The following is a 69,208-nucleotide window of genomic DNA, read 5'->3' as shown; positions in this document are numbered from 1 at the left end:
GATGATGCCAGAATTCCGTTCTTGGAGAGGACTTTCAGACGGAGGATGATTCAGACACCATCGCAACCCAGGAATTCTCCTCCCTCCCCTCCCTAAACCCTAAGGTGCAGACTCTGCTGGACCCACAATCCCAGCTCTCTATAGTTTTGGAGCTCCGCCCCTGCTGCCTCGTTCCCCTCCATCTGGGGTTGAGATGGAAGCAGGATCACAGTCCAGGGTCCCCTTTCCTCAAAGGCTTGGGGCAACTGGAGAAGAAACCATTGCAGGGTTGAGCCGAGGTGGGCCAGTTTGCCTAAGAAGGCCCCTGGTGTGCACAGAATTAAGAAAACATGCACCTCAGGGCAGCTCAGAGCCTGCCTTCTCCACTTTTGTGCAATCTCCGTTTGGAGCCAGCTAATGCCCAGCATAAGTTTGGGAGACCATCTGTGGCTCCATCTTTTGGTTCTCTACCCAAGCTCAGGATGGTGGCTGAACTAGCAATTCAAAAAAGTGTCAGTGCACTGCCTGCTTCCCAAGACATTAAAATGTTGAAGGGAGAATTATATCCAGCTTTTATTGCAGTATGGTTAACAAATTGTAACAGCAAATTCTTCAGGCTTCAAAGGAAAACCAAACCAAATTCATTCCCTACAGGAAGAACCAGTCCCTCCCAATCAGGGTGAAGCTTGTTATGGGGGGTACACGTTCTCCTATCCCTCAAAAACTGGCTACAAGAATGAGTGTGAGAGTGAGAGTTTGGGAGTGGCTCCCAAGCAAACCCCGGTGAAGGGGAAAGACAAGGTCCCCAGAAGGGGCCAAAGGCTCCTGCTAGTATCGGAAAGCCAAGCCCCAGTGGATGCTTGGGAGAAAAATGAGACGAAGAAGGATGTAAAATGCCAACTGCAAAGGGAAAGCCAGAAAGCTCTTGATGAAGAGAAGGTGAACAGGCAAAGGCTTGAAATAGCCTCTAATTTGCTGGCAGATACTGAGGGAGGGAGGCGAGGTCCCCGCTCCCTAAGCTCTTCCCTGGGCGCCTTGTTAAACAGTTCAACTCTGGGCTCTGCGGCCCATCGCATGGTGATCATTATTATACATTCAACATTCAAAAAACCTCCTCACACACATCACTTGCTAATCAGGGTGTGTATTGGGCCCAGGGAGAAGAGAGACTTGGGAGGAGCTGCCAAGAGGCCCTGAGGCTTCTGCAGGCTCTCTGCCCATGTTAAACAAAAAGTGGGGGTGGGATGGAAGTAGTAGAGGCAGAGTTGCAAGCTGAGAGATATCAGGAAGCTAGGAGAGAGTAGAGATCAGGTGCTGGTAGACCAAAACCAGAAAATTTGTAACTGAGGTTCCAGGAAGGCAAGAGAGCCCCAAGGTTCCAAGGGAAGGCCAGGATCCTCCGGCACAGTAAATCACCTCTCTTACTCTCTCCCCTTAGATGGCTGGTGCATTGCCATCCACCAGCCCCTTGCCATGCCTTGGAAAAGCTGGCAAAGATTAATCTCTATCTGCTCTGCATACACAGCATTTTTCAGAGAGACAGCAATTTCCTTTCCAGTGCTTGGACTTGGCCTAGGGGATGCAGGTGGGGGGTCCCGGTTGAGGCAGGGGTGAGGTGGCGGGTGGGAGGAGGTACTAAGGGGCTGGATATCAGTTGCTGTTGCTACTCAATTTGTTTGGCTTTGGAGCCGCGGACCCGACCCCAGTCAGGGGTAATGGGTCCGGTGAAAAAAAGGCAAAGAGGGGCCGCCCCAGAGGAAGGTCTCTCAGCCCCCGCGTCCCCATCCCCACTCCTGATCCCCAAACTCGCCGGCCAAGCCACGGCCGCTTCCCGGGCGTCCCGATCCTCGAGGCTGAGCCCCTCTGGTCCTTTTCGGCCCACTTCTTTCCCCCTCGGTGCCCTGGGGGCGGGGAGGGGCGCTGGCTGAGTCCCCGCGGGGATCCCCCCACGAGCTTCCTGTAGCCCGCAGCCCGCGGGCGGCCCCTTATCTGGTGAGGGGCACCTCCTCCCTCTGGTCCAGCGCGACGGAGGAGGCCTTGCTGAGCACCGAGGGCGCGAAGGTGAGGAAGGAGTCCGAGCGGGAGGTGGAGGCACAGGTGAAGTCCGAGGTGGCGGCGGCGCGGGGCGCCAGCCCGTTGGCCGGGCCGCTGTGGCAGGCGAGGCAGGAGCAGGGGCCGCCGGCCGCCGTGCCCAGTCCGTGAGCCGGGCCGGGGTAGAGCGGCGGGTGGCGGAAGGCGCACAGCAGTTCGGGCCGCGGGTAGGGCTGCGAGAGCACGCGGAAGGTATCGAGCGGGCGCAGCGGGCCGCTGAAGGGCGAGGCGGCGGCGGATGCGGCGGACGCGGCGCCCAAGCCCACCGGCGAGTAGTAGGGCAGGGGCAGGTGCGACGGGAAGGGGTAGGGCAGGCCGCCCGCGGCCGCCGCGTGGCTCATCATGTACGTGTAGAAGGCGGGGTCGGCCGGGTGCGGCCACGTCATGGCCAGCCGCTGCCGTTTGTCCTTCATGCGCCGGTTCTGGAACCACACCTGGGGGGAGAGGAGCGGGTTCGGCGGCTGCACGCGGCCGGGGGCGCAGAGCCCAGAAGTCCTGCCCAACTGCAGGGGACGATGCCGGGCGCGCAGGGAAGAGCCGGCGGCAGAGACCCACTGGGTGGGGGTGCAGATCCCACCACCACCACCACCACCACCACCACCACCACCACCTCCTGGAATCCCTTATGGGAGGTTCAGGGGGTGGCTTCAATCTGTGTCCCTCCTTCCCTCTGCCACGCGGCCAGGACCCCTGGGGTGCCAAAGCCCGGCGTGGGAGCGCACATAGTGGGATAGACTAAGGACCAGGCGGGTCTGAGGCGGCAGGCAGCGGTTCCCCAGAAACACCTCCTCTTCCAGTCTCTCTCTCTCCCTCTCTCTCGGTAAAGGCACCCCATTCCCACTGTTTATTTGGCTAGAAAAGGGACAGAGTCAACTGCACGCTAGCAGTTCCCGCCTAGGGACTATCGGGAAGGTAAATCCGCACACACCTGGGGCCTGCACCGGGCCTGGACACCCCCAGCCTAGTAACCACGTGGGCAGGGAGACCCCAGACCCTGATTCTTGGCTCGGGACTTAGGGACTGGACAGTCGGTATTCCTGCTGAGTGGGCGCACCCTTTCTCCCTGTCGCCAGAGCTCATACCTTGATGGTGGTTTCCGGCAGGTTTAGGGCAGCGGCCAGCTCGCATCTCCGCGGCCTGGACACATAGTTCTCCCTGTAGAACTCCTTCTCCAGCCGGGCAATCTGCTCCCGGGTGAAGGCGGTGCGGTAGCGTCGCATCTGGTCACTGGCGCTGCAGGCCAGGGTGCCCTGTGAGCTGCCGCTGCTGTTGCTCTTGGGGGCCTCGCTGCCGCTGTTGGGACTGCTGGCCAGTGTCTCTGAGCTGGGCCCTGCATAGGGAGCCCCGAACACATGCATACACAGAACACACAACAGACACACAAAACACTGCTGATGTGGGGCTGTAGGCCCAGGGTGTGTGTGGAGGGTGGGGTAGAAAGGGCCCCCTCCTCCTCTCCGTAGCCTCAGTTTCTGCCTCCACGGGGGCACAAGGGACTTTGAGAACACAGGAAGAGAGGGATAGAGGCTCATCAGTCAGATGAGCACAAAGCAGCCCCGAACGTAGGCTGGGCTGCTATTTGGGAGACCTCTGTCTTAAGGCCTGCTGGGTACAGAAACCTCAGCCATCCGGAGCCACCTGCCCTGAGCCACAGACCAGATGCAGCCCCTCTGAGCTTTCTGCCCACCCTTGGCAGGATGGACAAGGATATGCCATCTCACAGGCAAGTTGAGATGCACCTTTGTGCTGGAGTGTAGTGAGCTCTGGGTCTTAGTAGATTGTAGGATGCTGCACACAGACTGAGTCCTTGCTTTTGTGTGTGCCAAGCTGCCAGTGCAGGTTGGGAATGTGTACTAGGTTGCATGTGTTGTAGGGACAGCATAGGAATGTGTGCATGAATATCATATTACCTTGGTATATTTGAGATTAGGGAATCTGGGTTGAATGGACAAGAGGGTAATGAGTGGATGTGGGTGCACAGCTAGGTGTTGGCTGCCAAGGTGAGGGGGTGGTTTTTCTTCCATACCAGGGTCTTCCCATCTACCCCCACAGCTTTGGGGAGGAGTGTCTGCTGGTAGGCTTTCCCTCCTACTAGCTTTCCAGCTCTCTCTGGGAGACTTCCCTGCCTGGCCACCTCCCCCACAAACTAGCCCCCCATCAGGAAGGGGTTCTTCAGTTAAAATAGTGTGACAGCACCCCTCCTTTTGGGTCTAACTCAAGGAAGGGTGGGGCTCCTGCCCCCTGCAGCTCCTTTTCCTTTGGGTGGAGAATTGGGACTAGCGAGGAAAGGGGAAGGGGGGAGGGCCAGAGCTCTGCCTTTTCAAATGCAACCGGAGACCAAAGGCAATTAGATCATTGGGACCATTTCCGACCTGGCGCCACCGAGCCCGGGAAGTGACAAGGTAATTTGGACCTCTGACCAACGTGCAAACTGGTCGGAGGGCTGCAGCACCCAGGCAGCCCGAGTCCGCCGGGATTTTACGGTCCTTTATGGACTCCGGGCTTCCGCGCCTGGTTGAGCCTTACACCCCTCCAGCCACAAACTGCCCCGACCTGCGTTTGATCTCTCCCACTCTGGGGAAGGTGTCTTCTCGGAGCAGTTGAAGCAGTGCCACAAAACTCTGGGGGGTTGGGGTGCACTTTGAATCCCCCTCAAGCCCAGGGCTTGCGTCTCCCTCCTCCCGCAAAGCACAGCTGTCACCCTGGTCCCGCCAATGCCAGAGCACAGAAGGAGACCCCCACCAGGGCTCAGATATCAGGGGAGAGTTTCTCAGGTGGGTCCCCCCAGCCACCCTGCCCTGGGGAAAAGGAGGGTCTTCCTCCCCTCCAGAGCCGAAGTGCAAGGTGGGCGCGGTGGGAGGCCCGGGGAGAGAAGGGGCGCGGTGGCTACCTTTGCTGTGCTGGTACTCGGCGTTCCCCGTGGCGCAGTCCGGGGTGCAGCTCACCTCGATTTCTTCATAGAAATCCGACTCGGTGTCCGAGCTGCTAGGTTGCCCCTGACCCGAGAGGCTGTCGGCGGAAGGGGCCGGAGGTCCGGGACCGAGCACCGCAGCCCCGGCTGCCCGCGGCTCGGCGCCCGGCCCCGCGGCGCTGCTTGCTAGTCCGTCGGCCGCCTCCTCCTCTAGGCCTCCCCCGCCGCGCTCCCGGGCGGCCGGAGGGCCGGCCCGCGGGCTCAGGCAACCACGGGTCACCATCTTCTCTGGCGGCTCAGGCAGCGGACTGCCCACGGCTTCGGACAAATTGGAGACCCTCTTGCCAACCAGAGTACCAAGCTGACCCGCGTCCAGAAACATAACCATGTCCTTTCGGCTCTCCATCCCGGGGCTCGCCGGAGGGGGGAGGGAGGAAGCCCCAAATGACTCCTAGCCCCCGTCTCCCCGGGTCCCCAGCGGTCCGACAGATCTTGGCTGCGGGAGGGAGAAAGAGAGACCGGGCGACTGGGCGGGCGCGGAGCGGCCGGAGCGCGATGTCGACGGTGACGGCGGTGGTGGCGGTGGGGAGCTGGGGTCACCTTGTGATGCGAGCGCTCCTCTGTGCCGTACCGCCTCTGGGAGGAAGCCCCATTGCCCTCTTCTTTCTAAGCTGTCATCCTCCTGCTGCAATCGTCATTACAGTACCGCTGGTGACGCCACTCGGCGAGCGCAAGTGGATAAATAGAAACGTCTGCCACAGCGAAGATGAAAGGAGACCCGCAGCTAATGGCTCGGCAGTGATGCGCCAGGTGTGGGCCTCGCTCGAATGGGGAGGAGAGTGTGAAAACAGACAGAGAGGCACACACACTGAGACAGGGAGACACCCAGGCAGAGGGGATGCAAATGGAATTCCGCAAAAAGAAAAAGAGAGCTTAAGGCGGGCGGCGAGTTCCGCAGGAGCTGCGGGACTCGGTAATTGAATAAGCTTCTGACTGTGAGATTTTTTTTTTTTTTTGATTGTTGTTTTGGCTTTTGTTTTCTTAACTTGGTGCCTTGCTCTAACACTGATGAGAGAATCCATAACTGCATTTTAAAAGTGTGAAGGTCGACTCACAAGCCTCACTTCTCTCGCCATTATTACAACTGCCTGTCCTGGAGAGCTAACATCCTAGGGGCTCCAAAGTCTTTTTACAAGCTACTGAAAAACATATTCCCTCCTCCCACCCCCCAGTTGTCTGGAGAGCTTGAGCCTGGGGGATCTTCTTCTTCCTACCCTCTATCCCCAGATGCCTCCTTCCTCCTGGAAACCAAGAGAACTTGGCGATTTTTCTTCCCCAAGGGGCAGGAGATAAATGTCTTAATATTTTTTCTTTAAGGACCTGTCTTGGCGGCTGACTCCAAATGTTTGTTGATTTTTTTTCTTATCCCCATTCCCCATCTAGGTGGCCTTAAGCTCTCCACAGCTCGGCTTGACCTCCAGGTGGCTATCCGTAGAAGAAATCGTTTTCCCATTTGCCTGGGCCTCGCCTGCACTTCAGGTATGTAGGGTGGGGAGCGGTTCTAAGAGTGGCCTTTTTTCCTTTTTCTTGCCCGTATTTTAAGGTATTCGTTCAGAGGCAACGAATTCCTCTGGAAACAGGTTTTGCGAGTGAAGAGAGACTGAGAAACGCAGCCCCTATGAGGCAGGACCAGAGGCTCCTAGCTGGGGAAAGGTGCTGTTCCCACTCGGAGACTGGACGCAGCGGTTGAGAGTGCTCCAGCACAGGGCACTGGGGCTGGCAGAGCTTTGGCTCACACGGCTCTCCCCCAGATCCTGCCCACGGGCTTCAGGGGTTCTGGCGGTGAAGAGGGAGAAGTCACTGAAAGTGCCCTGAAATAGCTCGTGACTAGGAGCGCCCAAAAATCTCTGAGGACAGAAGGGGAGCCTCCAAGACAAGGCTGGGGGAGTCCCGTAGTGCCAGATGTCTTTGGGAGCAGCCCCACGCTCCTTCTCAGGTCTTCTTCCAGGAAAGGTACGATAGAACCCATTAGAAAACGGACCCCTTCCCAACTCTGAACAAGTGTGTTGGGGCCAAGTGGGGCAGCAAGGTCTCTCTCCACTTTGCTAAAGGCAGAAGACAGGCCCCTTCTCTGCTGTGCTACCCCTAAAACTCGCCTTACTCTGCCCCTCCTCGGAACTTCTAGTTCCCAGGGGCCAGGGCTGCCCTGGCACTCCGCCCCTCCAAAGCCCCAATTTCTGAGATTCTAAAGGAAAGTGTATCACCATCTTTTTTTTTTTTTTAAATCTTCTTCTATCTCTTCCTCTGTTCTCCTCCTTTCTCTTTCCCTACTCTTCTCTCTCCTTCCCCTGCCTCAGTTTTCCCATCTGTGGGCTTGGGGGGTGGTGGACCAAGAAAGGGGTTCAAGCAAGACAAAAGTTCTCTTCTCACTCCAGCTGTCCACTTCCCCTGTTCAATCAGAAGGCGCTCATTAACCTCGCCTGGGGTGGGGGTGGGGGGATAGGAGGATCCGGAGGGTAAACGTGGACAGAAACATCTCCACTCCCTGGGACTCCCGAAGCCACCATCTGCTGAGCATAGCTAGTTCAAAACTCCTAGGACTATTGTAAAGGAGACAGGAGCGACTGGGAGTGGAGGGGATCAAATCCTAGAGCCTTTTGCTGCGTTGCAGAGTTGTCCTACGACGCTGTCACGCCTTGCCCTTCCCAGCCAGCAGCCAGAGCCTGAGGGAGCACCTTGCTTGCTCTCTCCTTCCTGTCAAAGTCGAGGCCGCCGCGCCAGTGTTCTAGCGGCCTCAGTTGGGCCCTTCCGGCACCGAGCCTGGGTCTCCCCCACCCTCTGCTCCCCCCGCGAGCCTGCCGCCTTCTCACAGCCACCCCCACTGCGCTCACCTCCTTGGGGCCAGGTCCGCCGTGGGACTCCCGGCTCCCCGCCCCGCCCCCAGCTTTGCATTCAATGGGAGTGCTCGGCGTTTGATCCTCTTTTCCTCTGGGTTTTCCCTGCCAGATGAAAGCCGAGTAGGATTGAGAGATCAAGAGGTACCACTTGCGTCTCCTTCCTGGGTCCGGCCCACCCAAGCGGGGCCTCCCCTGCCGTCTCAGGGAGGAAGGAGACTCCAGCGGGGGCTCAGCTCCTCTAGGCTTCGGAACTGAAGCTTCAGGGACGCCCCCTCCGCCCCATCCCTCTCCCGGCTTCTGCCTCCGCCCTTTCAAAGCCGCCTCAATCCCCCCGCCCCCGTCTCTGGGGGCTTATTACGCCCTCTGGCACAGGGGGAAAAACAAAAATGTTTAACGAAAGATCACTTCTTCCAAAAGCATCGTTTCGTCAACATCAGATGAAGAGAGGTCGGATTTTTTACAAGAAGAAAACGGGCGGCGGGGGGGGGGGGGGCACTGAATTAGAACACTATTTCTGTTTAGCCCTTTTTTTAACGGGGGGGAGGGCTATTTTAACAGCGTGGTTATCACTGTATCATGACGGTTATTCCGGATGACACTGTTCCAGAAGGAAGGTAAATTTGCGGAGAGAGTGAAGTCCGCCGCCTGCAGAGGCCTGGGAAACCCCATAAAAGCGGAGAGGGAGTGATAGCAGCCTAAACGGGGTGAGGCCTGGGCTCCCACTGCTTCTCACCTCCCTCAGCAGGGAAGGACCCCCTTCTTCCGCCACCACGGGCCCGCTGTCCCCTCCCCCGCTGGGAAGACAGGTTTAGGTCCAGCAGGCTCCTCGCCCATTGAAATTCTCTGGACTTCAAAAGCTCGAGGCTCGGCTTCCGCCCGGGCTGGGCCCGGGGGGCGGGGGGGCGGGGGGGAACCCCCGGGGAGGAGACGCGGAGATAAGATGCGCGGCTCGTGTTAAATGGAATCGGAAGCCCGGCTTGGGTCACCAGACGCGTTGATCCGCTGGAGCCGCTAGGCTTCCCAAGAAAACCCCGCTCCGGAGAGCGACGGCAGGGGGTGGGGAATGCCTCGGTGGCCTTCGGACCCCGCTTAGGTGCGGCGGTCTGCGGCCCTGGGTATCTGTATCAGACAGATGCCGGGCATCCCAGCGGCGAGCACTCTTCCCGGCCTAAAGGAAGGGGCAGAGGTCTCCGGAAGCTGGTTTGTCTGCTTCGTTGCCAGCAAAATTTTGATCAGGAAAAATTGTTTTTGCTTCTCACTTTGGTAAGCACAAGAACAAAGGGAGCTTCCTTTGAAACAATAAGCGTTGCCCAGCTGTCGTGGATATTGATCTTGGGCTCTTGTTTATCTTCCAAGCCGTGTCTCCGGTGTGGACATCGAAGTTCCCGCGCGGCTGGGTCTCTGAGGCGGGGATCGCCGCGGTGAGGTGACTTGTGCGGTTGGTTCCTGTCTTGTCCCTGGCACCTGCCAACGCCCATCTGGGAACCCAAATCGCAGAAGCACCGCGGAATGTGCCCCTCCAGAACCAAGGTCCACTCGATCTCAGACGCCCAGAGGTCGGACTTCCCGGTGCCAGGAGATTATGCCTCATTCACTTGCCCCAATCCCTCGCCCACCCCATAAAGGGAGTCCCTGGAACGCTCACCTGCAGCGGGGACCACAGAACAGTTTGTCCTGCAGGGAGAATCTGCAGCTTCTGGAACTCTGATTTGGACAATGGCCCCTTCTCTCTCTGCCTCCCAGAACCAAGGGCCAGGAGCCTGGGACAAGAAACTGGATGCTTTCTGACTTCTGCTCCTTTGGTGCTTGGAGCCAGCCAATCCTGCAGTGGCTCTCACATCTACACCTGTCAGCCCCAGGTTTCTATAGGCCCAAGCCCAGTGGCTTTCCCACCCTGAGCTTCAGACGACTGCCAGAGCAGCCCATATTCCTACACACACCACTTGCCCATCCCAGAGCTGGAAGACCCAGAGCTGGAGGACCCAGGACAGTCAGTACTGAAGGCCCAAGGACCTCCTCAAGCTCGAGGCCTGCTTCTGCCTCAAGCCACCAACTAAAGGGGTCCATTTTCCCGCGGAGGGGCAATTCCCCAACATCCAAGCAAGCAAAGCCCAGGCATACCTCTCCCTCCCCTAGCAGAGATGGTAGGGGTTTTTCCTTCACCATTACTGTCCTGAAATTTGCTTTCAAATTTATAAGCTCATTTCTCATTTAGTGTACACAACATTCCTTTAAAAATCCTCAACAGGCCACAGTGCCTTCTCTCCCACAGTGATAGGGCAACCAGTGGTCTTGGCAGACACTAGCCCAGTGTCCCTTCTAAGTCCCTCCCTGGCCTGCAGGGGTGCCTCAACACCCAACAGTGCCCTAACTTTCCATAAGGCAATCCTGAACAAACCTCCTGCCCCTTCTGGGATCTAGGTGGGCCCAGAGGCCTCTCAGAGAGGTTGCTCACCTGCCCTCAGAAGTAAAAGGCTCAGAGCCCATGTTGCTGGACTGTTCTCACCCTGCTTCTTCCATGATTTCCCAGGAGGGCAAAGAGAAACCCTATCTGGAAATCTGGGGACCCCACACGATAAGGGTAATCACTATTCTAAGCATCTCAGCTATATTAGCTCTTTCCATCCTCACAACAGGCCTGAAGAAGATAGTATAAATCATCCTTATTTTGTAGCTGAGTATTCTGAAGCATAGAGAGAAGGTTCACATGTAAATGACAGAGTAAGGCCTAAAGCCCTATCCTTCTAGCTTCAAGTCCACACTCCCAAATGGATTTACTAGAAAATGCCAAGCATTGCATTCTGAGTCTTTCCTTTCAAAAACTCCACTTATGGTTTTTGCCAAGGCTGTTTCTCCTCCTCATTCCCGATGAGTTCACTGGGATTGGGAGAAGAGTGGGTAGAGGGGTACGATTAACCTCTGATCACTCACTCTGAGCATGAAGAAGAGTAAAGAGAACAATGGTCCAAACCATTTGGAAATGTATCCTGGAGAAGTCCTCCAGGTCTTGCCCTCTTTTAAGACAGGGATCAGAGGCTGGGTGGGGATTGTGCAGGGACCTATGTGGAGGCTGGAGCCATCCTTAGGGAGTTGGGGTAGGAGAGCCTAACTGTCCTGCCTGAGCAGAAGAAGGAGAGTTCTCAGGTGTGAGTTCCAAAATATCAGGAAGATAACTGCAGCAAGTGATTCTGGAGGCCCTAAGAGACAAAGTCCAGTCCCTTTATAACCATAACAATCCACTGAGGCCCTGAGCATCTGTCCCAAAAGGGACAAAACTCACTAGAGTCCTCCTTGCCTACTTTAACCTCTTGGGAGTCATGGCCCTTTCACGTGTCTGGCAAACCTCTCCCTCAGAAAAATGCACAGAGGCACTGAAGTTAGCCTTCTGTTTCTGAGAATCCTCTACCTACTATAGCCCCATCCCAACCACCAAATCCCAGACACAATTGCCAGATCACTTTGATAGGGGGTGTGGCTTTACCAGGATGTTTTCCCCATTGAAGCAGCTGCCTTCCTCAAACTGTCCTCCAGGGTTTTATTGGCCCAAGAGACAAAACCTGAGGGCATGGCCAGGCTGCCCTACCCTGCGCCTTGGCAGGAGCTTATTCTTCAGGTTCTGCACCTGCCTCCATTCAAAACCTAGACCCTGGAGGTGCATGCTGGGAAAGAAAACCGCCAGGCTGGGGCTTCTATAAGAGGCCCTTCTATAAGGATAATGGGGAAAGGCGGTGGAGGGAACTGGCCAGTTATTATCAGGAATCCTGTACACAGTGCGAAGGGACATGGCATCAGCAGGTTTTTTATTTTTGTGGTTTTTAATAGATTTTGTCCAGGCACAAACCCTTTCCAAGCCCTGGACTGCCCAAAGGCGGGATGAGACAAAGCCATGCCCCCTTCCCAGTAGGGTGCTCCCCACTCTCACCCCTGCTCAGGAAGAGGGAACCGGCGTACTGTGGCGGGGTCAGGGTTCTCCAAACCCAACTGGGGGATCCGGAACCCCTATCTGGGTGGAGTCATTACTCAAAGGGAGCTCTCTTCTACAACTCAACTAGCCCTAAGTGGTCCTAAATGTTCCCTCCCAGGTGCGAGTTTCTTTCTGTGAGTGTTTCTGTGTGCCCATTGAACGTCTGTCTGTGTCTCCTGGTTCCCGGGCCAAGGAGTAGCCAGCACCCCCTTCCTCTCTCTCCACTCGGGCCAGGAGACGCGGTGGCGCCGGCCTGCAAACGGAGGAGTCTGTCTCCCCGTGTGGGGGTAGGAGAACCGCCCCCAGGCGAGGAAGTCCAGCCGGTTGGGCGGGCTAAGCCTCGCCCTCCAGCGAAATGGAAAAACCCTTGTGTGAGTTCTGGGGACTGATTTTTACAGAGCCCTCTCCTGACCCGGACTAGTTCCATTCCTCCCACTGAGCTTCTCAGAGCCCTGATGGGGTCGAGTTCCTCGCGCTGTGCAGCGACGAAACTGACTCTTAGGTTGAGGAACTAGCCCGGGGTCACACAACTGGGGAGTGGCCGAGCCAGGATTTTAATCCGAGTCGTCCGGCCTGCAAAAGCCAGATTCTCTCTGCCGTTAGCTCTGCGCGCCCAGGGCCGAGGATTCCGTTCCTTAACAGCGCAGACGGACAACCGAGGTGCCTGGGCTGTGACTGAAAGACGCGGGCAGGGGCCACCCTTCTCAGGTGGATGGTGCCTGAGCCTGCGGCCCCTGCGGCAGCTGAACTTCTGCGGGAGCCGCTGGGGCTGTTACCGTAAGTCTCAGAGGAGCGGGGCACAAAGGGTGGGGAAAGGTGGCTAAAAAAACCGGGAAGAGCCGGAGGGCGCCGCGCGGTGGAGGGACTGCGTTCCCGTCTCAGAAGCCGGGTCTTGAGTGAGGGACGTACGCACGCGCCCGCGGCAGTGAGTTTCGGAGGGTGGGGTACCCGCTATGAGAAGCTCGTAGTGAAGGGAGAGCAGGACGGACGTCGGCAGAAAACAGGGTGTCACCCGCCCAGATGGGCTCCGGACGAATCCCAGTCCCTCCCGCTCCCCTACAAGGCCGTGCCAGGCGCGGTCTGGAGCCCCCTGAGAGCCCCTTTCCGGCCTCAAAGTGGGTCGACCGCCCAGTCCAGTCCCCGCGGCCCCTCCCTCGCTTTGCTGCAACGGTGACAAAGCGCAGGTCCCGAATTGCTGTCTTGGTGCGCCCCCCACTGCCGACCGCCAGAGGCGGAAGTTGCGGTGAGTCCCAGCATCCTCGCTGACTGGGATCCCTCGACTCTGCCGGGGGGGGGGGGGGGGGGGGGGGGGGGGGGGGGGGCAACAGCCCAAACCCTCCATCCCCCTCCCCCAGGGCAGCCTAACGTCGCCCTAAACGCCGGCCTTCTGAGCTGGACCCCAGGAAGGGTGGGTGGCAGTTCAGCCTAGGCCCCTAGGGACAGGTCATCTACCCTGCCCAGGTGAAAAGTTGGAGGTAGCAGGCTCTCTTAATACGCTACCCTGCTTCCTCCCTTGAGATGGGGAGTGGAATCCCGCCCTCAACCTGTTGAGGCCTGTAGAAGGCGGGTCCTGTGAGTGGGGATGCCTTACACACTCCCGTGGTCAGCCAGTATGATTAATGACGCCCCAACACATGCATCGACTCTGTTTGTCCCGGGCACTGGGGAGTCCCTTGGACAACTCTATCCAAGAGTTGTCCTTAAACGCTTCTTTTTTGAGCCTCACTTAGTTCTGAGGCCCATTGATAAACTACACAGCAAATTTTCCCGTTCCCTTCGGCAGTGTTTCTTGAAGTGTGGTCCCTGTATCACCTGGGAATTTGTTAGATATGTACATTCTCAAGTCCTGCTTTAGTCTTATTGAATTAGGAACTCTGGAGGGGGAACCAGTAATCTGTTTCAGCAGGCCCTCAGAGTGATTTTGGTGTACGCTCCAGTTAAAGAACTGCTGCCCTATGGATTCCGTCTTCCTGGTTTCTAAGTTCCCATATTCTCCACTACACCTGGAATGTTCATTTGCCTCTGCACAGAACTTTATGCGTCTGTTTATTCATTCTCGTTCTTTCTATTTTATCCCCTCCATGTATTTCTTTGTGCACTAACTTATTACCTAATGATGTCATTATCACTTAATGATGTATTATCTAATTTAGCACCTCACTCATCTTCTCATTCATCCACTGCCTAAGCACATGCCTCACTTGGTGGCAGATTCAGAAACTGCTCTGTGATGGCAGCAGCTGGAGCAGAGTGGCAAACCTGCCCTACTCAGAGATTTCTCTCACAAAAGGGAGTCAGAGGCCCTGACACGTGATTGGTTCGATGGCCGCAGAGTGGAGAAGAGCAGCCCTCCATGTCTGGGTGTGCACCCTTCTAGAGGACAGATAAAATGGAAAGATGGGCCTTGGGAGCAACTGGGAATGAGGAAATTGAGGCACAGAAATAGATTTTCTATGGGCTCCCTCAAAGACTATGGGCAAGGACCCAAGGGACCCAGCACCAGCTTGAAATACACAAGTATTTTTCTTTGCGGATTTCTCAAGATGGTGATTTAGACATTTGTTGGTAGCTGGTTAGAAGCAAGCAGCCAAAAAGGCCTGAGACTCGTAGCTATAGATAGAGATGTTTTCGCATTCAGTCACACTTTCCTAGTATCAGACATATTTTGGGATCTTATTTAGGAAGATAAATTTATAGCTAATGTTACAAGTTAGGCAGCATGAGGCCAAGGTGCTACCAAAAATACCCAATAAAGGTAGCTATAAATATATTCTGGGAATGGAGTGCTATTCTAAATGCTTTACCTGCTTTATGTCACTTAATCCCTATAGCTCCATGAGGTAAGATGGAGAAACCAAGTCAAAGATGGGTTAAATGCTTACTCAAGATCACATGGTCTGTTAGTGGCAGAGGTGATATTTGAATCCCAGTAGTGTGAAGCCAGAGGCCAGGCTCCTGCTCCCAGGATTCAGCCCCCTCCTGTGGAAGCTAGCAGGTCATGACCTATAATCTCAAAGGATTGATTTAATTTCCCAATGTGGCTAAACTAGTCACAACCCTAGAATAATACTATTCTATTTAACGGGAACCCCATTAGGCATTACTATCAGTAGTATTAATAATAATTAACAGTTGGTCTTTTCCTATTCAGGTAATATTTTCACACCCACTGTCCCATTTGATAAAATAGTCACATGTAATAGGAAGAACAGCTATTCATATAATCCCCATTTTACAGATGAAGAAACCGTGACCCAGAGAGGTTAAGTGCCTCCCCCCAGATCACTCAGCTAACAAATGACAAAGCAAGGAACACTGTTACTCCTTTTGACATCTTTGTCTTTGTTTCTTATTTTTTCTTTCATCTCACTTCAGACCTACATTCTTGTATCATCATCTGAACCCTTGACATTGTCTCCATTAGTTTTGGCTGCTCCAAAGGACGTCCCTGCCCAGCATTTGGTTTGCTCCTCCTACAGTCCCTGATGAGGTCGAAATGGCCAGAGTTGTTCTTTCCAGTTTCCAGTTGAAGAAGCCAAGATTTGGAGGTTTCAGAGGACATAACCAAGGTCACAGAGCCACGATAAGGATCAAAGTCTCGGACCCTTCATGGGCAAGAGTTAATTTTGTAGAGAATCCTGCAGAATGAATGAATCATTCTTACTCCCTGTCCCATCCTTAAAGCCTGGCAGTGCTGACAGAGGAAAGACTGACAGTTGTGGGAAAAGTACCAACAATTTATAAGTATTCAAAACATAATGTGCTATTAATGCAACTTTTTATTATAATGGACTTACAGTCATTTCATAACTTCCACTATTGGCAATATGTCAATTTTGGAATGTTTTCCTAATTATTCCAGAGTCAGCCTTACTGTTCTTGGAAAGAACAGAAGAACAGAAGAGGAAAGAAAGGTCACTGTTTTAAAAATAGGCCTGGAAAGGGCCAAAAGAATCCAGATCCAGAATGTAACTCTGCCTTGGTCTTTGGCCCTAAGGAAGGGGTTTGTACTTTTATAAGTGACAACAGTGAAGCCATGATTTTAATTTAATTTTATTTTTTAAGATTTTATTTATTTATTTGACAGAGAGAGAGAGATCACAAGTAGGTGGAGAGGGAGGCAGAGACAGAGGAAGCAGGCTCCCTGCTAAGCAGATAGCCTGATGTGGGGCTCAATCCCAGGAATCTGAGATCATGACCTGAGCTGAAGGCAGAGGTTTAACCCACTGAGCCACCCAGGGGCCCATGATTTTAATTTTAAATATGGCCCATCAGCACCTGAAGGCCAGATCACCTGCAAAAATGGACCAGATTTCTTTCTATTCCTTCCTTCCATCACAGTCCTCATTTTTTTCCAGTATAGGCAGTAGAAAAAGGAAAAGCTCCTGTGCTCGGGCTCTAAGGGAAGAACATGATAGGCACACTTTTGCTTATATCTCAGAACAATCATCAGAGGGGAACGCGGAGTTCCTCACTTTATAGGCGAGGAAACTGAGCATAAGGAGGTTAAGCAACTGAGGTCACACAGATAATGAATGAGACCCAAAGGAAAACCTGGGCTTGTAAATATGCAGTTTAACTTCCGGTAGCTATAAACCCACTTTCCTATGGATGTAGATTCTGAGATCTTCTGACTCATCAGGAAGAGCATCCAGGAACTGGTCTGCAGTGCTGTGAGGCCTGGAGTTTGAGTCCAGGAGGGAGAGAAACAGATCCTGGGACCTTTGGGAAGATACAGGATAATCTGCAGCTGCCATGAAAACAGAATTGATGGTGGAGGAGTGCTCTCAGATTCGCCCAGCCAAGACTTCCTATACTTCAGGGAGTTGGTGACAAATTAAGAGCATGCACTTGGAAGCCAGACAGACCTGAGCTTGGACCCCAATTCTGGCACTTACTAGCAGACCTTGAGCAGACCAAAGGTGCAAGATGTCAGATCTGAGATACAACTGCCTGCCTCTTGGAGCTATTCTGAAGATTTAATGAGATATGAAATGGAAAAGGCCTAGCACATGAGCCACCTGGGTGGCTCAGTCAGTTAAGCATCTGCTTTTGGCTCAGGTCATGATCCCTGGGTCCTGGGATCGAGCCCCACATCAGGCTCCCTGCTCAGCAAGGAGTCTGCTTCACTTTCTGCCTGCTGCTCCCTTACTTGCCCTTTCTCTCTCTCTCTCTCTCTCTGTCAAATAAATAAATAAAATGTTTTTGTTTTGTTTTGTTTTTTTAAGAAAAAGGCCTAGCCCAGTGCCTGGCCTATGGTGAGTACTCAGTGAATGCAAATTCCCTCTTGTCCCACCGTGGCGATGCCCCTACTTCACCTAATGTGTCTGTGATTCACCTTCCTCAATATTGTACCCTTGGTCAGTGAGAATCAGCAGTGAATGTAAAGTGAGGGGGAGTGGTGTCCAGGGAACCCATAATGTGTTTATGCTCCCTCCCTATGTGGTGACTAACATTTCCCAGGAATAAATAACTACATAGCACTAGTGCATTTGCTGGAGTTCAACAAATACAGAGATGGTAGGTGCACAATGAAATAAAGAATTATCTGGCTGGCATCTTAGCAGTGCTATCATAGATGGCATCCAGGATCCTGTGTCCTTCCTATAACTCCATTCACTAGGATCTAGGCTAGTGAGAAGAAATCAAGACCTGCCTAGTGTGCTAATGGAACTTTTCCCTTTATGGTAGTTTAAAGGCATAGCCAGATGATCCATAAATAGTAAAAAATGTAGTGGCAGTTTTGTATAATAGTTAAGTGCACAGACTCATATTAGATTGCTTGGGTTCTCATTCCAGCTCTGCCATTCACTAGCTGGGTGATGTTGGCTAAGTTGCTCAACTCCTGTAAGCCTGTTTCCTCATCTGGAAAATGGGGCCGTGGGATAACAAAATGAGGTAGTACATATAAAGCACTTTAAAGAGTATCTAGGGGCACCTGGGTGGCTCAGTAGGTTAAGCCTCTGCCTTTAGCTCAGGTCATGATCTCAGGGTCCTGGGATCGAGCCCCACATTGGGCTCTCTGCTCAGCAGGAAGCCTGTTTCCTCCTCTCTCTCTGCCTGCCTCTCTGCCTACTTGTGCTCTCTCTGTCAAATAAGTAAGTAAAATCTTTAAAAATAAAAAAATAAAAATAAAGAGTATCTAGCATATACAAACCCTCAGAAAGTGCTAGCTATTATGACTGTGGTGTGTTACTTCCCTGAATGCAAGCCTGAGGGAGCTCGGTGAGTTCGTGGAATGAAAGGAAGATGAGTGAAACTAGAACCCCATGCTTCGAGCAAATATACCAGTGGTTGCAACCTATATTCGGGGTTTCCATATTGGTTCCACCACTAGTGGGCTCGGATGGGTTACGCCCATGTACAATGGGTGTGAATACTAGCTGCCTCACTTTCTTCATGTAGTTATTGCCCCAAATAGAGACCTATTGCCTATTGTCATTTTAGCCTTTAATCTTTAAACTCATAAAGGTTTTCTTCTGCTCATTAAGGAGTACTCCCTCTGGGAGGAGCCACATGGTAAGCCATTACCCGCTCAGTCCCTAGCGACACATCAACACTTTACCAGTATCATAGGAATGGGGGAGAGGAAGGTGGGAGACAGGATTGAGGAAATGAGGAGAGCAGGAGAGAAGCCTTCCAAGACTTCTCACTTCCTTCACACGCTTCACTGAGGAGCCTCCTGCCCAGGGCCTCACAGTAATGTCACTGGCTTAATGCCGCAACTATTGGAAACTGCCAAATGAGAATGATTCCTGACAGTCTCTTTTCTATTTTGAGGGAAGAGAGGAAGTTTTGGGGATGTGAGACTTTCTTTGGCATCTATGGGACATGGATAATAGAAGCAGTGAGAGGAGGACGCCATGTTGGGCAGTTTTTCATGGAACTTTGGGAGATGGAAGGAATATATTACAAAGATTTCTCCTTTCTCCAGCGAGCTGACTTAAAGGTACAGCACACTGGGAAAGCAAAATTCCCTCAATCCTTCCTACCAGCTTCTACTCCCGGTTTCTTGTTCCTAGGCCCAGCAGAAGATTCTGCTGTTCCTAATCTTCCTGGTGAAGGTCCCAGAAACCCCCAAAGGACACTTTGGTTTGGCTGAATCAAAATAATATGTACTGCCATCCTACTGTGTGCCCTACACTGTGCTAGTCACCGGCTAATGGAGTTTTCAGAAACAGCTATCTCCCCTCCCTTCACAATGAAAGAGCATCCAAACTTCAGCTGTCCCAGTGGCATGCAAGAGTCTAAAGACCATAGTCCTCTGCCTCTCTTTCAGCTTGGTGTAGCCTTGGACTAAATTCAGCAGACCGAATATCAGCAGGAATGTCATAGGGCAGCTCCCAGGCATCTTCCTTAAAAAACAGAAATCTATAAGCCCATTGCACAGTTTTTATTGTTCCTCTGTCCTGCTGCCTGGGGCTCTGTCCTGACATGCTGGACCTACGTATGGCAAAGCAACAGGGTGGACATCATGGAGCACACGAAAAGGAGCGAGGGCCTACAAGAGAATGGGAATTGTAGGATTCGAGTTTTCCAGATTAAAAAGATCAAAGAGGGGCACTTGCCTTCAGCAGAGGTCATGATCCCAGGGCTAGGATCAAGCCCTAGTGGGAAACCTGCTTCTCTCTCTCCCTCTGCCCCCACAACCACTGCCCCTCCCCCCAGGTCTATCTCAAATAAATAAATAAATAATCTTTAAAAAGATCAACAAAGAGGAGGGAAAGAAAGAGAGGCCTATAGGAAAATGTAAATTTCTATATTTTTTTTGGTGGTGATAAAGTGGTGTGGGGGCAGGGTGGTATTTTCCACTGACAAACTATATAGCATCTCTGTAGAACTTCAATCTGTACTAAACTTTTTTCCAGGCAGGCCAAAGAGAAAGTTCCTAAAGCACAACCAACGAAATAATTATTCTTATGTATACATTATACCACTTTAAAACATTTTGGTGCACTGGGTGGCTCAGTCTGTTAAGCATGTGTCTTCGGCTCAGGTCATGATCTCAGGGTCCTCGGATCAAGCCCTGCTTTGGGCTCCCTGCTCAGGGGGGAGTCTGCTTCTCCCTCTCACTCTGCCCCTCCCCCCTGCTTGTGCTTTCCCTCTCTCTCCCTCCATCTCAAAGAAATAAGAAAAAAATATTTAAAAAAAATTATTTTCCCTGCACAGTGATAACATCTAAGTGAGATATTTTTGAAGGGTTGTGAAGAAGGCAGCTGAGAAGTTTCTCTGGAGACAGAATGAAAATGAGCAAGCCTTTCTCAGAAGACCAATTCAAAAAACAGCCAACTCTTCTGTTTCTATTCTGTTCTCAATTTGCTGTGAGACTTTAAGTGAGCTATTAAACATCTTGGACCTTATTAAAATGGGGTGGTAATTTCATATAGAGTGGGTATTGCTAAGCCTTCTTGTTTTTAAATCCAATCTGAGCGCCCCCCCCCCACCCCGACACACACTGCTTACAAAAGGTACATTTGTGTAGCTTTTGTAAGCAGTCCACTGACTGCTAGGGAGGTAAGAGGATCTGTCTGAAGAGCTAATGCAGTTATAGATAGATATTCCATATGCTAACTTAACATAAATGCTTCAAACTTTTATTTCCTTGATGGAGAAAATCAGGGTCTCTGGCCTGTTTTACATGCTTTAGCCTTGGGTGGGAAATGCCCCTAAGTAAAATAAGAAGCCATTTCAGAAGTATTTCCCCTTTCCCACACCACTTATTATCTCTAACAACTCATTTTCCATCCACTGTGTTTCCCTGTACAGATTTTACGATAGGGAGTCTCCACTACTGGGGTCTCTGAGAGTCTAGCCAATTCTTTCTGGCTCCCCAGTGAAAAATGGAGGACAAAACTTGGAATTATGACAGGGCTGGCCATGGGATATGGCCATTATTTTTCTGGCTTCCATCTACCCTGCAGGTGGCAAGTTTGAAGGTTTGGGAAATTCCCTGATGGTGAGATGCACCAATTTCCGATGGGATCACACTAGCACGTTCAAGTATAATTGCTCCAGTACTGGCCAGGTCTATTTTCAGGCTGTGTGTAAGGATGGCGAACAGCTGCCCACAGGTCTATAAAGTTTCTTGCACAAGAACCCAGCCCCTGAAAGCTGAAAGTAAAGACACATGCCAGCCCTATGGATTCTCTCCATTCTATAGCTGTAGATGGAGGCAAGGGAAGTTTGGCTGGGCTGACCAATGACTATGAGGTCAAAAGCCCTAGAGTCCAAGTCAGAGTCCTATGCAACATCTTTGGCCAATGGCTATGCTGTACTGAGGCCCCAGGCAGCCAAGAAATTTGGCCAGTGGTCAGAAAAGTGGGCTCTAGACCTGAGCTTGCCATTGCCTGGTCTGGGTGACCTTGGACAAGTCACTTGACTCTTTGGTGAATACAGTACCAATCCCAACTCTGCTACACACTCAGAGAACTTACTTAAGCCAATTTGCAGCATCGAGTATCAGAGGAAGCCAAAAGGATTTGTTTTCTAGCATGCCCGCATTGTGTCATCCTATGACTCCAGCCCGGACTCACACTAATGCTATGGGAGCAGTCTGGTTGTAGCAATGAGAGAGACGTCCTTGTTCATGTTAGGAAATGGAGAAGACGGGATGGCAGATTCTCAGCTCCCAGACCTGACTGTGTTGCCAGGTATTTCACTGTCAACTGTTTTTACAGGTTGCGACTCTTTTGAATTGTTACAAAATTCTTATTGGCCAATGACTCTAGGCCAGAAATGGCCTTCTAGGCCCATTGTAGAGTCTTCTGCAGTCCACTGACCCAAGGAAGAGTTGGACTCGGTGGGGACCTGGCAGGAAGAGTGACAGATGCAGTAATCCCTACAGGGAGAACACAGATAATTCGGGCCAAGGGTGGGCTGGCTGGTCCGAGCTCCAAAGAGCTACGGCTTCTACCCCAGCCTTAGTTTCCCCCGCGCACCCGGAACGGTCCAGTTCAGCCTGGGTCTATTTTCCTCTACCCACAGGTGGGACCTCTTCTCCACGCAAGGGTTGCCCTACCGGTCGCAGGCAGAAAAGGAATGTTGCAGGCGGGAACCGAATCGTCGGGACGCTCAGGCCTCGGCAGTGGGTCCCCAGCCTCCTGGGTGCAGCCAAACCCGAGACGCGCCGGGATGGCGCGGGGATGCTCGTCGCAAACACCGCTGCGGGTCGGTGAGGCGGGGCGCGGCGCGAGAGAACAGGGCGGCCCTGGCGGCCCCAGCAGTTCCGGCCTTGCTCGCTGCCAAGCCCGGGGAGAAACCCCAGCGCGCGCGGCTGCGGGGCTGCGGGAGGGCAACTCGCGTCGCGGGCGTGGCGGCGACAGGGCCTGGAGCCTGCGCTGTAGCCCGAGAATGCCCTGAAACGACCGGTACGTATTTGCCGGGAGGAAATTCGATCCTCGAGCCCTTTCCTGCCTGAGCTTAAAAATGGATTCTCCATCTGCTGCGAAAGCCTCGGGTTCTGGACAGCGTGTCCTGGCCCCAGTGAGTTGTACGGAGTCCTGCAGACAGACCCCCAACCCCCGGAGGCCCTTGCTCCACCCACCCCTCTGCTCTGACACCCCCTGGCGCTCCCCGACGCTGGTGTTCTTTCAAAGCCCGGTCACCAAAAAAAAAAAAAAAAAACAAACCAAAACAAAACAAAACAAAACGCCCGGTCACCTATTTCAGCCTAGCCTAAAGGAGGTGATGCGCTGTCAAGTTCAAATAAAGAAGCCCATTTTCTATGTATTTCAATCTGTCCAAAAGAACTCTGAAGACGGATGACATACAAGGACACTGTTACCCTCGCGCTATCGTTGAAATGTAAAACAAACAAACAAAAAACAAAAACACACACAAAAAAACCAAAAACAAAAAAAACACCTCACACACACACAAAACGAAAAGCAACAACAGATAAAACCTCTTGGAAGCAATTTTGACAGTTTTGAATGTACAGTTGTTATTTCGTTTGTCCTCAGAATCTCACTTTCTTTGGGAAATTTTCCTACACAATGCATTCAGAAATATGTAATATGTCATTTTAGTGATAATGAAAAAGTGGAAATAACCCAACTGTTCGTCAATGTGTAAATAATATAGCTGAAAAATAATGAGTACACATATCAAGAAATACTGTATATAAAAGATTTGTGTTCACAGGCAGACAGATCTAATTTGTTGAATGAAAAAAATGAGTTATAAAAGACAGTAGATATGGTAAGATTCCCTATTCGTTAAAATGCAGAAAGAAATTGTAAGTAAATGTCCACAACGCACTCAGATATGATTAGTGACTTATTTCATGGGTGATTATATAGAAAATATATGTATATTTATATGTGCATACATCTGGAGAAATATATACCTAACTGTTGCATTGTTTATCTTTGGGGTGACCTGAGAGGAGGGAATGTGGAGCATTAACTTCCCATACTCTGTATTTCCTCTTTTTTTTTTTTTTTAAGATTTATTTATTTATTTGACAGACGGAGATCACAAGTAGGCAGAGAGGCAGGCAGAGAAAGAGGAGGAAGCAGGCTCCCCACGGAGCAGAGAGCCCAGTGTGGGGCTCAATCCCAGGACCCTGTGTTCACCACCGGAACAGAAGGCAGAGGCTTTAAACCACTGAGCCACCCAGGCACCCCCACACTCTATATTTCTTCATAGTTTGATTTCTTTTAAAATAAGCATGCATTAATTTTGTATTTCCCACATACCAAAAACAATAAAGATTTTTAAAAATCACACCCCTTCCTATCTCAAGACTATCAGATTGTTATCACTTGTCCGGTTCTCTCTGATCTTTCCATTATTATGTTAACTTTGCCTCCAACCTCCTCTCATCCCTGTACAGTATCCAAGAAACTCAAATTCCTTTCATTTCAACTTACAAATTGCCTGTTTCATTTGTGCAAATAGTTTTTTAGATCATTTAAATCAAAAGAATGAAAAAAGTGAGAATATTACTTCCCCTTTACCTATTCATACTACTCAAACAGAAAGATTAGGTGCAGTATTGTTTTGTCTTATTTTATTTTATTTTTTGGCCCTTGAAAGCATTGCAGTTTTTAATCCATTACTTCTCAAGTTCTGTGTGGATGTGGCACATATTTTCTCCAGGGCAGCCAACCATGAGAGATCTTTAAGACACAGTGTTTGTTTCTATTTAATCCAGAAAGGCAGAACGGTGTTATACTCTGTGGAGGAAATACCATTAAAAAGTTGAACAGGATTTCCAGGGACTGGAGTTGGAGTGGGAAAGGCACTCTTGACTAAAGGAAAGACACTGTGAAAGAGGCTAGGAGAGGGGAATGTGACTTGGACCATGGGCTATGATTCTGGGATTGTTTAAATTTGTCTGAATATTGTCTCAGAAACATGAGCTCAATTCATACTATGGGAAATAAGCATGGCCACACTTCAAACATGCAGAAATGAAGGGCTTGTCTGGCATTTTAAAATATTCATATAGAAAAATGGCACCCAGCAGCAATAAACTGGGTGGGTCCACTCCTGCCAACATGTCTAATACGGTTCTTACTTACACATAAAACAACATCATATTTCCTTAGGCAAAGCCTTGGAATATTCCAGGATCACACACATAACTCAGTTTTTGCTCAGACCCCTGATGTCCCTCTCTTCCTTTTTATTTGTTTGTTTTTTTATTTGACAGAGACCAAGAGAGCCCAGAGAGGGAACACAAGCAGCAGGAGGGGAGAGGGAGAAGCAGGCTTCCCACTGAGCAGGAAGCTCATTGCTGGGCTCAATCCCAGGACCCTGGGATCATGACATAAATGGAAGGCAGACACTTAACCAACTGAGCCACCCAGGCACCCCAAGATGTTATGCAATTTAAACAAGATGATGTATACCAGGCTTTTAGAACATTAAGCCTCTTAGAATATTAAGACTGTAGTTTATAATATAAGGCTTTTTATTTATTTATTTTAAAGATTTATTTATTTGAGAGAGAGTGTGTGCATGAGTGGGGGAGGGGCAGAGGGAGAGAGAGAATCTCAAGCAGACTCCCCACTGAGCAGGGAGCCAAGCTCCGCTGGATCTCAGGATTCTGAGATCAGGACCTGAGCCAAAACCAAGAGTCCAATGCTCAACCGACTGAGCCACCCAGGTGTCCCTATTTATTTATTTTTATTTTAAGTAGGCTCCATGCTGGACATGGGGCTTGAACTCAGGATCCTGAGATCAAGACTCACATGTTCTACTGACTGAGCCGTCCAGGGGCCCCAAGAATATAAAGTTTTTTAGAATAGTAAAAGTTGAATCACAGCCACAATTACTGCTTACTCTTAACCGTTCTCCCCTCAAGATGCTGCTATCTCTACATTCTCTAAATTGTCTTAGTTCCATCCCTTATTTAATGGAGATTCTAACAGTGGGCCCTCCCCTGCTCTCTGCCTTCTCTCTCCTATCCAATGGGAGGCAAACCACCATACTATAGTCTAAAGAAAACCTCATTGAAAAAGTGGAGTCTGGGGAGCCCGGGTGGCTCAGTCCTTAAACATCTGCCTTGGGCTCAGGTCATGATCCCAAGATCCTGGCATCCAGCCCTACATTAGGCTCTCTGCTCCATGGGAAGCCTGGTTCTCCCTCTCCCACTTCCCCTGTTTGTCTTCCCTCTCTCGCTGTGTCTCTCTCTGTCAAGTAAATAAATAAAATCTTAAAAAAAAAATAGAAGAGCTCTTAAAAAATTTTTTTAAATAAAAAATAAAATAAAAAAAAGAAAGAAAACCTGGAGTCTGTTCTTCTTCTTCTTCTGTGATAGTTTCTGAGTTTTTAAAACAACTTTATCCACATATATTTTATATATCATAAAATCCATTTATTTCAGATGTACGATTCAATGATTTTTAGTTACTTGAGCAAGTAGTGCAAACATCAAAATAAATCAGTTTTTAAAAAAATATATGGAATACTTTATGAATTTGTATAACATCCTTCAGCAGGAGCCATGCTAACCTTGCTAACCTTCTCTGTATCATTCCAATTTTAAAAGATTTGTGAGCACAGAATAAATTAGTTTTAGATCCTTTTCAGCCCCCCTTCTTACTGTAGGATCCTTTATGCCCTCTTGCGGTTAATCTCCCCTTCCCACCTCTGGCAAACACTAGTCTACTTTCTGTTGTGATATATTTGCCTTCTCTGGACATTTTAGATACATGGAATCATACAGGGGTGGTCTCCTCTGTCTAACTTCTTTCACTTAACCAAATTTTTTAGATTTATCCATGATACAACACATGTTAGTAGTTCAGTACTTTGTGTTTCATCACCTGTCAGATCACAGTGATTTCTGCCATGTCTGTAAGAATCAATATTGATGATATACAGTGGAAGTTAACTATTATTTCACCTACCATGCTCTAAGCACTGGCTGAGTGCTTTATTTGCATCAGAGAACTTAAACTTCACAACAGCCTATCTGTTAACCCTATGGGCCATCTAGGTAGATTCTATTATATACATTTTCGAGTTGAGGACACTTAAGTTTAGAAATGTGAACAGACTTGCCCAAGGTCACAAAGCAAGTAAGTGGCAGAGGGGGGCTCAGGTCTAAGTCTGTGTGACTCTAGCGCCAGAGTCATCTTCAAAATTACAAGGGGTCTTTGATTTCCATATGCTTCCATCATCACAAAAACAAAACCCAGGAGCGTATTCATAGTAAGTCCACCAAACAGATGGAGAAATGGTCAGTGCTTTGTCAACTATAAATCCCCACTTGTGTGTAAGGAATTTTTACTTCATCATTTTCTCCATATTTGATGCTACTCTTGTTCTGGGGACTTCTTTTTTTTTTTTTTTTTTTTTTTTTTTTTTTTTTAGATTTTATGTATTTATTTGACAGAACACAAGTAGGCAGAGAGGCAGGCAGAGGGGGAGAGGGAAACAGGCTCCCTGCTGAGCAGAGAGCCTGACTTGGGGGTCTATCCCAGGACCCTGGAATCATAACCTGAGCCTAAGGCAGCCGCTTAACTGACTGAGCCACCCCTGCGCCCCTGTTCTGGGGACTTCTAACTCCTCTGGGAAAGAGCTGGTGTCATGAAAGACTCAGTTGTACTGGATAAAGATTTCTGATGTTTGAGGAAATTTTCCTGGGCACTGTCCTGATGCCATCCCCAGGCCAGGCAGCTTAGGAAAATAGGCTGGACCTTTACCCATCACCCCGTCTAACTGGAAATGAATATGCCAGGGAAAAATTCCTTAGGATCCATGCTTTCCACTGTTAACAGTGTTTGGGGTGGCACTCATGGCAGTGCATGGTAACAGTGAAGATGGGCCATTCCATTCTCCCACCCTATGGTATCTGAGGGGCTGTTCAGATTTCTAGAAAAAAACTCCAGTTGTTATTTAAAGTCATAGAACCTCTTTGAGGTTTTATGATGAGCCTCAGGCCCCACATTTATGAGGAGCCTCAGACTGGAGACGCTCGCCTTCAAACATGTGTGGTTATTATTATAAACGGATTAATAATATTGGTTTTAGTAATAATAAATACTGCCACAGACCGTGCTTCCAATCTGTCCTAGTATGACTGAGTAATACTTAACCACCCTCGTTAGTCACAGAAGGAAGGGTCCTCAGAGTGAAATGTCTCCATTCCATTGAGCACCTCAGGGATCCCAGGAGGTGCCTAGTGTTCTGTGAAGGGGTGGGGGGTGAGAACTCAAGCCTTCATTCCCTTGAAAAGGTCCAGGAAAAGCAAGTACTCAGACAAATTCCATTCTGGCTCAGTAGCAGCTAACTTAGATCATGGAGCCTCTTATTACTGGCCCTTCATGGGTGCTGTGCAATCCCCACCCAGTACGGTCTATTTGTTGCATGAAAAGAACTATTTGTCGGTGTTAAATGTCCGTCGCTGCTTACACGCCTGTATTCACTTTGTGATATTTTGTTCCCTTTATGCACTTTTTGGTGCATACTATTTCAATGAAATTTACCCCCCCCCCCAAAAAAAAAAAAAAAACACGAATAAAGAGAAATATTTCAGGATTAAAGAACCTAGTGGTGTTCCCGTCGCCCAGGCGGTGACTATCACATACGTGTTTATTGAATAAATGATCTCACTGGATCCTATCGTGTGCGGTAAGCAAACGCGCATAGTATTGTTACTGTTGTCACTATGACCTTATCTTAACGGAAGTTCACGACTGGGCTCAGGTCCGCAGCTGGTTACGTCTTGGAGGCTGGAGCCCCTCCGCGGTTCCTCTCCCAGAACCCAGCGGGAGGACGGTGGATCGCTGACCCTTTTCGGGCTGGTGGCCCGCCCTGCCACAACCCCGGGGGAGGGGACGGAGGAGGCCGGGCGGGCCTGAGGCGACTCTGCCGGCACCGCAGCCCCGGGCGAGTGGGCAGGGCCGGAGGAGGCCTCGTCACGCCTCGGGCCGGGCTCGCGGGGTTCCCGCGGGGTCCCCGCCGGCTCCGGAGCCGGTGTTTCGGGGGCTTCGGGCTCTCTCCGTCGCGCGCCCCGCCCCGGCTGTCTTCCGGGAAGCGTCCATCCGTCTGTCCACGGCTGTCTTCTCTGTCTCCAACCGACCTTCACACCCTCGTCCCCTACCCTGAACGACGGTGCCCTCCGAGCCGCCCGGGGGAAAAGCCGCCCAGTGAGCATCACTACTGGGTATCTTTCCCTGCATGGGATGGTGGCCGGCAGGAAGCACGGAAATGTGAGAACGGTACAGCTTTTGCTTACGCGAGCCACCAAGAAAGCCTCCGACCTGGGCACCCCTTTATGTGGACTCAGAGCCCAAGTTCACCTATGGACCTGGCACAGCGTAGCTAAGTGAGTCCCAAAGATCCTAGCCTCTGCGTCCCAGCTGTGGTGCCTCGCTCACGTCCCTGAGCCTCAGTTCCCCAATCTGCAAAACTGAAATAAGGACAATGCTCCGCAGGAGAAAATCTCTCTCGCTCCTTGCCTGGGTGGGGGACGCCCTGTAGGACCAGGACAACACCTCAGCCTCCTTGCTGTTTGTCCCAACCAGACCCCCAGGCCAGCACACGGTTCATCCTGCCGCATCCCTGGGTTCTCATCTCAGCCCCCAGTGCCTTCATCTGTGTAGTTGTGTCAGCCCATCTTTCTCTTGCACACAGACCCCCTTGTGCATGCTTATGGACTGTTAATGCTGTGAGGCTAAGTACCCCCTTGTTCATGTGAAATGCCGAGCTCTGTCTAGCGCGGACCCTTCCTGAATCACTCAATGTCTGTTCCCAGCAGTAGGTAGAAAAGGTCTGTTCCACCTCTAGCCTCCCCCTCCCAACCTCCCCCACCACCCCGCCCCCCCTTCCTGCAGCTGGTGGTGCTAAAGACTAAGCCTCCCCACCTCCCCCCAACTCAGAAGCCATATTCACCCTAGCCGTGGTGACAGGTTGATGACTCCTATAACAGGCCCCTTTCCTCCTCTGGGGGGGTTCCTGCCTGCATGGAGTCTGGTGGAGGGGCCACCAGCAGGGCCGGAAACCTGGGGAGAACGTCTCTGGCTGCCACTGATTTCTGTTTCTAGAACCGATGTTTTTCTACAATTACAACCTTCCCTCCTTCATTACATCTCCTGTGTTCCTGAAGTAGTAAATACTGGAGATGTGTATTACACGCCTCATAACTTACTTTCAATGATCAGGAAAAGCTTCTATTAATAGACCCACTGTCCACAGGGATTCTGGCCCTGAAGCTCAGAGTGAGGTAAGGCTTCTAGAACAGTGTCTGTCTGCTGAGCACAGAGATGCCCACCTCCTGAACTATTGTCCTCTGGGCCACTGTCTCTACCTAGTGCATTAACAAGAGGCAGCAAAGATTAGTATTTGAAAATATGTCCCTGGGACCGAATGCCTGGGGTCAATCCTAGTCCAATCCTGGCCCCTTACTAGCTGGGTGATCGGGGCAAGTTACCAAACCTGACTGTGCCTCTGTTTCCCCATCTGTGAGATGGAAGTGATGGTAATAATAGTTCCTAGAGTTGTTACACAGATTAAATGAGTTATTGTTTATAAAGTGATTAGCACTCTATAAGCACTCAGTCAATGATTTTTGTCAGATACCTAAACTTAATACATCCAAGATTCAGACTGTCAAAAATGCCGAGCTACTCCTAAGTGATTATAGCCTATTCTAAAGGAGGGACTAAGGATCCCCCAGTTTAACCCTATGTGTATTATTGATTTTCTTTTTTTTTTTAAGATTTTATTTATTTATTTGACAGAGAGAGATCACAAATAGGCAGAGAGGCAAGTAGAGAGAGAGGAGGAAGCAGGCTCCCTGCTGAGCAGAGAGCCCAATGCAGGGCTTGATCCCAGGACCCTGGGATCATGACCTGAGCCAAAGGCAGAGGTTTTAACCCACTGAGCCACCCAGGCACCCCTATTATTGATTTTCAAGCCTTATAGAACTGTCCTTAGAATTGACCAATTTTTCTCAATCTTTACTTTTCTTCATTTGTGTTGTGTGTATGTGGACACATTCTGGAAAGAAAATTCGTAGGAAAGAGAAAGGAAGGGAGGGAGAGAGGGAGCAATGGAGAGGAGGAGGGAGGGAGAAAGAAAGGAAAGGAAAGGAAGGGGGAAAAAATGGAGGGAAGGAGGATTTGGTTGAGATGGGTGGATTGTGGTAAAATTCTATTTTATTGTTTTCCATCAACATTATAATAATAATAATCAGCTCAATAAATTATGCCAAACTCATACATTCCTAGAGTTTACATTTTCCAAAAAATTTAGGTGAGAAGAGGGTGCTCAGAGTCAGACAGACTGAATTTAGGAGATGGAGGAAAGAGATGGCTGCAGAGCTCTAGGGCCACTTACTGGATCAGAATTTGCCCAACAATATCCTAGGGGCCACCTCTCAACTCAACACTTGGAAGAGGTTCTCTCTTCCCTGATAATCTCAACAGAACAGGTTGTACAGAAGCCCAGCCATCCCCACTTCAAGACCATGGATGCTAAGAAAGGAACATTTTTTTTACTCAAGGCTGCAGGAAAAAGTGAGTTCTGGATCCCCCTCCCCTAGCATCTATCCTAAATACACACACACACACACACACACACACAGAGAGAGAGAGAGAGAGGTATCCTAGATTCAGTGAGTCTAAAGGTTTGGATTTTGCACCTTGGAAACTACATGCTTGTCCAAATGCTTCATGCGGTTATTGCAACTAAGGTTTAAGACAGCCCTTGAGGAAGTGTTCATGATCCAACTGGACAGAGAGGCCAAAGGAAAAGGAGTCTCCCATCCTGCTCCTCTGGCTTTCTCAATCCCCTCCAAGATCATTTCATGGAAAGCACTCCACTTTTTCCTCAGAAATGCCTGCCACAGGGGCACCTGGGTGGCTCAGTGGATTAAAGCCTCTGCCTTCGGCTTGGGTCGTGATCCCAGGACCCTGGGATGGAGCCCCTCAGGCTCTCTGCTCAGCAGGGAGCCTGCTTCCCCCACCCGCCTCTCTGCCTGCCTCTCTGCCTACTAGTGATCTCTGTCTGTCAAATAAATAAATAAAATCTTAAAAGAAAGAAAGAAAGAAAGAAAGAAAGAAAGAAAGAAAGAAAGAAAGAAAGAAATGCCTGCCTCAGGGGGTCTGGGTGGCTCAGTCATCTGTCTTGGGCTCCCAGGGTCCCAGGGTCCCAGGATTGGGTCCCACTTCAGGCTCCCTGCTCAGCGGGGAGTCTGCTTCTCCCTCTGCCTCTGCCTGCCACTCCTCCTGCTTGTGCTCTCTCTCTGTCAAATAAATAAATAAAATCCTTTTTTAAAAAAATGCCTGCCTCATAGAGACCTAAATGACTGGGGACAATCGTAGCCCCTAGGGGACATTTGCCAATATCTGGAGACATTTTGGTGGTCACAACAGGGGTAGGTGCTACTGGCATCTAGTAGATAGAGGCCAGAGATGCTGATAAACATCCTACAATGCCCAGGACAGCCTCTGCAGTAAAGAATGTTCCAGCCCAAAATGCCAGTAGTGTCTAGGTTGAGAGATCCTGACATGAACCAAACTCCCACTGAATCTGAGGAAATAATCTCAGAATTCCTCCAGTTTCTTAAGCAGAGAGCAAATCAGAGTATCAGGAGAGCCCCAGAGAACCCTTTCTCAGGCCCCACACCAAGAATGGGGAGGTCCCTGCAGACTCCTTCTTCCTTCGGCTTTGCCTCCAGAACACAAAACCCTGGCATCTGAAAAGATTAAATAAAACCCATGATTCCCAGCCCCTCAGGCTTCATAACCCTGCCCCTCATCTCCTATTTCCCTCCTGCACCCCCTCACTCTTGGAGCACAGTTGGAAATTCAAATTGCAATCTTTACTGTCCAGCCCTCAAAGGCTCAGCCTGCTTCCTCTCCCAGGGACAAAAATCTCCTCAACATCCTGCCTCCCTTCGAGAGGAACCCCCCAACCCTGCCTCTTTCACCAACTGTAAGTCATTCTTCCCCACCTCCCTCTACCCGGCCTTCTCTTTCTAATTAAATCACATCCAGGGTGTTGGGAGGGAAGGGGAAAGGATCCCAAGACTTCCGTGCTGAAGGTTCTGGGGGCCTACAGCCTCATGTTTTTTGTGAGGTGCCAACTACACTGTGATCATTAAACCCCGCAGTGGTGGGGGGGGGTTCTCATTGCTGTTAACCTGGGAACCAGCTACATCTTGTTTATCAGACTTGCTTTAATTCGGCTTGGTCAGGTTCCAAGTGTTGAGGTGGAGATTAAAGGCAACTGAAGAATCCAATTAGCAGCCCAGTCTTCTTTAAGCCAAAAACTCAGGTCACAAACTAGATCAAAGTGAAATTATTTCTCGACAGCTCTGTTCATTAAGGGGAGGGTAGGAGCTCACACTGCTAAGCTGAGCTCATTACTGGGATTGGCATTTTAAAGACAGTATCTCCCCCAAATTACAAGTTTCAGAGGTCGGGGGAGAAACCGAGATTATCTTATGTGAAGTCTCTATTTGGCTAATAGAAAACAGAAAGTCGAAGAATACGCATGTAACTTCTAGGAAAAGGATTAAACAAGGCCCTAATTTTCCTGGGCTGGAAAACCAAATCTGGAAACTGGAATTGGCAACAATCACTCCCAACCAGAGAATTCCTCCTCCAGGGAATCTAGAGAGCTGAGAAATCTAATTTCCCAGGTGACCCTATTCACCCATTTTCTTGAGAGCCCACCCCTTTCCCTGGCTCACTGCAGCTGCAGGGCCCCCCCCCCCCCAACTCAGCCCAGGCTCCCCCCAGCCACAGGACCCAGGCAGCGGCTGAAGAGAAACCACTCACCATTTCTGGATTCTGGGTCCCAGGGAGAGTTGTTTCCAGCAGCGAAAGGCTCCCCTTGGGCCTTTCTGTGTTTCTGTGGGCTCTTTTGAGGGGCCTGGAGAACAGAAGAGGAGGAGAATTAGGAAGGCCCTGATCAGGTTCACTTCCCACAGGGAGGATCAAATATGGGATTGCTGCGAGGACATTTAGAACTCTCAACTCTACATGAGAGAAAGACAAAAAAATTACATTCAAGAAAGCAGTAACAGGACACATGCCCTCCTTCTGTGAGCACTGATTTTGAACAGAGCCAGGATATCTGCAGAAACAGTGGCCTTTTCCCCCCTATCTTGCAAAATTCTGTAAGCTGCTCAGGCAACCAGGAACCTCTGGGTTAGAAAACACCATTTTTCAGCTGTTCTAGGCCAGAAGCCTGTGGGACACTGAATGTGGCTCTAATTTCTTTTGGGGGCTTTGGGTGATGGTCACTTCCAGGATCTCTGAAATCTGAACCCCTAAGGAGACCCTTTCTCAAACTTCCTAGTCTGTCTGTCTCATCCAAGCAGGGCCTGGGACCTAAACCAGTTATAGCTGGAGACCGGACACCCTCAGGTGAGGAAAAGATGAGAGAGGGTTAGGAAGACACAAGGGGAGGGAGGAAGAACACTAGGAGGGAGTCTGAAAGCTTAATTTTTTAAAAAGATGTTATTTATTTAGGGGTGCCTGGGTGGCCTCTGTCGTTAGGCCTCTGCCCTCGGTCCTGGGATCCAGTCCCGCATTGGGCTCCCTGCTCCGCAGGAAGCCTGCTTCTCCCTCTCCCACTCCCCCTGCTTGTATTCCCTCTCTTGCTGTCTTTCTCTGTCAAATAAATAAAAATCCTTTTTAAAAAGGATTTTATTTATTTATTTGAGAGAAGAACACAAGCAGGGGAGAGAGGGAGAGGGAGTAGACCGCCCACACACACACTCACTGAGTGCAGAGCCTAACACAAGGCTCCAACCCAGGACCCTTGTATCACCACCTGAGCTTAAGACAGACGCTTAAGCTTAACGGACTGAGCCGCCCAGGCACCCTGGGAATCTGAAAGCTTTAGTCTGGACCTCCTGCCCAGGTCTTGTTGTCCCTAATTTCTAGCGGCTGCCGAACTACCCAACTCCTTCCTCCATGTCTGAAAACCTTGGCAACCTCATAAATTTGGAGGCACCCAAGGCATGGAGTTTACTTTGGGGCTTCAGCCACCCCAGACTCCCACTAGGTTTTCCCTTTCATCTTCTCTGCAGCCAGGCCTCCACCCTCAAGGGGGGGCGTTGGTAGCACACATTACAAGGAATGTCTCCCACCATTGGTAGGTAACTGTAGCCCATAGGGATTCTCCTTGAATGATGCATTTGGAGCAGGAACACACCATGTCTGGTGGGTTTTGTTTTTCTTCTCTGAGTATTTCCCTCCCTGGGATTATGTCATCCTCCCACCTAGATCCTTCCACACCCGCCTGTTCTGGGGCGGGCAATAGCCCCGCCAGACGTCCAGAAAACACGCCCTGGATCCCACACAGATATCCTTAACGTGCGCCTCCACACGAAATGACCGCCAAATTTTTGTTTTGATTTGTTTTGTTTTGTTTGTTTTGTTTTGTTTTGTTTGTCGGTGGCCTAAAACGAGTTTCGAAATCTGATCGTTTCCGAAGGAGAAATGAGAGGACATGGGCCCACCATGGAATATTGCGCTAAGGGAGCCCAAGCCCACTGATTTCCGTGCGGAGTCGGCCTCCAGTAAAGAAGCCCTGGTCCGGCAAGGCACCCGCAGCAGCCGCTGACCCACCTCACAAGTGCGGAGGCGGGTGGTTCGCGGCAGGGGATCTCTGAGCACGAGGCATACACAGCCTGGTACTCGGGCTGAGTGCTGCCCCTGTCGCGCACCGCGTCCTTTTTGTTGTCCTAAAAGCCTGAGCTGAAATGGAAATTTGGGGAGATAAGAGCTGCTGTTGAGCAAACGCATGCCTGTGCCACCGTCCCGGACTGCTGTCCCTGCAGTGGTCACTCTCACTCGGCGGGCGGAGCCGCTGCCGGAATACGGAAACCGAGGTGTCTGTGTCGCGGGGTGGGTGGTGCCAGTCCAAGGCCTTACAAGGTTTCCAGAGAGCCACTGTCGCAAGGCCCTAGCCGGCTGGGGGTGCGAGGGGCGGACGTGCCGGCCCGGGGGTGGAGGCGGGGGTCCCCCGTCCCAGCTGTTCTCTTGGCCGCTCAGCACAAGGTACTCAAAATAGCAAGTTCACCCCGGGTCAGCCCTGTAAGAGCCGACCCTGCACCCCACCCTAGTAAAGGCTCGTCCTGCGCCTTTCGAGACCGGCTCCCCGGCCCAGGGCCTCGGCCTAGCGGTCGCATTTCAACCCGGAGTGTAGTCAGAGTGGGGATTGCGGGAGCGCCGATCCGCGCGCAGATGGGGAGGTGGGAAGGGTACCGAGGAGACCTGAGCAGCTGCAAAGAGTGGGAGTGCAAAGAGTGGAGCCAAGGTGGGGGCCTCCCGCAGCCGCGAGGGCTCCAGGCCACCAGCCCCGGCCGCCTCCCGGTGCCAGGCCAGGCTTCCGAGGGCCACTGGCTCTGCAGACCTCCGCGGGCAGCTCCGTGCGCTCCTCGACCAGCGCCTTCTCTGCGGCGCGCCCCTGAACCTGGCACCGAAGCCGCCCGAGAGACACTTCGAACAATACGGGAGGGTAAAAAGAGAGAGAGAGAAGCTAGTTTGTCCGCGTAAGCTCGTACTCTCCAAGTTTCCTGGCTTCTCGTAAAGGTGGCCCGTAAAGGTGGCCGGGGCCGTTTACAGTAAGAGCAGAATAATGTTTGTGACTGTGCGACATAATTATCTCCAGATTTGCCTCTCCCCCGCTCCCAGCCACGGTTTTCACCAGCGAAAGCGGCTAATGCATTTGCACACATTAAACATCTTGAACGCATAATTACAGGCTGCAGACAGGCGGGACAATAAAATATCTCCGCTCGATATTTTTGGAAGCCTTTTGCGACCGTGCCTGGAATAAATAATCGCTTTCTATGTCTTCGGCCATCTAACTACAGCCACCGTTATTTCGGAACCGCTCCACCCCTGCGGGTGATTTTGAGGGTGTTGTTTTGGGGGGGGCGGGGGAACGGATAGGAGGACGGAGCCATCTGGAGAGGTCTCCCTGGCCTCGGGGTCCACTGCGTGCGGGGTGAGCCTGGAATACGGGGAAGAAAATACGTTCGCAGTCGCGGAGGCCGCTTTCCTCATTAGAGGGCTGCAAGCTGGGCCATCTAGGCCTCACAGCCTCCGGGGACCGTGCCCTCCCCATCTTCTCCCTACTCAAAGGCTTAAAAAAATTTGAAGAAGGCGCAGAGTGTCAAATTCCCTCCTCAAAACCCTGAGAAGAGCACCTCTAGTTTGCTACCTGAGAAATGTGCTGGAAAAGAAAAGGCTTCCTGTGCTGGAAAAGAAAAGGCTTCCTACTGACGCAGCAAAACAGGGATGAGAAAGCTGGGAGAGGTTATGTCCTCCCATGGAGGCCTGGGACACTCTAGCTTCCCTTGAGTCTTAGTTGCCTTGTCTGTAAAATGGAGATGATTATAATAACCTCGGGACCTACTTCACAGGTTGTTATGAGGAAGCACTTTAAAAAAAATTTTTATTGCCATATAACTTACATATAGCAAAGCATAAAAATCTTAAGCACCCAGCTCACTGAATTTTTATATGTGTATACACTTGTGTAACTACTACCCAGATCAAGATATAGAACATTACTAGCCCCCAAAAGGCTTCTACTTTAAAAGAAGTACTTTTAAAACTAACTTCAGTTAGTGATAATGTTACTGTCCCTAACAAGAAGTCAACACCTCAGTCAGATACGTGGAGCTTTGGGCGCCTGGGTGGCTCAGTGGGTTAAGCCTCTGCCTTCGGCTCAGGTCATGATCTCAGGGTCCTGGGATTGAGCCCTGCATCTGGCTCTCTGCTCAGTGAAGAGCCTGCTCCCTCATCCCCCCACACCATCTTCTTATGATCTTTCTCTGTCAAATAAATAAATAAAACCTTTTTAATAAAAATATGTGGAGCTTCCTGATACTTGGGGATGGGAACTGACAAACCAAATATACACATAGATGATATTTACTATTCACATCATTACTAGGAGCTGTTGGGATGACTCTCCAGCCTGAAGCAGCATGTAAGGCCCTTGTACTCCTGCACTCAAGGGTTGAGCAAAAATTTATGATCAGGCTTTAATTCATTTTGAGACAGTGGGGTACTCTTGCTATGAATGGCTGGGCTCTATTTACTGAGGTTAGCATACTCATTTCCAGGTTAGGGTGAACCCAGCAGAGAAAGGCCTAAGATCCCCTCCCAGAGGATGGAAATCCAAGTGGATGACTACAAGGCTAAGGCCTAAGCTCTAGGGTAACTTATTTCAATGTCTCCAGGAATCCAAACCTGGTTTGATGTGTGGAGGAAATTCCCCCAGAGGAATTTGGGGGAGTTAGGCCATGAGATAAACAGGGCACCTTATTTTCTGAAGTGGAATGAAATTGGTACACATTACAAATAATGTAAAAGAGGGGTACCTGGGTGGCTCAGTCATTAAGCCTCTGCCTTCCGCTCAGGTCATGGTCCTAGAATCCTGGGATGGATCCCCACATCAGGGCCCAGTTCAGTGGAGCATCTGCTTCTCCCTCTCCCACTCTCCCTGCTTGTGTTCCCTCTCTCTCTCTCTCTCTGTCAAATAAATAAATAAAATCTTAAAAAAGAAAACAAATAATGTAAAGGAGTTTACAGCAAGAAGTGAATTCTCCATCAGACCCTCTGACCCCGGTTCTCCCCAGAGGAAGCTACTGTTAACAGATTACTTTTCGGGGCACCTGGGTGGCTCAGTGGGTTAAGCCGCTGCCTTCGGCTCAGGTCATGATCCCAGGTCCTGGGTTCAGGCCCCGCATCGGGCTTTCTGCTCAGCAGGGAGCCTGCTTCCTCCTCTCTCTCTGCCTGCCTCTCTGCCTACTTGTGATTTCTCTCTGTCAAATAAATAAATAAAATCTTTTAAAAAAAAGAATATTTAAAAAAAAACATTACTTTTCTATCCTGCCAGCCCTTACATGCTCACCCCCCTTTTTTTAAAGTACACTGGTTGGGGCGCCTGGGTGGCTCAGTCATTAAACACCTGCCTTTGGCTCAGGTCATGGCCAGCATTGGGTTTCCTGCTCAGCAGGAAGCCTGTTTCTCCCTCTCCCACTCCCCCTGCTTGTGTTGCCTCTCTCGCTGTGTCTCTGTCAAATAGATAAATAAAATCTTTTTAAAAAAATAAATAAAGCACACTGGTATTTCTAAAAAAAAAATAAAATAAAAAGGTGGGGGCGGGGTGCCTGGCTGGCTCATTTGGTAGAGCATGGGACTGGTCCTGAGTTCTAGACCCTCTTTGGGGTTAGAGATTACTAATTTTTTTTTTTTTAAATAAAGCACACTGGTAGCCCTCACTATACCTGCTGGCCTAGCCTTGAATTTTCTTCCTAAATAACTTCTCAAGACAATTCTCCACAATGAGTGTATTGGTTCAGAAAATTATGTTCAGACCTGGTGGCCCAGCTTAGCAGAAAGTCAGGCTAATGTTGTGTGGCCTGGCAGGGGGAAGGGCCACCATAGCCTGGGTTCTAGATCCTGACCTACCCCTACCTGGCTTGGCCACCTTCTAAATGATCAGCTAACTCGGCTGGCCCATCATTACAGCCACCCCCACCCTTTCTTGAATAACCAGAACCATACTGGGGAAGATATCAAGGCACTGGCTGTGACCTTGCACGGACAATTCTCTGCAGTCTGAGGAAATTGGAAGTGCCTCTTGGAATTTTTAACTCTTCTGTCTAGTAGCTATAAAAATTGGGCTGGGGTCATTAGCCTACCCTGGGTGTCTGCCTCCGATCTTATTTATTCGGTCTTCTTTGGCGCCCCATGGGATGACCCTCATCCTGACTCCCATCCAGGCCTGGGCAGAGGAGAGAGGGCACAGTGGGGGCCCTTCAGCCCCAGACCTTGGTCCCGCAGTGGAAGCCAGGAGACGTCGGAGGAACGCGTTTACCACCTGGGCGACTTTGACTGCTAACGATTAAAGTTTAATCCGAAGTGTGTACTCAGCCTAGCCACGTTATTTAAACACATCAAAGGTCATAAAGATTCCAAAGGCGTGAGCAGGTCCTGATGCGAGCCCCAAAGGGGAGCCAGCATTTGATTCTGGTGGATTTCCAGAGCCAGGATGTGGAGCGGGGGGTGGGGAGGGCGCCTTAAGAAAGAAAGAAAAAGCTTTGCTTCCTCAACGGAACGCGACTTCAAAAAGCCGCGGGGGAAACCGAGTCTCCAGGACCGGGAGCAGACAGCGCCTTTCAATTCCGATTAACTGGGAAGACATCTAGTGGGAAGACGTCGCAACTGCAGCGGGCCTCGAGAGCCTCCTCTGCCTCCAGCTCCTTTACTGCCGCTGGATTACGTAGGGGTGGGTGAGCGGAAAAGAGGAGCCTCCCCTCCCTCATTGCCCCTTGGAAGCCTACAACAGGAAAGGTCCAGCTCTCATTGGCTTTCCTCTCTCCAGGTTGGGATCCTGGTCAACCGATTAAGGCCTCACAGGCCCAGGAACCCCAGATTTCCATCTAACTTTTCCTGGGGACCCTAAACCCACAAACAGTCCTGGAGAGACCTCCTATGGGTTCTCCTCCAGAGTCCTGAGTGACTCAGAGGACCAACAGATCACCACAAAATCCAGGTGAGGCTGGAGGCCATCCCACCCAAGAGTTGCCTGTGACCGTTAACCACCTGCAGGCTGCTGAGGGCCAGACACACTGCGGAGCTACAGGGGCCCAGCTTCCCTGTGGGCACAGGCCATATTTTCGCCCCATCTCTTTCAGGGGGCAGTGGGACTTTGCCTGTCTGCTCCCTCTCACCCAGACGGTCCAGTTTCTGTGGAGAAGTGGGTGTTCCCTCACAACCCTGCAAGAATGAGCCCCACCTATGGAAGGCTGTCTCTTGCCTAAGCTCTCCCCACCTCACCAACGCCTGTTTAACGTGAGGCAGACAGAGAGATGGATGGACTCTCTGCCATCGGCCTCACAGATGCCAAATGCAGGTCTCTGCTGTCCGACCTCACCTGTTTAAAGCAGGGCCTCTCTCCTTAGGACCTCCTAGCTGACCACTTGGGCTGGATCTAAATTCTCCCCTCTTGTTCCATTTATTGTGGCATTACGTCAGCTTACAATTGTCAGGGAGGAAGAGCATTCCCAGGGCGCCTTCTGTATCATCAAGGGTTATATACACACCACATTTCAGTGGATGAATCCCAGGACTTTGTGGAGCCACAATTTGGCACCTGCAGCAGGGGGTCTATGGCTCCACTGAGGTTTTCCAGACCCTCAGGTGGGGACTGCAGGGGACAGCAATGACTGCCAAGAGTTGCCCTCCGTAGGAGGACCCCACCTTATGTTTAGTCCACAGCTGTCCCAAATGGCCTCTCCGCTCCTCCTCTTGCCCATCAAGTTGCCTTCCCCACACCTCCCCATACTTGGGGCTTAGATCCTCCCTGATTCTCAAAGGAAGGCTCAGGGAACCCCATTTCTTTGGCTTTGTTGTTATCCTCCCCCAAACCTGAAAGTAACTGGATACAGTAAATGAGATTATTCAAGGCAAATGCATCACAGCCCTTCATTAAGATATTAGCCAACCCCATCACACTCCGAAGTACATCTCCAAAGGACCAAGAGGCTTATGGTCCCTTCTGGCCTCCCCTCTGCATCACCTTGCAGGTGGATGGATCTTGTTCTTCACATGGGGAGACCCCCTGAGGTTTTATTGAATCTGGTACAGAGCATTGGAGCGGTGGTGGGAGGAAGATAGGAGGAAGGACTGTGGCTGGACTAACCAGCTTTACTATCAGGGAATTGAAAAACTGAGACTTCTATCCTGTACCAAAGGAACCTGGGATCCAAGGGCCTAAAGCACTTGGGATCCCACATGAGTTCGATGGGCTGACATGTATGCTGGAACAAAGCTGGCCCCCCACTCCCCTGCACTGGCAGACATGACCCTGAAAGCACTGCCCTACCTACTAAGCTAAGCCAGCCCCGGTACCATGGCCGGATCCCACAGTCCCAGCCAGCCCTACTCTGCTCTGCTCCCAGCTCAGGCCCATGGGGATGTCTATTCCTCAGGGTGACAAACGAGTGTGCTTGCTCTCAATGACATCAAATTACTTTGCACTAGCCAAGGGTCCCATGACCCGACATAACCTCACATTAGGTCCTAGAAATGTAAAGAAATATGGCCTTTTTAAAAGTGGTTGAGAGCATGTAATTGCTAGCAGGCTTGAGGGCTTGTCCCAAGTCTGGCTCACGGCCTATGCTGGGGCATCTGATAGCAGCCAGAATTCCTTGCTTGGGCTCTCCCATTGGGGAGAAGTTCACGTCCACATTTAATGCTGGTCCACAATTGGTTTCTTAAAGCCCAGATTATTTATTATTTATTATTATTATTTTTTATTAATTTGAAAGACAGAAATCACAAGTAGGCAGAGAGGCAGGCAGAGAGAGAGAGAGAGGAGGAAACAGGCTCTCTGGAAGAGATCCAGATGCGGGGCTCGATCCCAGGACCCTGAGATCATCATGACCTGAGCCGAAGGCAGAGGCTTCAACCCTCTGAGCCACTCAGGCACCCCAGCCCAGATTATTTTTGTGTGGTGAAAGAAATCAAATCGTTGGTAGGAAGCTTGTGGCCTAAGCACCCCCTCCTCACCAGCGGTGGCAGGGGGTTGGGGGAGCAGCCAGGCTTCAGAGAATTGGCTTTCTGAGACAACGAATTTCTGCAGAGCTTTAAAAACACAGGCCTACTTTGGGCTCCTGTAGCTTGACTTTCTGTTGGCAATTATGGTTTCCTCACTTCTTGTTTTCTGCCCTACCATCTCTCCCTTCCTCTTTGTCTCCCAGCTTTTCTGGGGCATTTCTCTTCCTTCTCCCTCTTCCTCTGAATCTCCTTATTTCTGCAGTCCCTACCCTGACCCCTACCCAGACCCTAAGCCCCTTGGGAATTCCATCTTAGAGTCAGGAGACCAGGACCCTCCAATGAGCTGCGGTGCCCAAGGCACCAGTAGACTTCAACCTTGCTAATGCCCTACAGTCTGCAGGGAAGGGACTCATGACCAATGTCTCCAGGGGCTTCCGGAGAGTATAGCTGGAGCTATCAGAGGGTTATAGAAATTTGTGCACATAATTTCTCCTATTGTTTAAATTAAGCATCCCTTATAAGTTTAGACAAATAGCCCTTTTCTAATACAATGAGTGGCTATTTTAGCATATATTATTAGCACCAAAGCATGTGGAGCAAAAGTGTCCTAGATATTTAAGGACTCCTAAAAAAAAAAAAAAAAAAAAAAAGGAGAGAGAGAGAGAGAACTAAGGAACCATAAACAATCTAAATGCAAAATAGCCCAACACTCTGCCACAGCAAGGATGACTAATATTCACTCAGAACGGGGGTTAGAAGGTAAGTAGCTGCCTGGTCTAGGACTTGTCAAATTCAACAGATTACTATTTTCTACTTTCGAATCTTTGTTTTCAAAAGTCGCCAAGGCTCTTAGTTGGATCACCCTTCATAATTTGCTGGGGAGGACCATGCTCATTGTCAAGTAAACCACTGAATTAAAACAAAGCAAAACAAACCACAATGTCTTTACTAATTTTTAAAAATCTTTTGCTGCTGAGATTTTAGAAAATACATAGAATTTCTTCCTGAAAACTATGGTTGCTGAGAGGAGCTATCAATCCACTGCAAATATTTCCTTCCTACCTCAATCATTAGAAATCCTTTCTGATTTCTACCAGGGAAAGAAGTGTGTTGAAATGGGAAATGTTTCTTTTTCCAATAGAAGGGATACAGGTTAACTTGGAACCCAGAAAGGACTGAGGCATGGTTGTCATCTCTCACCCAAATCCTACCCAGCAGTACAAATCTTCCATTAAAGGATAAGACACTCATGGAAAAAGGTAACATAAGTCTCCTTCATGCATATACATATTTGATAAAGAAGAGACATAAAATTTCCAACAAGCAAAATGCACTCACACTCCAAACTCCTTTTTTGCTCATATTCCTCTTAGGTGGACCCTCAAGTCTTTCTAGATTCTAATCAGAACAATTCAGTTTCAAACATACTGACCCCTTTCTCTCAGACATAGGAAGAATTCCTTTTTATTGAGCAATATTACTCAACCTTGAAATTTATTCTCAAAATCCTGGTGGAAGTGAAATGATTCGATGTCTGTGATTTACTTTAAAATTCTCCAGGAAAAAAAAAAAAAAAAGAAAGGAAAGAAAAAAAGAGTGGAAGTGGATGATGAAACATGAAAGACAAAATGACAGTTGTGGTTGAAACTAGGAATTGGGTATATAGGGGTTCATTATACTTTTGTGTGTGCGGAAAATTCTGTAATAAAAAGATTTCTTAAAATGCTGTGCTAGGCAAAGGTGAAAAAAATTATCCCTGCAGGGTTTCGAATAAAAACTCAGTCCGTTGGGTAGCACCTGGAATTACCCGCTTAATCTTCTTTTTCCGCGAACGGAAAACGATCTTACTCCCTTTTCATTCCTCCGGCTTCAGCCGGCCATCCTCAGGCTTTCTTTCCGGCAAGCTCCCTTTTCCCAACCCATAAACTGAGCATCCAAACTCGAGGTTGGGGGCTGATTAATGGAGCTTCCGTACTCGGCTCTCCTGACTAGAGTGTAAATACCCATAAAAACTAATATCAAAAGTTTTTATTGAGCTGCTTCGTTTCCCCGAGCGTTGGGCTGAGTGGGGGCTGGAGCAGCGGGACAAAGGAGCGGCGGCTGCGCCACGAGCAGCGTCGGTGCTCCTGATGGGCTCCGAGCGGGTCCCCAGAGCCAGCCAGAGTTTCTGGGGAGGACACCCGAACCAGGTAAATGCCAGTCAGGGACTCGCCTTCCACTGGGGACAGGTGTATTTATAAAGCCAAGGGAGGAGGGAATGGAGAGAGAGGTCGGAAAAATCAGAAGGAGTAGGGAGAAGCCAGCCACCCCAAAGTATGTCGCCAAGCTGGTCCAGCAGGAGGAAAGAGTCTTCCTCGAGACTCGGTGTGCTTGTATTTCAGGCACATGACGTTGGCTGTCCGCGTCCCCTGGGTGCGTGCGTGCATTTGATGTGCAAGTATGTGTGTGTATCAAGGCACACACGTCGTTATGCTGATTACAGGACATAACGTGCGGTTCTCTTCTCTGTTCCCCAAGCTCGTGGCTGTGCTGGTGAGTTTCCTTCCCTCGATAGTTCCGTGCGTCACGAACTCGCAACCCGGGTCGGGGACGTCGGAGTCTTCAGGGTTCAGAGCAGACACCGACTCCCGCGGGCCCAGGCCGCGTGGCCGCCTGACTGCCTGCGCGGGTGTCTCCGCGAGAAAGCCGGGGCTCCGGGGGGCCAGGCTTACGTCCCCAACCCCTGTTTCCTTCGAACGCTCGAATGTCTTCAGTGCATTTGTTGACATAATGAACCCACAGCCCGGCGCTGGTTTCCTGTTTTGTTGACGGCGTGAGCATCGAGCTAGGATAGGTTGGAGGCCGGCGGGTGGGACTCCTTTCGGGCAGTGGTGGGGCAGGCAGCCGCGGGTCCAGGGACCTCTCGCCCTTTTCCCGTCAGCGCTGCCAGGAATTCCTCCGGCGGCCCTGCGCTCTCCCAGCGCCCAGCCCGGTGACGGGGAGCTCACTCCCTGGGTGGCAGGGGACCCACGGTCCATCCGGCCCCGCACCTCCGCCGCCAGCTGGGGACTGCAAGAAGGCGTTTCTTCCTTCCGGCTGAGAGCGTCTCTTGAGTTCTTTCAGCTTCTAATGTGCTACCTCTTTTAAGCAAATGTTGAGTTTCCAGGTCCGGTCAAGAGCAGAGCGTTGGCCCCCTCGGGGCAGGCGGTGTCCCCTCACCACCACTACCACCACCCGCAGAATCACCAGTCCTCGCTGAGCGCGAGGGAGGTGGACCTCAGAGGCGGCAATGCTCCCTTCGCTCCAAGTTTGCGCCAACCGTGGGGAGTCTGGGCTCTGATGGCTGGCACTGTGCAGAGGGAATTGCTCCTCCAGGGAGGCTGGGACCTGGGACTGGTTGTTCTAAAGGGGGAGGGAGACTTTCCTGTTTGGGGACTTTCTGGGGGAAACACTGCAGGGCAGAGCTATGAATGGGGTCCTCCCCCCGCTTCTGCTTTTGCCAGGCACTGTGCCCTGGTGGCCTTGAAGGCCAGGGGCTGGAAGGAACCCACCTGAGGCAGGAGGAGCGCTGTTCCTCCAAAAACTTGCCCTCATCAAAGCTCACTGGGGTGAGATCTTAAAGGCAAGGTGGAGTCTGTGTGGGTTTTTCTGGACCTTGCACTTTCTCCAATTTTCTCCGTGTCAGCATTGGTCATCACCAGTACCAGGTTACTTCCCACAATCCAAAACTATCCCTACAGCCTTGGGTCTTTTGCTGCCTCATTAATGCTTCAAATGCACAAAAATATGGAGTGAGAGCTTGAGCAAGTGACTCTGGAGGCACCATTTGTCTGCCTACTGGCCAGCTAAGTTTCTTCAGAACGTACCCTTCCTCCTTAAGCTTCTGCCCTGTTGGGCAAGCCCCAAAGCCCACCACGAACAGAACAGCCCCACTTGTATCTTTTCTAAGCCGTCTGGTCAACCACAGATTCTGAGATACGATTTGGTTTGGGTGTTTTTCTTTCTCTCTTGTTCTCTTTCTCTCTTAGCCAGCCTCAGCTCCTCAGTCATTTCCACTCCCCACTTTGGATCTTTCTTCCTTTGCCATTATCTCCATGCCCCCCACCCCTCCTGCGGTGGGAGAGAGAGGGTTAAGATGTTCTGCAAATGCAGCTCGTAAAGCTGCTTGGATACATTAGAAACACATGAATATCCTGAAATACAAAGTGTCTTTAAAACCAGGGGAGGAATGTTTATCCTAATGCTGGATGGATGCAGAGAAACAGTGCCAGGGACTAGTGCTGACAGCCTCCTCCAAGTTAAAGTGAGAGCAGGTAAATTTCATTTGCTAGTGAAAATCAAACTCGATTAAAACCTGGTTTCCTTTTGTCCTTTTCTCGTCCAACCCTGAAAGCCCAGGGCTCTGTGACCCAAGCTGGCAGCGAATACCCCCACCTCCCACCGCCCAAAAAAACACAGCCAAGGTCTCTTTCTTCAGCAGGAGGTTCCAGGGCAGCCAAAACCCTGCAGGGCACCCTGGCCTGCACTAGGAGGTTAGAAGCCATGCCTGCTAAGGACCTGGCAAGGGAAGGGGTCTGGCAGCTCCTGGAACAAAGGCTAAACCACTAAGATGCCGTCCTCTGATCTTGCCCATGCTGCCCACTCAGGGCTCCTCTGGAAGAAATCAGGGAGCCCCAGACAGAGCCTAACTCTACTCCTGCTGCCCTGTTGCTCAATGGCCACTGCGCCTGCAGATGCAGATCCCAGTGGGTACCCTGACGTCCTCAGCCTAGCCCGCAAAGACTCTGAGGATAAAACTGCCATCTCCAGGATTCAGGTTGATGGTGCCTCCCTGTAGGGCTATCGGACGGAATCCATGAGCCTGACAGACAAAAAAAGCAGAGAGATGGCTTCAGAGGGTGAGACCCAACGAGCTCCGCAGGCAAGTGAGTCTTGATCTCGCCTTTAGGAAAAGAGGAAGAACATTAGGAGAATCTGTGCTTGCTTCCAAGGCACACTCCTTCACCACACACTTCTTCCCTGCCCTCCAACATTTCTTTTCCCACAGAAAACCAGTTTGGTGGCTATCTGGAAGAGCTAAGAGGTAAAGAAATAGTAGTAGGAGCCACTAATGAATCTCATATTTCCCTGGCCAAAGGACACGAAGGGAGAGAGATTTTCTTGCTTCAAAGTGAGTAGAAATTCTAGAAACTAAGACTAAATTATTCACAGAACTCATTCAAATTCTAGAAACTATCCCCACTGGTCGGTGGCTACAACCCGACATCTAACAGGACCTGCAGATTTAAAAACAATGAAAGCACACCAGGACGCCATTGACTTGCTTGGTTTAAAAAAAAAAAATCATTGCATATATATATATATATATATATATATATATATATATATATATCTCGAGATCGAAGACAAAAAAGGGAACAAGCAGGCTGCCTCCCTCTAAGTAACCATGACTTAAAAGTGTTTATAAGTTGATAGAAAGATATGGGGAACTAAGAAAATATCCAAATTACTTGATCGCTAAAGATCTACCACAAAGCTCAATAAGTAATTCAGGAGCCGACAAGTTTCAGGAGCAAAACCTAATTTGAGATGCAAACCAAAAACTTCCCGCAGCGCCAGTCCCTCCCAGACAAACCTGCTTCTTGCTTCTTAGCAGACAAGATCATTTTTGGTGAGGAGGGACCCAGTCGACTTTGGCAGTCCGTGGAGCTGGGGCCCTTCCTCTGCATCCAGGGCTTGGTCTCCGGTGAAGTGGGGAGAGGGAGGGAGGAATGTGGAGCTGGCCTTGGCCGCTGTGTGCACCAGCAGCTGCGCCATGGCCAGAGGTGAGCTGGCACGGGCGCCGGCTGGTGGGGGCTCCCTGCGCTGTGTTTTCGTTTTTCTGGGTCTGGCTGGAAAACAGAAGAGGCTCGAAGCCCGGGCCAAGAGAGCAGGGTGGAGGCAGAGAAGAAGAGTCTGTAAACACCGCCCCAAAATCTTCACAAAAGCAAGGGGGGGGGACTGGGTAACCAAACAGAGAAAGAAAGAGTAATTCCAAAGAAAAAAGAATCAAGAGTGAGAGAAGGAAGGTGAGCAGTGGGCCTTGCGGCAGCTCCCTGAATCTCCCCGCTTGCAAGGCAGTTCTCACACAGGCTAGACTGCAACTTTCAACTTGACCTTGGCCTCTAGCCGTGTCTGACCCGTATGTAAAACAGCCCTCAAGTCCTCAGGAACTGGGGCCTCGAACCCTATCCTGTCTCTTTGTCACTGTGAGTTTTACAATGCCACTTGGAGGAAGGAAGGGGGGAGAACAGGGCCGGAAAGTAACACAAAAATCAAGTCCCTACAGAGGCTAGTTCCTTAGTCTGCAAATGGCCATTCAGGGAGGAGGTAAACTGGAGGCAGATCAATATTTACCCGGAGCTACTAAAAAGGCAGGACGGAAAAGGTACACTGCGTACATGTATGATGGGAGGGAGGTGTCATAGAAGGCTTTATTGTTGGGCAGCACTTAAACATTGGTCCCCGCAAACCCAAGGATTAAGGCAGATAAAAGCTGGAGCCCAGCCTCATTGGTCTGGGCTCTGCAGGAAAACCAGGAGCCTTAGGGAGCAGATCAGGGCAAGGAATTGGGGCTGGGGACATTTGCAACACTCTGAACTTCTGGCTGAGTCTGCAAGCTAGAAGGGGATGGCAAGTCCACACTTCTGATGCCCATCCCAATGCTCTGGGATGAAAGGGAGTCCAGCGCTCTCCCCAAACCTGACATTCCTGTAGAATACACCCACTTTCACTTTGAACGTTTGTTCCCCTTCTGGACGTTTGATCAGCTCACAGCCTCCACAATCAGTAATGGAAGTATGTAACCACAAAGCAACAGGACCCTCATAATCACCCACCAAGAAATGATGGCTGCTTGGCTCTTCCACCACCAACACCCCACCGTGTTCTCACGAAAGGGTCTGCATTTTCCAGATACAGAGGAAAGACTTCTCTGGCTGGTTCTTGGACAGAGGGAGGACTCCAGCTTCTGCAGGCTGGAGACAATGCTCTCCCCAGTTCTCCTTGGGTGGAAGGCATGAAATAGCTCCATCAAGCCCTCTTCTCCTGTTCCAAAATGAAGTGAAATAGGGAGTGTCCAGGTGCCTGAAGAACGGGCTCCAGCCCAAGATCTATGAAGCCATTAGGCCCTAGAAAGGGAGTCCTAATCAGCACCCGGGGCTGTTCCTTTTAAACTTCCAGGACAGGACAGCCTGGCTGGAGATGCGGAGAACCAGAGAATACTGCGCGCAGATTGCTCCCAAGTCTCTGGAGAAGGAAGAGCTGTTATCAGGGCAGAGTGTGACACAGTCTCTATACCTAAGTGTGAGCGTCTGATCAGAGTACACTTGAATATGAGTGCGTATGTCAGTGTGGGTGTGAGGGGGTCGTTCTGACACCCTACGGGCCTAAGCGCAAGTGTATGAAATTGCCCGCCAGCACTGTAGACAGGAAAGCGGAGAGCGCTCCTAAACACAGTCCAAGCTTTCCAGGGGAACGTCCTGGGACCCATGAGCCAGGCGCATCCGCGAATGCCCCGCCACGATCCCCTGGAGGGAGTCAAATCTTGACGCTCTCGAAGCCAAAAGCGCTAGTGTCCACGCTACGGTCCCACTGCAGAAAGACTCGCGGATACCTGGAAAGAAAACAGCTTCAAAGGCCCCAAGAAACATCCAGCCTGGACTACGCCCCATTTCCGCTACTATCCCATTCCCAGCCGCCCGCCGATTTACCTGACCTACTCCCACTGCTTCAGATCTCCACGCAACAGCGCGTCGCCGTCCCCTCCCCGCCTAATTCTGCCCTGGGCCCCACTGGGACAGAGGAAGGGAAGGGGGAGCTGCGAGGAGGCCGCCCTTCTTTCCCTACCCCACCCGCCGTCTTCCGCCCCCACTCGCCCGCGTCCCCCGCCTCTCCCCTGGGTGAATGGTTCGCGGCCGCGCGGCGGGCGCTGGCGCTGGGGACCGCGCGGGCGGCGGCGGGGACCGCGGGCGCACAGAGCAGAACCGGGGTTGGAGCCGCCCGCTTTGCATACGCCGTGGGCGGAGCGGGATGGGGGCGGGCCAATGGGCGGCCGCCGGGCGCGACCCCGCGGGGCGCGATCCGCCCCCCTCGCTCGGGCCCCGGCCCCGCGCCGCGCGCTCTTCACTTCTTGGGGGCTTTTTAAAACAGCGCCACTGGGGTCTTCTCCATGCGGCTCGGGCTATGACAGCCTCCGTGCTCCTCCACCCCCGCTGGATCGAGCCCACCGTCATGTTTCTCTACGACAACGGCGGTGGCTTGGTGGCCGACGAACTCAACAAGAACATGGAAGGGGCGGCGGCGGCGGCGGCAGCGGCGGCGGCGGCGGCGGCGGCCGGGGCCGGGGGCGGGGGCTTCCCCCACCCGGCGGCTGCGGCCGCGGGGGGCAACTTCTCGGTGGCAGCGGCGGCCGCAGCGGCCGCGGCGGCCGCAGCTAACCAGTGCCGCAACCTGATGGCGCATCCGGCGCCCCTGGCGCCCGGCGCCGCGGCCGCCTACAACAGCGCGCCCGGGGAGGCGCCCCCGTCGGCCGCCGCCGCTGCCGCTGCCGCCGCCGCCGCCGCCGCCGCGGCTGCGTCGTCCTCGGGAGGGCCGGGCCCCGCGGGCCCAGCGGGCGCCGAGGCCGCCAAGCAGTGCAGTCCCTGCTCGGCGGCGGCGCAGAGCTCGTCGGGGCCCGCGGCGCTGCCCTACGGCTATTTCGGCAGCGGCTACTACCCGTGCGCCCGCATGGGCCCGCACCCCAACGCCATCAAGTCGTGCGCGCAGCCCGCCTCGGCCGCCGCCGCTGCGGCCGCCTTCGCTGACAAGTACATGGATACCGCCGGCCCCGCGGCGGATGAGTTCAGCTCCCGCGCTAAGGAGTTCGCCTTCTACCACCAAGGCTACGCGCCCGGGCCTTACCACCACCATCAGCCCGTGCCTGGCTACCTGGATATGCCGGTGGTGCCCGGCCTGGGGGGCCCCGGCGAGTCGCGCCACGAGCCCCTGGGTCTTCCCATGGAAAGCTACCAGCCCTGGGCGCTGCCCAACGGCTGGAACGGCCAAATGTACTGCCCCAAAGAGCAGGCGCAGCCTCCCCATCTCTGGAAGTCCACTCTGCCCGGTAAATGGCGCCCCCTTCTCAACCCCGGTCCTCCGGCTCTGCTCCAGCTTCTCTGCCGCTCGCTCCCGAGTCACCCTCCTGCCCCTCTGCTCTCCCCTATCCTGGCCTGTCCTGGGGGTGCTGCACCCCTGGGCGCCCGACCCTGGCTGGCTGGCGCGGCCCGGCCTGCCCTTGAGTTGGGCTGGCTCCTGGCTTTCCCTGGGTGAGGGACGGGAAGAAGCTTGTGGGACCCTGGCGGGCTCCCTTTTCTCTCTGCGTCCTGCCCTCCCCAGCCCTTGACATCGACTTAAGGATGGAAAATTGACCTGGAAACTGTTTCCCAAATTGCCCGTAATCGTTCTCTCGAAATGGCTTCACTGTAGAAGCATCAAGTGTTGGGGCTTGGGGTGTACAGAGAGGAGTCAGGCATAGAAGTGTTGTCCCCTGGCGCTAAGGTGTGGGCCGCTGGGCCAGGCGATCAAGGGAACCCAGAGCGCTGTGCGGACAGGATGGCTCGGTTGGGGTGGTCATTGGAGTCCTAGGCGATTTCATTTCAGTGCAGAACTAACCACCCTCCCCACCGACCCTCCAGGTTGTAGTAGAAGGCTGCATTGTGCAATGCATGGCAAAGGGCAGCTGAGCGCGGCCAGGGGGGTGGCTCAGATTGAGCTGTCGCCTGTGTCCTGGCCTGGGTGTGATCTCTGTGTAACTTGCCTTCTTCCCTATCTTCTAGACGTGGTCTCTCATCCCTCAGATGCCAGCTCCTACAGGCGGGGGAGAAAGAAGCGCGTCCCCTACACCAAGGTGCAATTAAAAGAACTGGAACGGGAATATGCTACAAACAAATTCATTACCAAGGACAAACGGAGGCGGATATCAGCCACAACAAATCTCTCTGAGCGGCAGGTTACAATCTGGTTCCAGAACCGGAGAGTCAAAGAGAAAAAAGTCATCAACAAACTGAAGACCACTAGTTAATGGATTAAAAGTGGAGCAGGAGGGCAACTTGAAGAAATGCTTCAGAACTGGTTGCTTTGCCCAGATAATGAACGTAATTCTTAATAATAATAATTGAAGAATGGGAAAGAGAAAGAGAAAGACACTGGCATTTTGCTTTCCTAAGGGGGATCTCTTTCTCCTTGGTGGAATCTACAACTCTTTTAAAAATTTGCTCTAAGAAAAGGTAAAGACTTCCAGTTCTCCCACCAACCCCACCAGACCGTTAAATGACAAACTCTAGAGTCAAATGTCAGCCCCCAAATATGCAATTTCAGATAAGTTACGCATTTACTGAAATCTTGTAAGTATTTATGTGACCATAATATTTCAAGATACTGTGTTATATGGTAATAATCCAAAAGCTGGTTACAAAAGAAAGAGGCTGTTGTAAACATCTGTTTGTCCTTGGGTCGCCATTGCCATCCCCTTTGCATGTTAAGTGACTGCTCAGGTAAATCTTAGTGAAATTCCTACCATCCTTGTATATTCTGCAAAACATCTTATGTATAGATTTAGAAGGGGAGAGAGAAGAAGGTACTGCAATAATGATCTTGGGCTATTTACAATGAAAAAAGGGAGAGAAGGCTTTTCTGAGGATCATTTGTCTTGGTAGTAAATACAACCAGCTGAGCCTTTGAGGCTACAAGGAAACCCCAGGTTGGGAATGCCCTTCTGACAATAATTTTAAATTACTTAGAACAGCCATATTTTGTGGCATTTGGATTATATTTTCTGCTTGACAGAATTTGTTTTCCAAAGAACTTAATAACTTTAAAAAAAAATATTTAAAGCCTCAAATGTTTCATAGAATTCACGTTATCAGATCTCCTGAGAGGTCCGCCCCGACATGGTGAACCTTGGTTTGAAGAGAATTCATGTTTCACTTAAATTGGTATTTCCAAATATTTACTAAACGTTTTGCTGGAGAGTAATTTTGCTTTTTTTATTTTTTAGAAAACTCAGAACGGAAATCCATTCCCCTGAAACATTTAGATGTTTACATTCTATATTTTGAACTATTAAGGGATTAGTATTTTTTCCTTGTTTATTGTGTTATAAGACTACATTAGGAAGTTTAGGGATTCATCTTTACAGCACATTTTTAATCAAGCAGTTATTTCAACCAACACATTCATTTTGTTCACATTCACTATAAAATGCTATCTTGTAAATAAAGACATTCAGCACACTGTGAAAATGTATTTGTGCACCTGCTTTTCAAACATTTCTACTAAAAATAATAATGAAAAAGAACCTGTAGATAGTGATATAGAAGTATTAATTATGGTAATTAAATAGTCACTGCCATTAAAATCTGAAGGAAATACTCATTATTTTCCAAACTAAACGTGCACTGCGCAGAAAGAAAAGGAGCGGGGTTTGTCCTATACAAACCAAGGACCATTCTTTTCTGTTACTATTCAGCCTTTTTTTTTTTTTTCCACTACAAATTTTTTAAGCAAAAGGAGAAATCCCTCATAACTAAAATCCTAAAAATTTGGATAAGTGCTTCAGGAGAGTTAAAGTGTTAAGCTTTCTGAAAAGGAGAAAGAAGAAAGGAGGAAGAGAGAGTAGAAATTTCCAGGCTCACTGTGGAAAATGAAAACCAGTTGTTGAGTATCAGTGATGCCCAGGCTGTAGTATTTTAAAATCTGGTGTTGGGTCTGCATGTGTCTGAAAGGGCAGGTTTTGATATTTGTTGAAATGACAGGACTAGGAAAGGCCTTAAACCTTGACCTTGACGAAAAAAGACAATTTGTGACCTTGACTTTTGACAGCTCATGAATTGGCCTCGGCTGGATTAGTAGATCAAGGGCGCCACCTCGCGTTGATAAGCTTCCTTGTAATTCTTCAGCTTCAAGGGACTCAAAAGGTCTTACCTCCTTGACTCCTTGTTTTAGAGATTTAGTACTCATTTCTTTGGCTCCAGATGGAACAAATTTGAATATATGTAAGTTATACATGTGCCTGTATATATGTGAATATATATTATATATGTGTATACATGTATACATTTGCATATCGGTGCTCGTGTGTGCTTGTATATATATTTGTAGAATCTGTACAGATATAGTATCACTAATTACCGGTGACCCAAGATGTTTTAATTTAAGGTGATTTCTAGAGTTGAGGTACAAAATGTACTTTCCATGAAGTTGTGCTCCTTTTCTTTAATGACCAAGTATGATTTGTCTTCACAATGCTTGCTCTGCATCAGATTTCTGCAGATCTGCTTTAAAGCTGTACATTTTTGTTACAGTCTAAAAGGTGTTCTTAAATAACCATTTTTTCCTGGCCCTCACCCTCCAAGGTGGTCTACCATCCTAATTAGAGCTATAGGGGAGTCTATACTATACGGCAAATAAAACGTTTCAGATGCCTTACTAACTCTAGAGTTCTAGAGTTACATTTCAGAAATTCAAAGAAACTCACTTCTTAAGAGGTCAGTATGGAGAGCTTAAAGATCTCATATCTACAACATGACCGTAATATGGATGCAGGAGAGTTATCCCGGATAGCTCAGAGCTGGGTGCTGCTCCTGGGTGGTGTGTGCAATCTTATACCGGAGCTTGTGAAGCTGCTGTTTGATTTGTGGAAGAAATAGATGCATTTAATATTAACAATCACCATCAAAACTATAGTAAATACTGTATCTACTATTTACTGGCCCCCAACAACAACACATCAGGTGCTGCATTTAGAGTCATGAATAATACATATGTATGTTTCATAGTTAATATACACAGAGGGTGATGTGTTTTGTTAAATTCATGCTATATGTCTATATAGATACATATAGATATATCTATATATATAGTCTATATATATGTATCTCTATATATACATATATAGAGATATATATGTATGTGTGTGTTAGTGGAACCAGGAGCCTTAGGATGCAGACATTTTGAGATGAGGTTAATTTTATCTTTATGTCAGAGGAAAGTAATTGTGAGTCAAAAAACTGTATTTAACATTTTATGGGGAAAAATATTGGTTGGTTAGAAACCTGGCTGACGGAAACCTCCCCAACCTGAAGACTTAGAGCTTCTTTATAGGTGGAGAATTATAGAATCTCTAAAGCTGTCTCAGAATCAGCATGGTCTTGCAAACGTACATATGGAATGGGATTGTGAAGTGCAATCCAGTTTTGCTGTCCTGAAAGTGGATTTTCACTCCACTTGTGGAAACAAAAGAAAGTAATTCTTCAGATCAAGCTCCCCACATCGTGTGCCCCAGCACTCACTCCCTTTCTAAATGAGCTTCCATCGAGCCCAAATGTTTAAAGTGGTGGAAAATCCCCCTGAAAACTGGATCATACTGTGTGTTTGCGGAACAGCTCCAAAGGGGACTCTTTTGTTGACGGGGGATATTTTTCTTTAGATGTAAGAAATATTCTGAGCCTCAGGCCTAGGAAGGAGGCCAACAGCAGCTCTGCAGACGGAATACCACCCCTTCCACAATCCATCGCAGGAACTCTGGGTAAAGTAGTAGTTTTCTTTTTTTTCCTCTCTCTTCGGTTTTTGAAACTAATGACAGAAGATATGTCAGGGTTTGTGTTTTTGTCTTTCCCTGTTCTAAAAGGGTTGTTAATAATGTCCGTCTTACCTAACTCCCCTCTTCTTTAAAATTCCCATGGATATACCCGATAACCTGAAGCAAACATGGATTATGGTGGCTCCCTAATGCCCGAATAGCAATTAGCCTAAACCTTTAGAAAAGAATACATCCAGGAGAATTCTACATAAGAATAATGACATGGGACACCAGGATAGTGTTGTGGAATAGCTGATTCAAAATTTTTTTTTTCCTAAAAGGGAAACCTTTTCTGAACAACACATTGTAAATATGGAAACAGCTAGACACCATTTTCATCTATTAAATTTACAAAGATTTTTAATCCTGTAATGGCCTACCATTTGAAAAATTGTAAACGTAGGACTTAAAAAAAAACAACACCCACTTTTCCCATATGCTCTTAATTCTGTCAAATTTATTAAAGTATTTGAAGTGGATGATTGTAAAATGTCACTTTGCATTTAACTACTATTTATACCTGATGCAGAACTGAAGCCATCCGTTTAAATTGTTATTTAAAAAAAAAAGAGAGAGAGAAGCAATAATTTTTAAAGAAGGGAGAAGAAAAAGTATTCTTTTTAAAAAAAAAACTCAACCTAATTGAAGTGTTTTCTTAAAAATTCACGAGGCGGTGAAATTCAGCTGGGGTGATACGTATGTGTGCGGGTAGTTAATGACACAGATTTCACCTTATAATGTGCGTGCAGATCACACCCTGCTGCGCGTGTCTGGAGGGTTCTGTGAAGATGCGGCGTCTCGCTCCCTCTCTACGAATTCCCGAGTTTCGAAGCGGAGACGAACGCTGTCCCGGACTGCTAAAGCCCAGACCCGGTGGGTTCAGAGGCAGCCCTTCCGGATTTGCGGACCTCTACTCGAGAGACGCTAGGAGCTCCCTGATTTATGCGCATTCCTTTAAAGTTGATCGAATGCGTGTCAGCAGCCCAAGACCTGGAGAATCAGAGAAATGTGCAGCGAGTAGCCCACATCCCATTTTTCATAAGCAGTGATGTAGCGTTCTCCAAGCGGCCTGGGGAGATTTATGCCTAGGTTTTAGGACCCGCCGGCAATAATGAAGTTTTCAGCTGCTACGCCGCCGGGTAAATAACAGCCGGCCTCGTTCTTTATGAAAACACCCACTTTCTGAGGGGCTGCTGCAACCGTCGCACGTCCACCCAGCGCCACCGAATGCCTGCGAGGTGTTCGCTCTTTTTAATCTGATTTTTGAAGGGAAGAGAAAAGACGCTGGCGCGGGAAAATCCCCTCCGCGGAAGCCGCTAAGGCCTTGTCACGGTCGATGTCCCTTCTCCCCGGCTCCGTCGCGCCGCGGAAGGCCCGACCCAGCCGGCAGAACGCATTTCGGCCGCCTCTCCGGGACGCTAGAGCCTTCGCGGGCGGCGGGGCGCCGCGCGGGGCTCGCCCGCGTGCGGGGCGGTGGAGCCGCGGGAGAGGCGCCGCCACAAGTCGCGCCCCGGGGCAGAGGCGACGCTCAAAATCCTCCCGGCTTCTAAATGAACCCTCTCCTCAAAATGGAGGCTCAAACCCTAACAGAGACGGCCTTGCGCCGCAGGCTTGTGTGTACGAGGAGGCGCGCAGCGGAGCGTCGGGCCGAGGTCAAGGCGCCGGACCCGCAGGCCCGCGCCAGGCGGACCCGGGAGGGCCCGGCCGGGCACCCGCGCCGGGGAGTCGCCCCGCAGCTGCAGGCTGACGTCACCGTCGCCCGAGAGCGGGCCTTCGCGGGCCGCTCGAGGCGTTATTTGATGAGAACGAGCCGATTCAAACGAGTGTTTTGTGCGGGTGCCCGCTTCTCCGCCCCGCCCCGCCCTCCCCGAGAGAATAATCGGGTATTTAATCTCTCCCGGTCTTAATTCTTGGCAGCGTGGAAGGTGGTTTGCACGGGAAATAAAACTTGACAGGAGCATTTTCTCTAAAAGGGGTTCTGAGACGGGCTGAAAAGAAGCCGTGTTTTTGTCTACCAAATACTTCCGCTTCCTAAGCCCCGGGCCGAGGGGTGGGGTGACATCCGAGGGAGCCGAGAGCGAGCTGGGCGCGCAGGACCACGCGGTGGACCCGAATCCGGGCGCTCCGGGCAGCCGCGAGTCTCCGCCTGGGCCTGGGCCGGGAAGCAGCCTCGGGCCTCGCTGCGCCCAGCGCCTCTGCGGCTCGGCCCTGCCATAGGTCCGGCGCTGCCAGCAACCCGCCCCCAAGACCCCGCTCCCGGGAAGCTGGCACCGGCGGGGGCCCGGCTGGCACCCAAAGTAGTACCCTGACAGGGGCTAAGGGCGGCTGGGGTCAAAAGAGAGAAGGAGGTGCTGGGGAGGGCCTCGGACCGCTTGGCTTTAGCTCTGAGCCTTTTAACCCAGGGGAGTTGGGGACCTGAGCTCGCAAAAAGAGGTGGTGAGCGCACTGCTGGGGGCTTTGTTTCGGCTGCAGGTCTGCAGATACTGCACGAAGTGGAGGGGGCAGTGGGGGTGAGCGGCGCAGCATGCGTGGGTTGTTCGGGCTGCTATTGGGTGGGAGAAGCTGGAGACAGCAAAATCCCCCCTCCCGGCCGCTCAGAGAGGGCCCTCCCCTCGCGCCACAAAGGTCAAGTCCCCGGCACCATGGCCGCCTCCACGGTCAGGGCCGCGGCAGACGCAGGAAGGCGCAGGACCCACACTTGGCCGGCTGCAAGCAGGTTCTGACAGCCCGGGCTCTTGGACTGGAGGCTGGGTTCCTTTCCTGGCTTCCAACTCCGTCGCTCCCAGGCCGACTGAAAAGGAGTTCCCGAAGCCAGGGTTGGCCCAGGCTATGTCCCCGTCGAGTCCTGGAAGAGCGAGTCCAGGAGACTTCGGAGCCGGTGGAGGCCTAACCCGGGCGAGAGGCAGCGCCTGCAAGCTCAGGAGAGCGGATGTGGCTGGATCCGAGTTCTGGGCTCCGGCAGAAACACGGACCCGCAGGGCTTGTGGGCCAGCAGGGCCAGGAATAGGATAGCGGTGCAAGGACCCTGCTGGGAACCTCTCTTAAGGTCCTTGAATCCAGGTCGCTCCTTCAAGTGCAGGCTGATGCTTTGTGCACTTTGATGCTCTTCTTCTCCTGACTAAAATCTGGGCCAAGAAGTGAGGTGCATTCTGCTAAAGGTAAAAATCCCTGACTCCAGAGTCCCCCTAAACCCACTAGCTGTGTTCTGGCCAGGTGGGAGCCCCTGCCCTCTGCCCACAGCTTGCCTGTAGTAGGTCTCACATCAGGCCCAGTGATAAACAGATAGCTTATGCGGGATCTGCCCTGAGCTTATTGTTCCAGGTGAATCAAACCCTGCAAAGGATTTCATCTTTTTTTCACAGAAGACAGAAAAGCTGGGCTTTAACCCAACTGCACAGATGGAGCAGGGCCTTGAGGGGACACTAGCTGGAGGAATTGTGCATGGATAGGTACCATCACAGAACTGTCTGGAAAGGCATGTAGGGGAGACCCCTAGGGCAGGGTTGCACCGGGCATGGGCTCACTCTTCAAGTCTGGAATGTGAGCCAGGGATTGCCGCCCTCCCTCGGGGTAGAAACAGAGGAGCCTGGGGAGCTGCGGGAGGAGACAGCCGGAGCTTGGGGCATGGAGGCTTCCTGTGAGGCACAGCTGAGGGCCAGGGCTGCCTTCTGGTTGGGCCGCCCTCTTTTGTCCTCTTTATTACAGATACCCTTGGCTGCAGAAACCCGTTTGGACCGAAGTTTCAGGGAGAATGGAAAGCAGACCCTGAGAATCAGGGCTTTGTCCTTCAAAGTTTCCCCTACTCCATTTGTTCCCATTTGATAAGGGAGGGGAAGGATTTTTTTTTATATATATATAATGAATCTACTAGAAATAAAAATAGCTCTTCTCAAAGGAAGTAACTCTCTCCCATCAGTTTGGGACCTACTAAATTAAATATAACCAGATCGCTTGCGTGTCTGAAACCCTCAACTGAGCCCTATGCCCCACTCTTCCGTGGTCAGGGGGAGGACATGGACTTCTTCAGATGTTTAGGGGCCTTGGAGACTTGAATCTGTGAATCAGATGAGAACCAACCATAAGGTCAAGTTCAAGGCATTACTTGTTCCTGTGCTATAGGGAAGGGTAAAGGAGCTGGTAGACAGGAGGGTGCCTCACCAAGCCAAGGGGACAATAAGTTAACCACTGCCTCCATCTAGTATTAAAGAGAGGGTCTTCTCATATCTCATCGTAGCCTCTGTGCCACCTCTGGACAGTGCCTGGAAATGTAATAGATCGGCCATGATCTGCCAGTAGACCGTTTCCTGAGAACAAATACTGGGAGATGTCTTGGACTTTCACGAACAGCCCATTACCCAGAACCACCATGGAGGAAGACACACCTCCAGACACCGCCCACATGGACGGAGACAGCTCCCAAACAGAAGCCTGGCCTCCATCCCTACAAAAGACTCAGTGGCTGTTTTTACCCTGGGCCACCAGTTGCCTTTTGCACCTGTGTGCAATATGGTCACTGGGGTTGAAATAGTCTTCTGCGGCGCTTTCTAGAAATAGGTGTGACATTTAGGGACCGAGGTAGCTAGAGGCTCCAACAAGAAAAGGCAAAAAAAAAGGGGGGGGGGCTAAGTGATCCATAGATAAATGACTGTAGATCTTTCCAAATGAGTTTTGGTTTGTCCAGTGAGCCTGATCCCTCCGAGGCTGGTTGCCGTCCAGGAGCTAGGTCCCAAGAAGAGAAGAAGGGAGTACTGGAGATAGAGAAAAAGGACATGGTAGAGCCTTGGAATGGAGTATTCAGAAGAGTGAGGTAAGAAATCTAGTTCAGATCCCTGGAGGAGGTCTAAACTGGCCGGGGGCAGGGGTGGGATGGGGTGGGTGGGCCAGGACCCTAACAGTCCTCTTTGTCTGTGCTTGAGTACTGGGTGCCCTCCAGTGGCACCTCAGTTCTTGCTCAGCCTAGGAGGGGTATCAGAAAAGGCAGGACGCTGCAGAAGGGGAGACTCTGCTAGAAAGAGGAGGATGGGGAGACAGGTGAGCAGGAGCTGCTGGGAGACAGGATCAGCTAAGGAGGGAATGCGGTGAGCTGGCAGCCCGGGGTTGGCACTCACACTATTGACTACAAGCAGAGCAGTCAAGGGGCTACAAGGGCAGGTATTGGGGGCCTCAGGTTCTCAGATTTGGGGGTCAATGGGCCAGTCCCAGCACCCAAGCTGGCACCTAGGAGAAAAGAGGGCATCCCAGCAGCGGTGCCACTTGGGTTTGGGAACCCCAGAGTCTGGAGTTGCTCCCTGCCCACTGCTCTGTTCCCCCTTGGAGTGAGCAGGTGTTAAGCTGCCTATCAAGTGACAGTCCTTTCAGCTCCTGCCCCTTGAATGACTGGGCTGGAAATGCCCCCAGCATGACAACCCCCCAGTGAAAAAGGCTCACGTTGCCCTGGTATGCACTGACCACACCACAGCTACCCAGCCTGGGTTCTGCCAGCAGGCACCCTTCAGCTACAAAAACAAGTGGAGGCAGCAGTGCTGGGCAGAGGCACCTGGACACAATTTATTCCAGTATCTTGGCTGGGAAGGTGAGTGGAGCGCAGGACACAGAAATCATCCCCACCAGGGCGCACTCAGTCCCAGCAAGGAGAATCCAGGAGGTACTGCCGAACCCTTCAAACCCCCCTCCTCCGATTTAGGGCCAAATCAAACGGAGCCTTGCAAAGGCTTGGTCTGCTTTGCTGAGCAAATCGCCTCGTTAGCCGTTTCCGCTTGACAAAGCTGGCGCGGGCGCGAGCTTTCTCCTCTCCGGGTGGCCATCTCCAAACGCTGCTTGGGGAGCGAAAGGGCCCGGCCCTGCGAGGGCTGCCTAGACCTTGAAGTTTGGAAAAACAACTAGAAGAGATTGAAAAGGCTCCCTCCCTTCTCCGCAGACACACGCGCACTGTCAGGCCACCGCCACTTCCTGCCTTTGTTTTTCTTCCTCCAAAACATTTTTGGCCTTTTGCATTAGCTGCCGTGGGGTTCTGGGTTGAGGATAAAAGGAAATACATGCTGAAGACTGTTTTCTGGAGATGGCCCCGCGCTGTGGAGCTCCTGAGAAAGAACAGTTCACGGACAACCAGCCGCCAGGGCCAATGTCATAGCCTTGCCCACCCGATCTCCTCAAGAAATGCATCTCGGACTTGGCTTTCCAGGGTGGGCTTAGCACCCGTCAGGTCTTCCCCTGAGCCGGGTGGGCTCCCTCCGGCTGTTGGGTCTCCTGCAAAGCGGAAGAGTCGGTTAGGCTCAGAGCAAAGTCAAAACTGAGGAGCTGCACCTCTACGTCCCCGGCTTCCCCAGATTTGGTCTGATTCTCGGATCTGCGACCCTCCCCTCAACTACCCGCTCCCTACCCCATGCAAACATTCACTCTGCCAGGATGTTCCAGGCAAGAGGGGCAGGAGCGGGCAAAGCTGGGAACAGTGCGAAGACTTGGGGATCGGAGCCCCCCCTCCTGTCTTTGCTGGGGATGTAAAAGCATTCGACGCTCCAGGCGTTTTCTCTTCTCCTGGCATCAAAAGCCTTTCCCTTCTTGTATCCTCACTGCAGCACCCCCACATGCCCTTTACCAGGCTGTGTGTCCCCCGGCACCCCGTTTTGGTACAGCCTTCTGAACTGCCCGGCCGACCGCATTGAAAGAGCCTTCCTCCACCATAGCCTTTCCTCGGAAATTTGCCTTTGTCTCCTGCAGACACCCATGGGATCCAGACCTGCTGGCACCCTCTCCGCTTGGCTCTCAAGGACCTGGGAGGCATTGATCATGCAGAACAGCATATATCCCCATACTGACCTTTCTGCCAGGAACCCCTCTTCCTGGGACCAAGGGGGAGAACGATCTAATTAGGAGAGGGGCTGCGTGCCGCTGGGGGAGGCGGCCTGGCGTCCCCCGCTGGCGGGCCACCGCAGCCGGTCTGCTCAGCCACAAGCTGAAGTTGACTGCCAAAACTGCTATAAAACCCCAGGTCTGTCTAGAACTGTTTTCGGTTCTCCTAGACGCCCTCCCCCCCCCCCCCGGGTTCAATTATAGTCTTAAAAGCCCTAATACAAGTGCAAGAATTTGTTTGCCTTCACCCAGGGGCGGGGCAAGCCCCGAAATGGTGGCGCCTTTGTTATGGCAAAGTCACTGAAACCCCTCAAGCATTCCTTTTGTTCGAGGGTCGGGGTGGCGGGGACTGGGTGGGCTGCTGGGAGATAGTTTGGGAAAGCCAAAATCAAGCCAGGGAACAGCTCAGATAGTACTGTTCACAGACCTCTCCTTCTCCCTTGTATATTCTGTCTCCAAGAAAGAGATGCTGTGGAGAAATAAATATTTTGCCTTGTTGGTCACTGCTGGAAATCGAAGTTTTTTCGCTGCAGGGCAATCCCGTAACTGTGATTCCCAGCTTTAGGAGGTCTCAGGCTGCCCTTCCCCAGCAACCTTCCTTCCCACCAGACCTTCTCACTCACACCGCTGCTGCTCTCTGTACAAGCCACAGTGAACAAATATGTCCAGCTGAAGATGCACAAATAATTTCAAGTTCAACTCTCGGGGATTCAAGGGGTATGAAAGTTCTTGCAGCAAATCCTGAATAAAGAGTTCATGAAACCAATGTGCCCGAGTAGTTTGATTTGTGATAAGCAACCCTTGTAAAGGAAGGGGGTAGAAGCCACATAAACATTAATGCAAATAAATTGGTTTACTCCACTGCAAAGTAATTACTTGATATTATTGATATTTACAGCGGGTATTCACATGCAACGGTGGGCCATCATTTGGAAAAAATACATAATGAGAATAGTTCTTTTCCAGTGCAATACATGATTAGATTTGTTATTGAGTCAGTTACAGTCAGCTCAGCAATAAATAAATAAATCGATGTTGACACTTAAATACCAAAGATCTTAGAGTTTATACTCTAAATCTCCCCAAGATATATAAATACCTTCAGCTATTTCCTCGATGGGGAAAGGGAAAAGGTTATCCTTTTTCATTTTTCGACTTTCCTTCAGTGACGTCCAGCTCCTTCCAAGAAGATAGGTGTGGGAAGGCTTCTGGGCCCCTCCCAGTCCCCAGTCCTGCCTGGCTGCTCTATGCCCTCTTCTTTCACTTCTCCCAAACGACGATCATTCAATCCTGCAGGATGGCAAGCATTTTTCACCATCTTAATGTTTTTTTCTTTCCTTTTCCCAAGAAAGCTAGACTCCTACTAGCAGTTATGACCCCTGTCTCTGTCTTTGGCTCAAACCTAGCCATTTCAGGGCGTTCTTGTCACCCACGGTGCCGGGGGTTTGGGAAGCATGGCTCTTTTCTTTAGCATTGTGTTCCTTCTGTGGGATGAGAGGCAGAAAAGGCGCGGAGCCTTCTCAGTTTCTGCTTGCACATCACTGGCTCTCACGCTTTGCAAGGAAGGAGAGGAGGCGTGTTACCCCTTTCTCAGCCACAGCTCCCTGGCCCTAGCCTCCTTCCTCACTGCTCCCACCTTCCTTCAGCTCTGCAGCTCCGCTGGCAGCCTAGTGGGCCCCCGGAAGGTGCAGCATACCCAGGAAAAGGCTCCTCGGATGTCAGCGCCTCTAAGCAGCCCAAGGCTCGCCTCCACTGCATGGTTTCCCGAGTCCTCAGCTCCAGAAGACCAGGCAGGCGGGCGGACCCGTGCACAGTGGCGCAGCCCCCACGCCTCTGGCTCCGCCGAGCAACTCCGAACCCCCCGGCAGGCAGCGAGGAGGAAGAGGTTTCTTCAAGGGCAGGGGGTGAAGTGAGGAGGTCGGCAGGGAGGATGAAGTGGAGGTGGATCCCGGGTAAGACGAAGGCCCTTCCGGGACCTGCAGATGACTGACAAACCGCGGGGGAAGTCGCCCTGGTTGTTGGCGGTTTAGGGACGGAAGGCACTAAAGCGCTTCGGAAGTGACCATGAATGCGAGCGTGTAATCAAGTCACCGTGCAAATCGGGCAAGCCACGAGGCAGGCACATCCACGGCTGCGAACCCTGGCCCCGAAGGGGTCCGGCCGGAGTCGGAGACAGAGGTGGTTCCCAGAGCAAGCTTGTGGGAGGGGGAGAGCGAAGGAGGTGCGAAAGCGAGCCTCCAGGAGAATAGATTCCAGCACCGCGAACGGGCCACACAGCCACGAGCTCCCACCCGGCCACCCCCAGCCTGGGGCATCCCTCACCCGGGGAGTGATGGGTGGCAGGAGTTGAGCTCTCTCACCGCCCTCGGAGCACTTGAGGGCCAGCACCGTGCAGCTGAGCACAAGCGAGCGGCATGGGGCGCACCTCAGCCTTGCCGCGCGCCGGGAGGCCCCCCAGCCAACATGAGTTACACCGGCGATTACGTGCTTTCGGTGAGAACACCGAGTGACGATCTGTTGCTTCCCCTGAGGTGGCTACAAAGAAAGGAAGCCGGGGAGGGGGGGGGGGGGAAGGAAAGGGGAAAAAAAAAAAAAAAAAAAAAAGGCCCGGACCAGCTCGCAGCTTGTCAATTTCAACATCGGGTCACATGACCAGCACCTCCCTGCTAAGGATGGGGATAGATTTCCACGTCAGCTTACGTCTCCAAATTTCTACTTCACGGATCCGCTTCAAAGAGGCAGCTGCAGTGGAGAATCATGTTAAGCTCGGCTACTGCGGAGAGCCCAAGGTAGCCCAATGATGGATTTTGATGAGCGTGGTCCCTGCTCCTCTAACATGTATTTGCCAAGTTGTACTTACTACGTCTCGGGTCCAGATTTCTCCAGCCTCCCTTCTTTTCTGCCCCAGACCCCGTCTTCGCGCCCAATGACATACTCCTACTCTTCCAACCTGCCCCAGGTCCAACCCGTGCGCGAAGTGACCTTCAGAGAGTACGCCATTGAGCCCGCCACTAAATGGCACCCCCGCGGCAATCTGGCTCACTGCTACTCCGCGGAGGAGCTGGTGCACAGAGACTGCCTGCAGGCGCCCAGCGCGGCCGGCGTGCCTGGCGACGTGCTGGCCAAGAGCTCCGCCAACGTCTACCACCACCCCACCCCCGCCGTCTCGTCCAATTTCTATAGCACCGTGGGCAGGAACGGCGTCCTGCCGCAGGCTTTCGACCAGTTTTTCGAGACGGCCTACGGCACCCCGGAAAACCTCGCCTCCTCCGACTACCCCGGGGACAAGAGCGCCGAGAAGGGACCCCCAGCGGCCGCAGCGACCTCCGCGGCGGCGGCGGCGGCGGCGGCGGCGGCAGCAGCGGCCACGGGCACGGGCACGCCGGCAACTTCAAGTTCGGACGGCGGCGGCGGCTGCCGGGAGGCGGCGGCGGCGGAGGAGAAGGAGCGGCGGCGGCGCCCCGAGAGCAGCAGCAGCCCCGAGTCGTCTTCCGGCCACACTGAGGACAAGGCCGGCGGCTCCAGTACGTATAAAGGCAGCGCCCCGCGCTTTATGAAAGGGGAGTTGGAAATCTAGCGCAGCACCGCTGTTAAATTTTTATATGCTGTTTTATAAGCATATAAGGTTTATGAAGGGCCTTTAGGTTTCCCCCAACAAAACTTTGTTATAAAAGGCGGGATCACGTGGCGAGTGCTGAAATTGGCCGTGAAATACCCACCGGCCAAGGCATGCCTGAAAAAAAAAAAAAAAGAAAGAAAGAAATCCAAAGGGGGAAAAAAAAAAAAGAACCCTACACACACAACTCCCTTTTTCCCTTTTTTTCCCTTCTGGGTCCCAAGCCCAGCAGCTCGACCCCGCTCGGGGCCAGCTCGGGCTGGGGAGCCGGAGGTGGGCGCCTGTAAATTCCCCCTGCAAGGGCTCCGGGAGCCTTTGATAGCGAGGTAATCCGGAGATTTTTATAAAAGCCATGTGTTGCGCCGGGACGCCAGTCCCGGCCGGGATTCAAAGGCATCGCTGTTTAACGATGGCGCTAGGAGCGTGTTTAACAGATAAAATAGCCCGCTTAGCTCGAGCAATATATTAAAAGAAACAAATTAAGCCAAAGTTGGCCTTTTTATCCAAAGGAAGCCATTTTCCTCTGGCGCGGTGGCAATTACGTGCCGCCTTCTGTCCCACTGCATGTTACTCACAGTTGTTATTCAATCTGTCAAAAGCGGGTTTTTTTTTTCCTCTCCGTCCTGTGAAGTTTTATTGAAAAGGGGAGCAAGTCGAGTCTGCCCGCAGCTTTAGGAAACCCCTCTTCCCTCCACGGTATCTAAAACAGCACCCCTGCCCTGCCCGGGACCAGGATGGTTGTGTGGCGGTGGTGCTCAGGGAAGGCCCATGGTAGGGGGCTTCCGCTGCCACCTCCTCACCTCGCGGAAGCCAGGAGGCTGGTCAAGGAGGCAGGAGCTGGTGGCCAGGACTCAGGCTGACAAAGACCCAGCAGCGGCCTAGGATGCTAGAGGAGGGCCGAGTCCCTGTCGCAGCCGGGAAAGACTCGGGCTGGGGTCGACTTTACTGCCTCGGGAGCCGGCCGCCCAGGTGCTGGAAGGTGAAATGTCCGCTGGCGGCTGTTTGTTTAGTCTGGCGGGGCTGGAGGCAGCCGGCGACCCCCTCTGGGCAGCTTTGAAAGCCGCTTCTGGGGCACCTACCCGCCTGTTGCTGTAAGAAGCCCCCCTTTCTGCTCTGGGGGCAGCATGAGCAGCTTCCCTGGGGGCCTATCTAGGGAGCTGGCTTTTATCTGGGGCTGAGTCTCCGCCTGCAGCCTGTCCCCAGCTGGCATAGGAACCTGAAGGCAGGGGACTGAGGAGAACTTGATGGGGCTAGGACAGGGCCTCCAGTCCCAGGGGCCAGCCCTTTTCCTCCACTTGGGGTTACAGGATGGATTGCAGCCCCCACACCTGGCTCACTCCCCACTTCTTTCTCCCTCCACAGGTGGCCAACGCACCAGGAAAAAGCGCTGCCCCTACACCAAGTACCAGATCCGGGAGCTGGAGCGGGAGTTCTTCTTCAGCGTCTACATCAACAAAGAGAAGCGCCTGCAGCTGTCCCGTATGCTCAACCTTACCGACCGTCAAGTCAAAATCTGGTTTCAGAACAGGAGAATGAAGGAAAAAAAAATTAACAGAGACCGTTTACAGTACTACTCGGCCAACCCGCTCCTCTAAGGCTCCAGACAGCTGGAATTGGGTGGGGGGCTTCATACATGGAGGATTATATGCAGATTTTGCCCTTGACAAGGTCAAGGCACGTGGTGACTTTTGAAGAAGAGAGATGTGCAAAAGAGGGGAGGCTGCATGGAGACAGCCTCTAAGAAGGTGGCCCCGGGACTCTCTTGGGCATCTGTGGTTAAGATTCCTAACAGAAATTGGATTTGGAGAGTTGTTCATCAACTAGAATGAATGGTTTGGGACCCCTGGTGGTTCATTCTTGGAGACTGTGGAGCTTTGGATTGGGTGTGGTCTCCATCAGGACTGGGCCTCCTGCCAAGCGCCCTGGAGATCGACCTGGGCCCAGGACCCTCCACATGGAGCCTGCCCACCCCCAGGACCCCTGCGTCAAGAAGCTATTCAATCTTGAAACCCCGTTCAGCTTGGGGACAGGAGCAGGAGGAAGGGGGGAGGATTCCTAGATATCTGGGGTGGGGCTGCTTTCCAAAGCCAGTGTGAAAGATGGCTGGACTAAGAGGTGGCTATGAGGTGGGAGAGGGCTGCTGATCCTGGAGGGGGGAAAAAATGGATTCCAGGTGGCATTAGCAGCTCTCCACCCCTCGTAGCCACTCACCGCACTGTCCGAGGCCTGAGCTTCTAGAAGTCGCCTCCTGGAGCCCACCTAATTTTTCCTACCACTGAGGGTCTTCTTCCTGGACTGCCACTCAGGCCTAAAGCCTGGTCGCAGAGCAGACCTTCCCCGAGGTGGAAGACATCAAAAAGCTAAGAGGTTGCACCCAGGCCTCTGGCCCCAAGATCTCTGCAGGAAATGCCTGTGGAGTGCGGCAGCCTGGGAAAGCCTCTGCCACACTTAACTGAAGCTTGGATTTGCTCAACAGAACAGTGGGCATGGCCAGCGGTCCCCAGCTACGAGGGGCTTGAATCCCCCAAACACCCAGTCTGGCACCGCACTCTGCCCTTCGCGCCCCAGAACTGAGCTTGGAAGCTTCCAGCAACCTTCCAAGAGCTCAAGAGCGTTTGAAATTATTTTAAAAAATAAATATTATATTATATTATATATATTTCCCTGCAGGAACCAAAGCGAATTTTAAAAGATGCAACGTAGAGAGGGAAATAGATGATGAAGAGAATATTTAAAGGCTCTGTTTACAGTGTTCCACGGTTAAACTCACTCACTGCTAAAAAAAAAATAATATTTGAATGTACGCTTCATACAGGGATGGTGTTCAAAAGACTTGTAAATAAAAGAACCGTAACCTATTTTGTTTGAATACTTTTTAAATTTTGCCATTAGTTGATTTCCTTGGAGTGTTGGAGGGGTGGGAAGGGTGTTAAAGAATGATCTTTTTAATTTCTTGCAATGTTTGGAAAGCATTAGGAGGATGCTCTGAAGTAGTTTGGCCCTCCAGGGTCTGGGGACCTCAGCCGAGAAAGCCAGGCACCCTCCCATTCAATCTCCTCTGCCTCCCTGTTTTAAGAAGTGTCTGGTGGCTCTGTTTGTAACAGGACTGTTGGCCTGTCCTCCATTCTCACCCACCACGTATGTCGCAGCATGTATCAGGCGACAGGGCACAAGGAAAATAAAGACTGGAAACTTGAGTACTGGGTTCTGGTGTGACATTCCTCTTCCTGTTTGCCTTTTACTGCCAAATGTCTGCCCCCCCACCCCGT

At 51.3% G+C, this 69,208-nt stretch overlaps 3 protein-coding genes, 1 long non-coding RNA gene and 1 other non-coding gene across 6 annotated transcripts; 2 read left to right on the top strand and 3 right to left on the bottom strand.

Annotated features, from left to right (window-relative positions):
* Positions 1–1,964: 1,964 nt before the first annotated feature.
* EVX1 (even-skipped homeobox 1) lies at positions 1,965–5,387 on the bottom strand. Of its 2 annotated transcripts, none has more exons than XM_047696103.1 (3): positions 4,961–5,387; positions 3,153–3,400; positions 1,965–2,504 (listed from the first exon to the last, which is right to left on the bottom strand). In XM_047696103.1, exons 1-3 carry the CDS (start codon positions 5,385–5,387, stop codon positions 1,965–1,967), a joined length of 1,215 nt encoding a protein of 404 aa, XP_047552059.1. The 2 variants fall into 2 exon arrangements, with proteins under 2 accessions (XP_047552059.1, XP_047552060.1); XM_047696104.1 differs by having other exon boundaries at positions 3,153–3,372; positions 5,016–5,055.
* Positions 5,388–25,746: 20,359 nt separating this feature from the next.
* LOC125081515 (U6 spliceosomal RNA) lies at positions 25,747–25,857 on the bottom strand. Its single transcript, XR_007121718.1, has one exon. It is a non-coding gene; the product is annotated as a U6 spliceosomal RNA (small nuclear RNA).
* Positions 25,858–49,944: 24,087 nt separating this feature from the next.
* HOXA13 (homeobox A13) lies at positions 49,945–54,204 on the top strand. Its single transcript, XM_047694555.1, has 2 exons — positions 49,945–50,959; positions 51,672–54,204. The coding sequence occupies exons 1-2, from the start codon at positions 50,041–50,043 to the stop codon at positions 51,914–51,916; spliced, it is 1,164 nt and encodes a 387-aa protein (XP_047550511.1). The 5' UTR covers positions 49,945–50,040; the 3' UTR covers positions 51,917–54,204.
* A 6,793-nt stretch (positions 54,205–60,997) lies between these two features.
* On the bottom strand, positions 60,998–65,318 carry LOC125080634 (uncharacterized). Its single transcript, XR_007121439.1, has 4 exons — positions 65,184–65,318; positions 64,646–65,065; positions 63,423–64,309; positions 60,998–61,720 (listed from the first exon to the last, which is right to left on the bottom strand). It is a non-coding gene; the product is annotated as an uncharacterized LOC125080634 (long non-coding RNA).
* On the top strand, positions 65,121–68,797 carry HOXA11 (homeobox A11). The gene is made up of 2 exons (XM_047694556.1): positions 65,121–65,847; positions 67,302–68,797. The coding sequence occupies exons 1-2, from the start codon at positions 65,121–65,123 to the stop codon at positions 67,532–67,534; spliced, it is 960 nt and encodes a 319-aa protein (XP_047550512.1). The 3' UTR covers positions 67,535–68,797.
* The last annotated feature ends 411 nt before the right edge of the window (positions 68,798–69,208 follow it).

The sequence above is a fragment of the Lutra lutra genome, chromosome 11 (assembly GCF_902655055.1).
Source record: "Lutra lutra chromosome 11, mLutLut1.2, whole genome shotgun sequence".
Taxonomy (NCBI): Eukaryota; Metazoa; Chordata; class Mammalia; order Carnivora; family Mustelidae; genus Lutra; species Lutra lutra.
Note: the sequence above shows the minus strand (reverse complement) of the source record. Positions and strands in the feature narration are given on the sequence as shown.

Bases quoted from the DNA above. Each gene is read 5' to 3' on its own strand.
- HOXA11 (XM_047694556.1), top strand. From the start codon at position 65,121: ATGATGGATTTTGATGAGCGTGGTCCCTGCTCCTCTAACATGTATTTG. The intron at 65,848-67,301 runs GTACGTATAAAG...CTCCCTCCACAG, and splicing joins GGACAAGGCCGGCGGCTCCA to GTGGCCAACGCACCAGGAAA.
- HOXA13 (XM_047694555.1), top strand. From the start codon at position 50,041: ATGACAGCCTCCGTGCTCCTCCACCCCCGCTGGATCGAGCCCACCGTC. The intron at 50,960-51,671 runs GTAAATGGCGCC...CCTATCTTCTAG, and splicing joins CTGGAAGTCCACTCTGCCCG to ACGTGGTCTCTCATCCCTCA.
- EVX1 (XM_047696103.1), bottom strand. From the start codon at position 5,387: ATGGAGAGCCGAAAGGACATGGTTATGTTTCTGGACGCGGGTCAGCTT. The intron at 3,401-4,960 runs GTAGCCACCGCG...CTCCCTATGCAG, and splicing joins CGAGTACCAGCACAGCAAAG to GGCCCAGCTCAGAGACACTG. The intron at 2,505-3,152 runs GTATGAGCTCTG...CTCTCCCCCCAG, and splicing joins TGCCGGAAACCACCATCAAG to GTGTGGTTCCAGAACCGGCG.